General features: G+C 39.3%; 4 protein-coding genes, 3 long non-coding RNA genes and 1 pseudogene across 7 annotated transcripts; 4 read left to right on the plus strand and 4 right to left on the minus strand.

Annotated features, from left to right (window-relative positions):
* Positions 1 to 3,441: 3,441 nt before the first annotated feature.
* On the minus strand, positions 3,442 to 4,239 carry LOC139784963 (uncharacterized). The gene is made up of 2 exons (XR_011721737.1): positions 3,658 to 4,239; positions 3,442 to 3,588 (listed from the first exon to the last, which is right to left on the minus strand). It is a non-coding gene; the product is annotated as an uncharacterized lncRNA (long non-coding RNA).
* Positions 4,240 to 18,511: 14,272 nt separating this feature from the next.
* On the plus strand, positions 18,512 to 19,261 carry LOC139784962 (uncharacterized). Its single transcript, XM_071724138.1, has one exon. It carries the CDS (start codon positions 18,512 to 18,514, stop codon positions 19,259 to 19,261), a length of 750 nt encoding a protein of 249 aa, XP_071580239.1.
* Positions 19,262 to 22,188: 2,927 nt separating this feature from the next.
* Positions 22,189 to 25,739, plus strand: LOC139784966 (uncharacterized; annotated as a pseudogene).
* Positions 25,740 to 26,188: 449 nt separating this feature from the next.
* LOC139784964 (putative nuclease HARBI1) lies at positions 26,189 to 27,194 on the minus strand. Its single transcript, XM_071724140.1, has 2 exons — positions 26,998 to 27,194; positions 26,189 to 26,893 (listed from the first exon to the last, which is right to left on the minus strand). Exons 1-2 carry the CDS (start codon positions 27,169 to 27,171, stop codon positions 26,246 to 26,248), a joined length of 822 nt encoding a protein of 273 aa, XP_071580241.1. The 5' UTR covers positions 27,172 to 27,194; the 3' UTR covers positions 26,189 to 26,245.
* LOC139784965 (uncharacterized) lies at positions 26,860 to 30,583 on the plus strand. The gene is made up of 2 exons (XR_011721738.1): positions 26,860 to 28,233; positions 28,362 to 30,583. It is a non-coding gene; the product is annotated as an uncharacterized lncRNA (long non-coding RNA).
* Positions 30,584 to 34,324: 3,741 nt separating this feature from the next.
* LOC139784967 (uncharacterized) lies at positions 34,325 to 37,115 on the plus strand. Its single transcript, XM_071724141.1, has 3 exons — positions 34,325 to 35,419; positions 35,467 to 36,793; positions 36,880 to 37,115. The coding sequence occupies exons 1-3, from the start codon at positions 34,325 to 34,327 to the stop codon at positions 37,113 to 37,115; spliced, it is 2,658 nt and encodes an 885-aa protein (XP_071580242.1).
* A 4,812-nt stretch (positions 37,116 to 41,927) lies between these two features.
* On the minus strand, positions 41,928 to 42,823 carry LOC139784969 (uncharacterized). The gene is made up of 2 exons (XR_011721739.1): positions 42,532 to 42,823; positions 41,928 to 42,423 (listed from the first exon to the last, which is right to left on the minus strand). It is a non-coding gene; the product is annotated as an uncharacterized lncRNA (long non-coding RNA).
* Positions 42,824 to 54,908: 12,085 nt separating this feature from the next.
* On the minus strand, positions 54,909 to 58,454 carry LOC139784968 (uncharacterized). Its single transcript, XM_071724142.1, has one exon. The coding sequence runs from the start codon at positions 58,452 to 58,454 to the stop codon at positions 54,909 to 54,911; it is 3,546 nt and encodes a 1,181-aa protein (XP_071580243.1).
* Positions 58,455 to 72,089: the final 13,635 nt, after the last annotated feature.

A 72,089-nucleotide genomic window follows, 5' to 3' on the forward strand; every position in this document is an offset into this window, starting at 1 on the left:
ATCGATGGTGTAAGTATTAATGTATAAAAGTTTTGAATTACGTCATTCGGTAAAATAGAGGCAGTGTATCCTCGATTTTCTTAACATTAGATCGCAGAAATTTAAATCGAAGTTAATATCTTTGATTTCAAGGTTAAGTATGTTCGTTGGTAACGTTTTTTTCAGGATGTTGAACTTGCGAGTTGCACTGTTGCTTTGGAAGATGATGTTGAATCTCAGAGTGTGTATATGTGGAGGTAGACGTCGTCTCTCCTACATCGGAGCAAAAAAGTCAGTCGATGTCTTAGTGAGTTGATCTTGATCTTCGTATTAATCCAAGACTTTAACAGTCGCGTGGTATTATATCCAAATTTCCTTGTAATAGATTCGAAATATCCTTCATCTCGGTTGGACACCATTATTGAGGTCAAGGTGTGTGTTAATAACAGAACAAGAAGTTTGAGTCGCCAGTAGATAATTAAAAATTACTAAAGATGTTGTAATCGACCCAACTGGCCAAATTTATTAATCGGAAAAAAACGCTACGTTTCGACCGAGGATCCGGTCCTTTTCAAGCGTGTATACAAAACATCACAAATGTCGATTAGTCAAGCATAATGCCCTAACTACACCGAATCTAAAAGCTAAACGACACAAATTATTTGCAATTAAGTGAAAATTATATCAATATTATACGAAACAGAAACTTACATATTTGTGCGTCGGAATCTGAGTAATAACAAATTTGTTAAACGGTATATTTCGTGAAATGTTTGTAACATGACATAGCAGTGCGGTGGTACAATTTAGACTGATGAACCTGACAATTATAAACAGACTGGTGCCGTAAACAATAAAAGGCAAGAACATAGAGAGGGAAGCAGCGGAGAGGAGAGACCAGCTATATTTCTTTTATGATATGTTCGTAGAGAACGTTAAGATTCTCCGTGTCCTTTTGCAAATTGATGGTGTCGTCAAATTTTTTAATAAAAAAACATCTCCGCTATTTCTCTCTTTCTGGTCTGTCCTTCCTTATGTAATATTTCAGGTTTTCCCCAGTCAAAATCATGCCCATAGGATATTCGGTGTTCACTCACTACAGAAAGATTGCTAGCGTGTTTTCTAATATCGCTCTGATGTTCCCTGAGACGCGTACACAGATGCCTTTTAGTCTGCCCTATATATGTGGCCCTACAATCCTGCAGTTAATTTTGTACACTATGTCAGTTTGTTTTAGGTCGTTAATTCTGTCTTTGCCCCGTCTTATTAAGCAATCAAGTTTTTTAGGAACCGTGTATAAGGTAGTGATATGGAGTTCATTTAAAGTACGGCAAATGCTATCACTCAACGTTTTATATAGGGTAAAGGTATGCAGTTTTTAAAATCAAAAGTTGTGTTATTGTCAGTGGGAGTATTAAGTGTGTTGTTACGTGTTTTGAGAGTGTTTAGACGTTTGGCAATGTGTTTATTAACGATTGGTTTAGGAAAACTGTTGTTGCTCAAAATTTCTTTAATTATCTTAATATTGCCATCGTGGAATTTTTCATTAGAAAGTAAAACCGCGCGATCAACCAAGCTAGTAATAGTGTTCAATTTGTATTTTAAAGGATGTTAGAATGAAAATTTATGTAACGTCCAGAGAACGTCGGTTTTCGATACCAATTGGTTATTAATAAGTTGCCATTCCTAATTACAGTCGTATCCAGGAAAGTTGAGTGACGCATTCGTTTCAATTTCATAAGTGAACCTAAGTCTAGGATGATATCCGTTGAAAACTTTTAAAATCAAGCCCACACTTGTTTTGGGAATCACCGCAAAAATGTCATCGACATATCTAATGAATATCCGGATGTTAAAATTCAAAAGGCTTAGGCAATGCGTCTCTAAGTCATCCATGACAATATCAGCGACGACCGGCGATAAAGGAGATCCCATGGGGCTGCCGAAGATTTGTTCGTAAATTTCGCCGTTAAAACTAAAACTAGTGGACGAATAAAATAAGATCAATTGCGTGTAAAAACTGTGATAAATTGAGGTCAGTCTTGCTAGAAATATAGTTCCACCTTTTTTCAGTTCCCTTTAATACTAAATCTTTAGGGATGTTCGTAAATAGTGCCGTGACGTCAAGTGAAATAAGTGTTTCGTCATCCTTAATATTCATGTTGTTTATAAACTTCGCAAAAGACCAACTATCTTTTATGTGCGATTTCGGTTTCGGGATCGACGTATGTAAGGTCTTTTGGAGGAGACTAGCCACGTTATAGAGCGGGCTACCCAACGCTGAGACAATAATACGTAAAGGGAGGCCGGCCTTGTGAACTTTCGGCAGTCCGTAGGCTCTCGGTAGATTTCCATTGGTGCAATTGAGTAGTTTGTATGTACAGTCACTGATGATGCCATTGTCAAGCCCAAGATTTGACCAATTCATGAATTTTAGATGTAATTTTATTTATCGGATCTTTTTTCAATTTTTATAAGTGTCTTGGTCTCCAAGCGCTTCAGTCATTTGGTTACATATGCGTTCTTATCCAAAATGACAGTTACTTGGCCTTTGTCAGCCTTGGTGACAAGGACATCATCATTATCACGCAGGAATTTTTACAAGCAGTAATTCTTTCGTGAAAAAATCTGTCAATATGGTTAACATGTTTATTCAACTCAGAAACTTATGCAGCGAGTTGGCAATCGAACGGCGGGTATTCTCTACCAAGTTTTTCGGAATTTTGTATGTGTTAAATTCGAAATTTTTAATAATGTCCAGAGAGGAGCACAAGCGATCTTTTCTCTCTCTCGGATTGGTGGGCAAAGCGAAATTACCGCCCAAACTTAAAAAATTTAATACGTTAGATGGTAAAAGATTTACTACTCGCATTAATAATCCATTTACTGCGATCAATGTTTAAAAAGGAGTTATAAAAAGTATTTTGCTTAGTCATAATTATGTTCATTTACTAATTAATCTAAATCTCGTTTCCTCGTCATGTCGATCGATGGTGTAGTATTAAATGTATAAAAGTTTTGAATTACGTCATTCGGTAAAATAGAGGCAAGTGTATCCTCGATTTTCTTAACATTAGATCGCAGAAATTTTAAATCGAAGTTAATATCTTTGATTTCAAGGTTAAGTATGTTTCGTTGGTAACGTTTTTTCAGGATGTTGAACTTGCGAGTTGCACTGTTGCTTTGGAAGATGATGTTGAATCTCAGAGTGTGTATATGTGGAGGTAAGACTGTCGTCTCTCCTACATCGGAGCAAAAAAGTCAGTCGATGTCTTAGTGAGTTGATCTTGATCTTCGTATTAATCCAGACTTTAACAGTCGCGTGGTATTATATCCAAATTTCCTTGTAATAGATTCGAAATATCCTTCATCTCGGTTGGACACCATTATTGAGGTCAAAGGTGTGTGTTAATAACAGAACAAGAAGTTTGAGTCGCCAGTAGATAATTAAAAATTACTAAAGATGTTGTAATCGACCCAACTGGCCAAATTTATTAATCGAAAAACGCTACGTTTCGACCGAGGATCCGGTCCTTTTCAAGCGTGTATACAAAACTCACAAATGTCGATTAGTCAAGCATAATGCCCTAACTACACCGAATCTAAAAGCTAAACGACACAAAATTAATTTGCAATTAAGTGAAAATTATATCAATATTATACGAAACAGAAACTTACATATTTGTGCGTCGGAATCTAAGTAATAACAAATTTGTTAAACGGTATATTTCGTGAAATGTTTGTAACATGACATAGCAGTGCGGTGGTACAATTTAGACTGATGAACCTGACAATTATAAACAGACTGGTGCCGTAAACAATAAAAGGCAAGAACATAGAGAGGGAAGCAGCGGAGAGGAGAGACCAGCTATATTTCTTTTATGATATGTTCGTAGAGAACGTTAAGATTCTCCGTGTCCTTTTGCAAATTGATGGTGTCGTCAAATTTTTTAATAAAAAACATCTCCGCTATTTCTCTCTTTCTGGTCTGTCCTTCCTTATGTAATATTTCAGGTTTTCCCCAGTCAAAATCATGCCCATAGGATATTCGGTGTTCACTCACTACAGAAAGATTGCTAGCGTGTTTTCTAATATCGCTCTGATGTTCCCTGAGACGCGTACACAGATGCCTTTTAGTCTGCCCTATATATGTGGCCCTACAATCCCTGCAGTTAATTTTGTACACTATGTCAGTTTGTTTTAGGTCGTTAATTCTGTCTTTGCCCCGTCTTATTAAGCAATCAAGTTTTTTAGGAACCGTGTATAAGGTAGTGATATGGAGTTCATTTAAAGTACGGCAAATGCTATCACTCAACGTTTTTATATAGGGTAAAGGTATGCAGTTTTTAAAATCAAAAGTTGTGTTATTGTCAGTGGGAGTATTAAGTGTGTTGTTACGTGTTTTGAGAGTGTTTAGACGTTTGGCAATGTGTTTATTAACGATTGGTTTAGGAAAACTGTTGTTGCTCAAAATTTCTTTAATTATCTTAATATTGCCATCGTGGAATTTTTCATTAGAAAGTAAAACCGCGCGATCAACCAAGCTAGTAATAGTGTTCAATTTGTATTTTAAAGGATGGTTAGAATGAAAATTTATGTAACGTCCAGAGAACGTCGGTTTTCGATACCAATTGGTTATTAATAAGTTGCCATTCCTAATTACAGTCGTATCCAGGAAGTTGAGTGAAAATTTACGAACAAATCTTCGGCAGCCCCATGGGATCTCCTTTATCGCCGGTCGTCGCTGATATTGTCATGGATGACTTAGAGACGCATTGCCTAAGCCTTTTGAATTTTAACATCCGGATATTCATTAGATATGTCGATGACATTTTTGCGGTGATTCCCAAAACAAGTGTGGGCTTGATTTTAAAAGTTTTCAACGGATATCATCCTAGACTTAGGTTCACTTATGAAATTGAAACGAATGCGTCACTCAACTTCCTGGATACGACTGTAATTAGGAATGGCAACTTATTAATAACCAATTGGTATCGAAAACCGACGTTCTCTGGACGTTACATAAATTTTCATTCTAACCATCCTTTAAAATACAAATTGAACACTATTACTAGCTTGGTTGATCGCGCGGTTTTACTTTCTAATGAAAAATTCCACGATGGCAATATTAAGATAATTAAAGAAATTTTGAGCAACAACAGTTTTCCTAAACCAATCGTTAATAAACACATTGCCAAACGTCTAAACACTCTCAAAACACGTAACAACACACTTAATACTCCCACTGACAATAACACAACTTTTGATTTTAAAAACTGCATACCTTTACCCTATATAAAAACGTTGAGTGATAGCATTTGCCGTACTTTAAATGAACTCCATATCACTACCTTATACACGGTTCCTAAAAAACTTGATTGCTTAATAAGACGGGGCAAAGACAGAATTAACGACCTAAAACAAACTGACATAGTGTACAAAATTAACTGCAGGGATTGTAGGGCCACATATATAGGGCAGACTAAAAGGCATCTGTGTACGCGTCTCAGGGAACATCAGAGCGATATTAGAAAACACGCTAGCAATCTTTCTGTAGTGAGTGAACACCGAATATCCTATGGGCATGATTTTGACTGGGGAAAACCTGAAATATTACATAAGGAAGGACAGACCAGAAAGAGAGAAATAGCGGAGATGTTTTTTATTAAAAAATTTGACGACACCATCAATTTGCAAAAGGACACGGAGAATCTTAACGTTCTCTACGAACATATCATAAAAGAAATATAGCTGGTCTCTCCTCTCCGCTGCTTCCCTCTCTATGTTCTTGCCTTTTATTGTTTACGGCACCAGTCTGTTTATAATTGTCAGGTTCATCAGTCTAAATTGTACCACCGCACTGCTATGTCATGTTACAAACATTTCACGAAATATACCGTTTAACAAATTTGTTATTACTCAGATTCCGACGCACAAATATGTAAGTTTCTGTTTCGTATAATATTGATATAATTTTCACTTAATTGCAAATTAATTTTGTGTCGTTTAGCTTTTAGATTCGGTGTAGTTAGGGCATTATGCTTGACTAATCGACATTTGTGAGTTTTGTATACACGCTTGAAAAGGACCGGATCCTCGGTCGAAACGTAGCGTTTTTCGATTAATAAATTTGGCCAGTTGGGTCGATTACAACATCTTTAGTAATATACTATAAAGAAGACATTTTAAAAATCTATTTTTGACAGATTTTGACAAATTTGATTTTCAAATTAATTCGACCTATTTTAGTCATATTAAATTATTAAAACGTTAATTAGTCTTATTTTTAATTTAGGTACATCAGGTACATAATAGATTATAATTACAACGAAATAAGAAGAGATTTGTTTATATATAAGAATTTTTATAAAGGGTTAAAAAAATGCCTAAAAAAATTAAAAAAAGAAATGAGAAACAAAATAAATATTTTAATAGACAAAGAATACGTGAATTACGGCATGTAAAAATATATAAAGAAAAAAAATGTGATGATTTAAATATTAAAATAGATGAATGTGAAAAACAAATTGAAAGAAAAATAAAAGAAAATACAGCTAATACAGAGGAAGAGAAAAAAAAGAAAGAAGTTCAAAGGATTAGGAGAATACGACAAGATCCATCGTACAAAGAAAATGAAAGAGAGAGCAATATAAAAAGGATGAGGCAAACACGACAAGATTCGTCGTACCAAAAAAATGAAAGAGATAGCAATATACAAAGGATAAAGCAAACACGACAAGATCCGTCGTACAAAGAGAAGGAAAGAGATATGAATATTAAAAGAATAAGATCTGTGAGAAAAGAACAATTATACAGAGAACTAGAGAAAGAAAAAAATAGAAAACGAATAAAATTGAAACGAAAAGTTGAAATTTACCATATAATTGAGCAAATCCAAAACAAAGAAAGAATTAAATTTTTGCGTATTGATTCTGAATACAGATTAATGAATAATGAATTAAATAATATTATTAAAAAAAGAAAGTTTTTAGAAGATTCAAAGTTCGTCCAAAAACAACGAAGACAAGATATTGAACGTAAAAGATTGTTAAGATTAGATGATTTTTTCAAACATAGAGAAAACTACGAAAATTATGTTCAGATGAAGATAAAAAATGAAATTACAGAAAATGTATACTATTATTATTCTTTGTTAATAAAGTTTTTTAAAAACAGAAAAATTGGACCTGATATAGTTTGCGTCTGTTGTGAAAATTTGTTTTTTTTAAATCTGTAGAGCATTTTAGTATTACCAAAATACGAAATAAGTTGATTGGCACAAGAATGGATATTGATGAATTCATTAATAAAATTATCAATAACTCATCGGAATATATGTGTAAGACTTGTAAAAGATATATCACACTAGGACAGCTTCCAAAAACAACAGCAAACGAAGATTTAAGGTTCAATAATGTGCCAAAAGTCGTAACAGATTTGACAGCGGTTGAAGAAAGAATGGTATCACCATATATACCATTCATGCAAATAAAAGCATTACAACCGTTTGCAATTAACCCACAATTATCATTAAAAGGAAGTATTGTTAATATTCCGGTTGAAATCAATGAGATGATAAATATTTTACCTAGAAGTTTTGACGAAATGTCGACTATACAAATTAAGCTGAAAAGGAACCTGGAACACAAGTCTGATTATATGTATGAAACCATAAAACCAGCTAAAATTTGTGAAGCTTTGGAATATTTACAACATACTCCTTTGTATATAAAAAACAATATAAAAATTGACGATGAATTCTTTAAAAAATATAACAAAAATTTTAATGCAGAATTGGATTTTATTGTAGATAATAATGATAAGTGCAATAGCTGCACGAATACAATAAATCGATTAAATTTAGAAGAACACAACGATAATTCAGATTCTGAAGAATCGGTTTCTTTCGAACCAATTGATGAAGTTTTAATTATAGATAGGAATAAAGAAATATCTGAAAATATAGTAATTATAGCACCGGGACAAAACAAATTTCCAGTACCTTGGCATTTAACGGAAAATATTGATAAATTATGCTTTCCAAAAATTTATGGAGGAGAAATTCTGGATTAAAAAAAAAAATTGTCATACTCTGAAAGAATTAAATTTGAAGCCAGACATAGAGATAGAAGATCGTGTCAGCCTACAAGGATTTTATTTATGGCTAAACAAAAATTGGAAAGATCAGTAATGTCAAATTTAAATATTTGCTTAAGGAGAGTTAAAAGAAATGAAAACTTAACTGCTAAAAAAATTAAAGATCAGAATTTTTTAAATGATTCTATCCGTCATGACGATGGATATAGATTTTTGAGACAAGTGAGGTCGTCACCATCATATTGGGAAAGCAAGAAGAAGCATTTACTTGGAATGATTAGACAATGTGGAGTTCCAACATTGTTTATTACTTTTTCTGCATGTGAACACAAAAATCCTGCTTTATTAAAAATTTTATATAAATTACAAGAAAATAAAAACATCAGCATTCATGATGCTATAAATTTGGATATGGCAGAGAAAACTAAGTTGATTAGAGAAGATCCGGTAACGTGTGTACGATATATAGAAAAAAGATTTAATCAGATTATGACAATATTGCAAAATGAACATGGTCCATTTGGAGAAAATTACGTTGTGGATTACTTTCAGAGGAGAGAATTCCAAGCTAGAGGATCAGTTCATACGCATAATCTTTTATATTGCAAAAATGCTCCAATTTATAATGAAGAAAATGATGACGAAAATGAAAAGTTAATAAAGTGGATTAATAAAATTATAACTTGTCACTACGACGATAAAAATCCATTAATACGTTTGCAGATACATCGACATAAGCCGACATGTTACAAAGGTAGAAGAAATAAATATTTGTGTAGGTTTAACTTTCCGATGTTTGTTATGAAAAATACGTTGATTCTTAAACCCTTAGAAGAAAAGGAGAAGACTAAAAATTATAAATCAAATGTAAAAAAAATTAAAGAGATGATGCAAAAATTTTTTGAAAAAAATATACTAATCTCTTTCGAGGAAATGTTAGAACGTTTAGAAATGACCGAAAGAGATTACATTCAGGCAATCAGAAGCACTTTATCAAGAACTAAGATTTTCTTAAAAAGACAAAGCAACGAAGTTGCCATTAATGCGTACAACAAAGTGATATTGACACTTCTTGAATCAAATATGGATGTACAATTTGTTTTGGATCCCTATAGTTGTGCTTCGTATATGATCAATTATGTTACAAAAGTCGATGCAGGCCTATCACGATTATTAAGAGAAGCATCAAAAGATTTGGAAAATGGAAATTTAGATATTAGATGGAAGTTTAGAAAAATTGCTAACATTTTTATAAACGGTAATACTATGTCTGCACAAGAAGCAGTTTATCACGTTCTCGGTCTACCACTTTCATTGTGTAGTAGAGCTGTTATTTATATTAACACTTCTCCGCAAAAAGAGCGTGTACGAATGTTGAAAAACAAAAAACATTTAGAAAAAATTAGCGAGGATTCAACAGATATATATTACAAAAATATTATCGAAAAGTACGAGAATCGGAATTATTCTAAATATCCAGATGTTTGTCTTGCTGATTTTGCGGCGAATTTCGAACAAAAAATTTATACAAATAAACGTGATAGCGATGACGAATATAGTGAAGAGAGTGAAATTAAACAACGAAATAACTTGAAAATTATTAGATTTAATCGATATAAATTGCAACAAGATCGATATAATTATTTTAGGGAACAGGTTTTATTATTTTTTCCATGGAAAAATGAATTAAACGATGTGGAGACACAAGATTGTGAGCGAATTTATATAGAAAATATTCAAAAAATAGAAGAGAATAGAAAGAAATACTCAGTTATAGGTGATGCAGAAATTAACGATGCATTAGATCAAGCACAAAAAGATCAGCAAGATATTGAAGATGAAGAAGTAGAATCTTTTATAAAAACAAATGTAGAAAAGGAGCAAGAGGTAGATATATTTACTCAAACTGGTATTGCAGATGGTTTAAATAAAAATAAAAGGAAAATAAGTAGTCCATCTAAAGTTACAAAAGAAGAAGTGATGAATATACTTCGCAAATTAAATGATAAACAACGAGAAATTATAATGCATGTTTTATGTTGTTTCAAGAATGGAAAGTTACCAATTAGACTATTTTTAAGCGGATCTGCTGGTGTGGGAAAAAGCACGGTGATTAATGCGATTTATCAAGTATTGCTGAATTACTTTGATGATATGCCTGGTGAAAATAATAATAAAGTGAAAATATTATTATGTGCACCCTCTGGCAAAGCAGCATTTTTAATAGGTGGAACAACGTTACACACAGCTTTTGCTTTGCCAGTAACACAATACGGAGGACAAATGCCAGACTTGTCAGAAGATGTGGCTAATACTATACGAGAAAATTTATTTGGATTAAAATTATTAATTATAGACGAAATATCGATGGTGGGTAGTACGATGTTTAGTCGATTGATACATCATTGATTAAGACAAATAATGGGTCGAGACAGAAGCTTTGGTGGGGTTTCTGTTTTGATGGTAGGAGATCTTTATCAATTACCACCGGTTATGGATACTTCGATATATCTCCCACCTAAATCATGCATGTTAAGCGTTTTTTTCAGAAAATGTATTATGGAGCGAATTTGAATTATTTGAATTAACGGAAATAATGAGACAAAAAGAAGATAAAAATTTTATTGAAGCACTTAACAATCTTGCGAGAGGAACAATGTCTGAAAATAATATTGATCTAATAAGATCAAGAGAAACGACAGAAGATGACATCCCTATAGACGCCGTAAGGTTATATGCTGACAATCGTTCGGTGGATATTTATAATAAATTGAAGATAGATTTAAAAGATGGAATTGCTTATGAATTTAAAGCAATAGACTCAATTTTAGGAAAAGTAAATAGTAAAACGAGAAATAAACTGCTAACATCATTAAAAAATAAAAAAAGAACAGAATGCAGTGGTTTAGATTTTAAAATCACATTAAAAATTGGAATCAACTATATGATAACCAATAATGTAGATGTTGCAGATGGCCTAGTTAGTGGAGCCTGTGGAATTTTGAAGTATATAACATTTAAACCAGGTACCGTAGAACCAGTTAAAATATGGCTAGATTTTCAAAATGATAAGGTTGGTGTTGAGCAAAGACGACCATACGTAAAGTATATGAGTGAAAATTGTATGGAAATGTGTTTAGTTCCTTTATCACGAATTTCTGTCATATTGAATGTTAATGATAGAATGGGGTACCAAATTATAAGAGAACAGTTTCCAATTACGCCTGCTGAAGCTTTAACAATTCATAAAAGCCAAGGCCAAACTTATGAGAAAGTATGCATTGATCTGAGAAATAATTATCGTATGACGAGATCAATGTTGTACGTAGCACTAAGTAGAGTAACTAAAATATCAAATTTATACATTTTGGGTCGTTTTATACCTCCAAAAAAACCATCTCCAGAAAATTCTTTGGAATTAGAAATAAAAAGACTTAAACAAGAGAAAATTCTTGAATTAGCGTATTCAAAAGTTATAAAAGGAAATATAATAAAAATTATATACCAGAACGTACGATCTTTGAATAAAAATATTACCAATATAAATTGTGATAAATGGTATAAACAAGCCGACCTCTTAATTTTTTCAGAAACACAAACAATAGCAAAAGATAATTTTACATTAGAAGGATTTAATATTATTTTTCGTTCAGATAATTATGACAAACGATCAACAAGAGGAATAATATGTTTTATAAGAAAAGAACTGAACGGAAATATTAATGGACATATACAAAAAGATGAAACAATAAATGGACAACATCGACATATTGACTTAATACTTCTAACTGTAAATAAAGTACAAGTCATTACAGGTTATAAGTCACCATCAGTAACTAATACAGCATTTACCTATGAATTAAGTAATATTTTGAGAAAATCATTAGGTAATGAAAAGATTGTAATAGGTGATTTTAACTACGATTCGTATAATGATGGAGGATTCTTGGAAAAACATTTAGAAAAATTAAATTTTAAACGTGCTCTTTCAACGCACGTTTCAACTACAAATTTTAATACGCAAATCGATGTAATATTTATATCTGATCGAATATTTAATTACACTGCTGGAGTATATGAAACTTTTTTCTCAGACCATAAACCTATTTTTATTGGATTAAACGAGCAAAGTGAGATACCAATAGCAAGTGTGAAGACTTTATTTGAAGAAAATTTTCTTTCTAATAAGGATAATAAATATAATTCAGAAAAACTGTCAATCAACATTAAGTCTTCACATACTAGTGAAAAAAATAAGAATGTACCAATAAAATGTATAATATTAAATGATAAAATTGAAAATAATGATTTTAACATAGATAATCTTATTTATCCATTGCCACAAACAATTGAAGAAAACGTGTTAAAAGAAAATTCGTGGTTAGATGATCGACCTTTAAATGAAATTATGATGATAATAGAAAGATATACTACATTTTCTCGTGTTGATGTTCTTTTCATAATGAATTTACATTGGATTGAACCGATCTTTATTTCCGATGTTCAGATTGTCGGAGGTGAGCATTGCGGTAACCACTGGCACTGTATTTACTATGATGGTTTAATGCTTCATATATATGATAGTTTGTATTTTGATACTCATTCTTATTACGATCTAACATTATTTGAACAAAAATACATTGAAAAACGATACCCTAATCTGGAACAAATAATATAATATTTGAAAAAGTAACCAAGCAGCCAGATCTTGCATCATGTGGAATATTTGCAGCAGCATTTGCAGTATCAATAGCATTGGGAGAAAATCCTTCAAATAAAAAATATTCAACAGATATGCCAAAAATGCGTAGACATTGTCTGAGAATCATAAAAGAGAAAATATTATTACCCTTCCCGGAAGAATAAAAACAACAACAATTACATAATGACAATATTTATATTGCATATTTACACTGCACTGCATATTTACACTGTAAATACCATTGAAATTAACAATAAAAAATAATTAGCCACAATAATGTCTACAGGACAGAAAATAAAGTCTAAAAATTAAATAATATCGGAATTATATTACACCCAAAACGAAAAAAAAATACCAATCCGTAATTCAAAATATATAATTGAAGTAAAGAGACAAACAATAATAAAAAAAAAAACGGAGAAATAAATATCTAGATCTACATAAAAAAATTAAAAACATTGAAATAACATTGAAATCATGGTAAATAAATTTAGAAAAAAAACCAAAAAAATTTGTCGCACAAAGAAATGAATAAAGTTAAAATGCATTCTGCGCAAAGCGCAGTAATTACTGTAAAAATGCATTCTGCGCAGAGCGCAGTAGTATTATCAAAATGCATTCTGCGCGGAGGGCAGTGATTATTATAAAAATGCATTCTGCGCAGAGCGCAGTAAAATTGTGAAAATGCATTCTGCGCGGAGCGCAGTAAAATTATGAAAATGCATTCTGCGCTAGGTGCAGTAATTATTATGAAAATGCATTCTGCGTTAAACGCAGTATACAATAAAATGTATCTATTATAATCAGTTTAAATAACGAACAGAAATCAACAAAAATATGCACCGTTCAACAACCTGCATTATACGCTTAACGAAGTAAATCTTATCATAATAAAAAATACGTTGCTAATTAAATAGATAAAATTAACACGGAAATTTATTATTTTACAAAACGAAAAGCACTAGTATGTTTTACAATCTGCACATATAAGGAATCGTGCAAATTAAGTAAACATATACTAAATTACTGGGTATTCTTCTCTGTTATAGTTATAATCATAAAAATTCGATTATATCCTAATATTATTTTTTAGTGGACTAGGCCTACAGGGGAAACCACTTAAAAAAAAAACGCGTCAACAATAGTACCTCATGGGTAACGAGGAAATCTATTGTCGTGATTTTATAAACGTCGGTTAACTTTAAACTTTAGTTTACTCACTATTCATCTGTTTTTAAGGGGGACAGTTAGAACATCTCAAGTCTCAATAATTGAGACTTCAAAAAATGATGTTTTAGGACAATAAAAAAGTGTGCAAGTAGAAACTTGCACATTGCTTCCTCATAGTTTTTAAGTGTGCAAGTAGAAACTTGCACATTGTTTTAAAGTGTGCAAGTAGAAACTTGTTTTAAGTGTGCAAGTAGAAACCTGCACATTGCTTTCTTATGGTTTTGAAGTGTGCAAGTAGAAACCTTCGCTCACAAAGCTTCCTCTATGAGGAAGCCAAAACAAATAAATACTAATAATTATACATCAAATAAAATACAAGCTTCCTCATAGAGGAGCTTTGTGAGCGAAGGTTTCTACTTGCACACTTCAAAACCATAAGAAAAGATTCGAAGACTGTTTTCAGATGGTCTGCTAATACTCTAGTTTTGTCCTTATTGGTTCTTGTCCATTCGTCGTTTTCTTGTTTTATGGGTGGAATTGTTTGTTAGGGAGTTCTTTTGATCTTTCTGGTAAGTTTCCACAACGAGTAGTCTGTAGTTTCTGTGGGGGTTAGATTGATAAGAAACTCTTCGATTAATTTTTCCTGTTCGTTGTTTATAAGTTTTTTTAGTTGTTTTATCACCTTGTTTAATTTCGTCTTGCAAAATTGAATCAACGTAGATACTTACCCTTTATATATATTTTTATTGTACCAATCTGGAAGATCATTGGATGTTAACATCGGTCTGATCTGGATTGATCACACTGTTATCTTCTAGGAGTAATTTGAAATGTTCATCTACCGTCTGCGTTTGAACTGCGTTTGAACTAATATATTTATACACGGAATAATGTCTAATACATGTGTGTACCCGAGAGAGGACACTGAATGTGCCGAGTTACATCGATATATCCTAACAATTTGTAATTAAAACAAAAATTGAATACTTACATGGGAGATCATGTAATTTATAAGTGAATGACATAAAAGAATCTTTATCCGCCGTGATATCAATGTACCAAAAAGCATCTAATGCGTATGCTGCTATTTCATCAAATTCAGATGAAACTTTACTTAAATAAGTTGCATACAGTTTTTTGAGCTTCTGACATAATTCAGTAGTCTCCTTTGCGTTTTTGCGACACAAGTTAAATCTGTAGATAAAAAAGAATAACTAATAAAGTTAGGACTATAATCTGCTCTACCGTTGATTTGTCCTGTTCGTTGTTTATAAGTTTCTTTAGTTGTTTTATCATCTTGTTTAATTTCGTCTTGCAGAATTAAATTAACGTAGATACTTTATATATTTTTTCATTATACCAATCTGGGAGATCATTGGATGTTACATCGGTCTGAATCGATCACACTGTTATCTTCTAGGAGTAATTTGTAATGTTCATCTACCGTCTGCGTTTGAACTGCGACCATTCCCGTTTCCGTGGAGAAATGAGAACTCAAGGCGTTGCTAGGTATTTCATGATTGTTTCTTCTCTTTCTCGCTCTTTAGGAAACGCGCTTGCAACTGGTTCGAAGACTTTTTTCAGATGGTCTGCTAATACTCTAGTTTTGTCCTTATTGGTTCTTGTCCATTCGTCATTTTCTTGTTTTATGGGTGGAATTGTTTGTTAGGGAGTTCTTTTGATCTTTCTGGTAAGTTTCCACAACGAGTAGTTCTGTGGAGGTTAGATTGATAAGAAACTCTTCGATTGATTTGTCCTGTTCGTTGTTTATAAGTTCCTTTAGTTGTTTTATCACCTTGTTTAATTTCGTCTTGCAAAATTAAATCAACGTAGATACTTACCCTTTATATATATTTTTATTAAACCAATCTGGGAGATCATTGGATGTTACATCGGTCTGAATCGATCACACTGTTATCTTCTAGGAGTAATTTGTAATGTTCATCTACCGTCTGCGTTTGAACTGCGACCATTCCCGTTTCCGTGGAGAAATGAGAACTCAAGGCGTTGCTTGGTATTTCATGATTGTTTCTTCTCTTTCTCGCTCTTTAGGAAACGCGTTTGCAACTGATTCGAAGACTGTTTTCAGATGGTCTGCTAATACTCTAGTTTTGTTCTTATTGGTTCTTGTCCATTCGTCGTTTTCTTGTTTTATGGGTGGAATTGTTTGTTAGGGAGTTCTTTTGATCTTTCTGGTAAGTTTCCACAACGAGTAGTCTGCAGTTTCTGTGGGGGTTAGATTGATAAGAGACTCTTCGATTAATTTGTCCTGTTCGTTGTTTATAAGTTACTTTAGTTGTTTTATCACCTTGTTTAATTTCGTCTTGCAAAATTAAATCAACGTAGATACTTACCCTTTATATACATTTTTATTGTACCAATCTGGGAGATCATTGGATGTTAACATCGGTCTGATCTGGATTGATCACACTGTTGTCTTCTAGGAGTAATTCGAAATGTTCATCTACCGTCTGCGTTTGAACTGCGTTTAAACTAATATATTTATACACGGAATAATGAAAATAATCAGATAACTCGAAAAATCATTAATTTACAATTCTATCTTTTTACATGGATGCATCAATATTTGTACTTTTTTCAAAATAATGGTTTATAATTTTTAATGTGTTGACCTGGTTTTTTGCCATTCTTTTCTGATTCTTCTTTTCTCTGCAGCTAATTTATCCTTTATGGCTGTTGAGCAACTTATTACTCTTTCAGTATCTTGGCTAATAGGAGTCGAATCTCAGTGTGCATTTTGAATCGTATTAGTAAGTTTGTCAACTGCCTTATGTATATCCTCATATGTTTTGAAAGGAATTTTACAGGTTATTTCATCGTTTATATGCTCTCTGAACAGGTTCCAGTTCGTTTTAGCGTTATATAAAGCCAGAGGTTTCTCTTTTTTCATTGCAGATCCATTGAGGGTGATTATTATAGGAGAGTGGTCCGAGATGTTAAATCGAGATAAGATTCCGCTCTAAAATTTAATTTTGAAATACCTTTTACTACACAGAAGTCGATAACGTTCGGTGATTTCCTCCGGTCAGCGGGCTAATACGTTGGTTCCCCCGTGGTAATTGGGTGCAGATTGTTTTCCATCATTGTCAGATATAGCTGGCGACCTTTCTGGGAGGGTGTGTGTTGTCTTGACCCCTACCACGGGTGTTTGGCGTTGTAGTCTCCTCCAGCAATGAATCGATTACTCAGAGTATTAAAAAATTCCGAATATTGTTCTTGCTTAATTGAGTGTTTGGGGGGACTATATATATACAGCTGCAAGAGTAATTGGTCCTGTCCAATCCTCTATTGTAATGCTGGTAGCTTGCAGGTAGTCTTTGATATATTTTGCATTTTCGTGATGTTTTATTCGAGCTTTAATAATTATGGCATTATACAAATAGGTATATTTTTGCATGATGCCTACATATAAAGTATAAAGATCATAGACTTTTTGGAATATATATGTTTTTTAAACCATTCTTTGTAAATTAATATCTTTGGTACAAATGCGATTCAACGTTGGAAGAGGTGGATATTTCCTCAGAGTCTCATTTATTACTTTGGTTATATAAGGCATATTTCGTTCACAGCGTTATAAGTCACACCACCATGTTTTGTCAACGTTTCGTCGATTTCCTTGTGAACTTTCTCTTGTATATCTTGATACTGAGCTAATTCGTATAAAGCGAACGTTGCCGTCGCCGCGGAGGTTTCGAAGCCAGCTAGGAAAAAGGTAAAACTTTTCGCAATAGCTTCCGCCATGGTAAGCTTATTTATGGTTGATGTTACGTCGGTGGTCTTCTTGTTTGGGCGCCTTTGCCGGCCTGGGCCACCATGTGCAGTATCGGTATTATAATACCAGTATCGGTATTATAATAGAATTAGAATGAATACTGACGTCTCTCGGTATTGTTATTTCAGTATCGCTCACACTCTTCGTAAGTCATTATTCTCGTGTGAATAAATCTCTCTATAAAAATATGTACATAATTGGTCTCTTTAATTACAATATAGGTCGAAATTGTACTTTCCTTAAATTGTATTTATTTACGAAATATAATAGTAAATTGTAACAGTAGAACAATTCAATAATCGAAGAAAGGAATGGAGAGCAATTTCAAAGAAAATTTAACTTCTTTGAATTTTTGTTTTATAGAGCAGTCTGTGGTAAGATGTTTTTCGGCGCATTTTACGAAATTTTGGGCCCCTGAAACAATACTTTTTGTATGACCGTAGGCTTGACATCTTGTACATTGAGCAATGTCTCTTTTTTTATACGGCTGTTCGAAGGTAACGATTGTATTTAAAAGTTTTTTGACTTTGTAGATATCTTTGTTGTTTTCCTTTTGTTGTAATTCTACGAAGAAGAGTGGCAAGGGATTCTTTGTTCTGGGATTCAATCTATTTGATATATTTATGACTTTGTGATTTTGGGCTTCAAAATCTGTTTTAATATCATTGACACAAGCTGATGGGTGCATATTTCTTAACACCGTGTAAGGTTGTATTCGGCGTTGCGTGACGTGCCTGCGATGGCGGGCGGCCTCCCCGCAGCCTCTCATGGGAAGCCTCCCTGGCCCGAGGGTAACTCCCGCTCGGCCATTCCTGAACACGGGAGTCGACTACGCCGGACCAGTGTGGCTGAGGACCTCTAAAGGACGAGGCCAACGGGCCTCCAAAGCATTTATTGTCGTGTTTGTCTCTCTATGTTCCAGAGCTGTACACCTTGACGTGGCCTCGGACTACACCGCCGACGCCTTCCTGGCTGCGCTGCGCCGATTCGTTTCTCGCCGAGGCCTGTGCCAAACGCTGTACAGCGACTGCGGCACTAATTTTGTCGGTGCCGACGCTCAATTGCGCGATCTGTTCTCTGCAGGCAGCCAGGAGGGCCGACGCATCGCCGAGCGCGTCGCCGAGGAGAGGATCTCATGGCGCTTCAATCCCCCCGCGGCGCCTAACTTTGGCGGTATCTGGGAGGCGGCCGTCAAGTCGACCAAGCATCACCTGCGGCGAGTGATTGGCGAAGCGACGCTCACCTACGAGGAGATGGCCACGCTACTGTCTCAGGTCGAGGCGTGCCTAAATTCCCGTCCGCTGCAGGCCCTGACGGACGATCCGGAGGATCTCTGTCCACTCACTCCTGGCCACTTCCTCGTAGGCTCGGCTCTCAGCGCCGTGCCGGAACCGTCGCTGACGGAGGAAAAGACGGCTCGCTTGTCTCGTTGGCAACAGGTCCAGCAGATGCGGGACCACTTCTGGGCGCAGTGGTCCCAGGAATATCTGCAGACGCTGGCTCACCGGCCGAAGTAGTTCAAGGCCGATGTGGAGGTGCGGGCGGGCCGCTTGTGCCTCGTGAGGAGCGAGACGACGCCTCCGACCAAATGGCCCCTCGCTCGGATCGAGGAGCTATTCCCGAGAGACGACGGCCAGATCCGAGTCGTCAAGGTTCGGACGGCGGCATCGACGCTCACCCGGTCCGTGAGCAAGCTCGTCCTCCTCCCGGACTGCGACGCACCGGGGAGCGAGGAATAATCGTGAAATCTTTCTCGATTTGCCGTGGTTGATGTATATCGCGTAGAAGAAATAAAGCCGCGTATATCTCCCGCGTACAACCGTCAGCGAATTTTATGTCGCGTTGAAAGCCTAGCTTCAAGCGAAACATTTCCTGTTCTGCGAATTCGTGGCTCGCCGCTGCGGTAACGCGACGCAAGTTAATCTTTCGCCGACGAGTTGACATCCGCCTTTAAAGCGCATACGCGTCCGCGAAAATTAATCGTAAGTTGCACCATACGAGGCGGGCGGAATGTTCGCGATCGAACCTAAAACCGTCGGTCAATTAATACTGCGAATTAAGGTAATCATTAACTTAAATTATCTCTGTCAAATTCTGCCTTCCTAGTTTGCCAGTTGTCTAAATTCAGTTTAAGAATAGATCCGTTCGCGGAAATATCAGTATATTTCCTGGTAAACTAGAAGGGCAGAAAAACAAAGCGCTCAGTTTTTGCCTATCCCGCCTCGCTCCTTTGTCTCGGGAACTCGGTGCGCGAGGCATACGCCCGGGACAAAGCGAGCGAGCGGTGTTTCAAAACAGCTGATCAGCTGCCGGCCTCGAGATCAGTGACATTCGTTAAATACGAATTTGTCGGAGTGTCGATAGCTGATTGGCTCGGCTGGATTTTCGGCTCGTTACCGGGAGTCCGGAATGAAGGTTCGCGAAAATTCGACAGTCGTAGGAATAAAACCCCGGACCTCCGCGCGCGAGCCCGCATTCGACCTAAGTATTTCGGCGAACGTACGTCTAGAAAATAAAGTCACTCGCATTTCCGTGGCTCGCGGTTTTCGTGTACTTGCTTTCGTCGGTCGTAAGACTATCTGTCCGTGGCTCGCGGTATAGAGACTGTAAATACTGTAATTATTGTACATAATATAGACGTTTAAATACAGACATAAGTTTATCGACGATAATCACGCCTAATCTCTTTTCTCGCCTCTGCTCCGAGATCTCTACCGCGCTCGCGCACAATTGTCACATAAAAGAGATCGTAAAATTTATCAAAGACAATTATCTGCGAATCGCGTGAGAATTTTCGCGCTTTATTATTTCGTGATATAAAATGCGTGTGCATAAAATGACAATAAAATGTTCATTTACTTGTTACAAAGTATCTTTTGAAACTTCCGTGTAATTGTTTGTAAGCGCTAAGATACTGCCCACACAGAACAAAAAGCTCTAATAAACGTCTACTAGACGTCCATCATGGAGATTAAAAACATCCATGTAACTTCCTATGGACGTCTACTAGACATCCATAGTTCCGCATTTCACACCTTTATTCGACCTCCATCATTAGACGTATTGATAGATGTATTTTAGAAGTCATATAGATCAACCATAGATGTTTCATGGAGCTTCGATGAATAATTAAAATATGTTAACTAAACGTTTTATAGATTCTTTATGGATATACACCTTGTTTATAAAGCTTACAACAAATTAGATAATTATTTATAAATTGTATCCAACAAATTATCAAAAATTGCTTCGCAGACCCGTGCTATGTGATACCAGAGGTATCACTTCAGATGATCTGCAGCAAAAAATTATCGCAGTCAGACCTCTCACAGGCTCGTCTCTTATACTAGCGCGTGATGTTTTTTTATTATGAGAAAGTACTGGCGCGTGGTAGCCGCGTCGTGTCGTTAACGTCTATTAGATATCCACCAAAGCTTTATTTAACGTCTAGTTAACGTCTATTAGATATCCACCAGAGCTCCATTAAACGTCTACGGTTAATCTATATAACGTAATACTTCCAAAAATTGTATAAAAATCAATCATTTTAAATTATCTAAAAATATAAATTTACTTATAAAACTTAAATATTGATCTGTTAGAAACATTATGTATATAAATCTATCATACATCCATAATAGACGTCTAATGGATGTCCATTATGGATTTGTAGAAGATATCTATGATGGAGTATGGATCTCTATTAGAGATATATATATGTCTGATGTTCACCGTGGAGATAGAGGTCGCATGAAGCTATAGAGGTTGTGTGGACGTCTAATGGAGGTTATATGTTCCGTGTGGGTGTAGAAACTTGTCTCATTTATATATATTATCTTTATTTTCTTTTCTCTTTATTCTTATATTTTTCTTTTGTAGCTGCGTTTAATGTATGAATGTTTTATATCCTTAATTTGTTACTATTTTTGTAATTCAGTTTCGACGCTTTAGGGGACGTAGTCCCAGAGCGTCTAATAAATGACGATTCTGATTCTGATTCTGATTCTCTCACGATGAAGAGACCGCTTAGAATTAAGCGGTGCCGCGCGGTGCGCGCAAACCGATTACACATGGAACGCGCGGAATTTCGCGTGCGAGCTTTAATTAGATCGTCGGCGGCGAGGCGATCGTTGATTGGAAAACGCACGGAAATCGCGCGATTTGCGCGCTCGTCGAGCGTGAGCGCGGAGGCATCCGCGTTGCGAAGCGCGTTTCTCAACGAGAAACCTTCTCCGCGATCCGTGAAATTGCGCTCGCTGTCAGAGGCTTGATTAATACCGCGGGTGAGTACCGAAGACACCGCGGGTTAACCGAGTCGCGTAACCGTAGACATCCAACTCGCGATCTCGAGCGGTCCGCAACCACCCTTGCAACGTTTGTCTTGTATAATAGCGTTTTTCATTGGGCAGAACTGAGTGCGCACTGCGAACTCATAGAGAGCGGGATGGTACTGCTCGAGTGTACCGCTAGTGCAAGTTTAATTCTTGCATGCCCACTGAAACACTCGCGGCTTGGTGAGTGCGTAACATGAGTGCGCATTTTTTCGGCTCCTTAACTTGCTTAACCTGCCTCGACAAAACATAAAAGTTTACTTTCAAAATGAATACTTCAAGAGCTTTATATTCAATAAAATTAAAAATAAACACGAATAATTTAGAATTAACACTTGAAGATGGTGAAGAAGAATTATATGAAAAATTACAGAGTAAGTATACATTCTACCGATTCTGCCAATCTCATAACCTAACTATGGAAAAAATTTGTTATAAAGACTGCTTTTCTTTTATAAAGCACATACAACATACGTAAAACATATTTATATGTCTGTTCAAACACATCAGACATCAAAATAATACACTGTGTTCAAGTGTGTCAATTCGTGTCAGTTTTTGCTTCGTAAAAGAAAAGCAGCTAAAAATAAAAGGTGCGTATATTTAATCGACTATAATTGGCCAAAATTTTCAAAATTACACGACGTTTCGACCCAAGCTTCGGGTCCTTCTCAAGTAATCTAACAACAAACAATTATAAAAATCGCAGCGTCAATACAGCGGGTAAAAATATGTACGGAATTTAAATCGTGAGTAACACTTAAAAATACCTGATGAGGAAAAAGCGCCATTATCAAACAATTCTCAGTCAACTGTTCATGAAATTTTGATAGAAAAGTCACAGAGTGCTAAAAAATATATTCGTCAGTAAGTTGTCAAAAAAAGTAAAAAGGAACACGAACAAAGAAAAAACTTAGTTACACAGAGAAAGTTTTCCAAAGGCACCGGTTCGTATCATGCTCGCTGAGTTAACGAAGTATCGTCAGAACGGCACAGCAATTACATGTTTATGCGATGGACGTCGGAAACGAACTGAACATATCGCGTCATGTAGTTGAGAACAGATCGAAAGGTGACAGAGCGGGTAACCAAAATACAAACTATAAACAAGAGATGACGTTGTCATAAATAGGGTTCAAGTTATCCGTATCTTTCTGTAATTAATGGTATCAGAATATTTCTTGATTAGAAACATTTCAGCGATTTCTCTTTTTTAGTATTTTTTTCTTTATGAAGTATCTCAACTTCAGACCATTTAAATTCGTGGCCGAGAGAAACGCGGTGCTTGCTGACCACGGAATGCTGATGATCAATCTTTTTAATATCATTGAAATGTTCCGTGACGCGCGTTTTCAAGTATCGCTTCGTTTGACCAATATAGGAAGCACAACAATCGTTACAGTTGATTCTATAAACTACCTCAGTAGACTGGTTTTATCGAGACGATCCTTGCCCTTCTTTATGATAGTATCTAATTTTTTGGGGACAGTATAAACTGTAGTAATACCAACATTATTGAGTGTGCGACTTATAGTCCCGCCAAGATCTTTAACATATGGTAGTACCACGCAACGTCGAGGATCAAATTGAACCGGCGAGCTAGCAATATCTGGTTTGTGTCGCAGCTGCTTAATTCTATTGTTGATGTGCTTATTAATGAGATCCATTGGGAAGGAGTTATTCACCAAAATTTTTTTGACTAAATTGATGTTTGAATCATGGTAGCGAGCATCAGACAATAGAACAGCATGATCGACTAAGCTCGTAATTGTATTCACTTTATATTTCAATGGATGGCTAGAGAAATAATTCGTGTAACGGCCGGAGAACGTTGGTTTTCTATACCAATTCGAGGTCAATCTATTTCCATCTAAAAATAGTTCTTTATATTGTTACACCGTATGATAATTAATACATTATTGAACGATGTCTCTATTAACTTATTTCAGATGATGATTCATATACTATCCAGTACGTGAAACTGTTAATCCAAAATGGATTGTATACAATAACCGATGGCGGCGAAGAGAACTTACTAAGGGAAATATATCGGCTGCAAGGAGATAGGTAATGTTATTGAAAATAGATTTTCGCTCGTACTTGTTTGTTTTATGCCAAGAATAACTTAATAGAATGACTATAAAATGTCCATACTTTTTGTATATACCTTTACAATGATATGCATTTTTTATTTAGAGAAATATTAATATACAACGTGAACATTAATGAGAGTCAGAATCGTCGAGATAAACAGTGCACCGACAAAGAAAATGAGTTTGACTTCAGTTCAGCACTATCCGAAGACAGTAATAGTCAGAAGTCAATAGGTAAATATATTTCAATACACATATATATGTAGTATACATGGTGGTGTGTACTATAGTCATCACTTTCCTGGGTTAATACGAGAAAGAAATGGAAATCACAAATGTAGTATCCATCCGGTTACACTCAACACACAATTTTACAGATTTGCTTTTTCCGATTTTTTGCGACACTTGTTCCCATACGTCAATACAAACATAGGCTTTTTTACACTTTACATTATCTTATTCCTTTGACATTCATGTTTTGTATTTCTCAAATAATATGTGCAACTATTTTCAGATTCATGGACTGATTCAGCAACTGTATTTATCCTAGATAAATATAAAATATACCTTTCTCAAATAGGCCCAATGAAAAAATTTAAAACGAAGAAGACAATGTGGGCAGAGATTTCAAAAGAATTGCATGAAATTTGAATATCTCGAAAACACCACTACAAGTCGAAAATCGTTATAAAACGGTTCTGAAACGAAAAAAAAAGCGATAGAAAATAACCGTAAATTAGGCAGTTCACGAGAAGAAGTACCGTTTGAAGAAGAGTTAAGAGAAATTAGTCAGGCTGATGATAGCATCGAGCCAGAAGTACTTCAAAGTGCAAAGTCTGTGAAATACCCAAAAAGGCCTCTACTCGAAATCATCTCAGACTCAAATCAGGACTCAAATATTATTGACGACAAGGAAAATGTCAAAGATTCTCCTCCACAAAGAAATCATAAATTGAGCAATGAAGAAAGAAAATTTGAATTATTTAAACAAAAGGAGGAGGCAAAGGAAAGGAGACACCAGGAGAAACTACAACTTTTGAGGGAATTGTTCAACAAGAAAGAAAGCGATTAGTATATAGAATAACATTTAAAAGTTAAAGGCTTCTGTGGTTTTCTTATTTACTCTTTTCCAGGTTTCCAGGTTATCATCGTGCATAAAGTTGCTTAATCGTCGACGTTTTGCAAACATTGTACTTTGCTTTATCAGGGCAGGCTCTCTGATGCTAGTATAACAAAAACTATATAGTTTTTCAGTATTAGAGAGCCAATCCTGATAAAAAGCAAACAATGAGCAATGTTTGCAAGACGGCAATCAAGCAACTCTACGCGGCGAAAACTCAAAAACCTGGAAAAGTATTTAACATAGTAGTTGACTGTAAACAAATTTTTTCATTTATTAATTATTATTTTATAACACAAAACGTGTTAAATTATAGAAAAAGTTAATTTTTAGTTTTCAGATTGTATTATTAATAGCCGCATTAAGGCACATTTTTTCGAAAGATTATTTTTTAAGTATTTGTATTAAATAAAAGGCCTGTTTGTTTTCGCTGCACTTCTGAACTAATGCAATAAGTTAGAATGAAACAAATATATTTCTTTCATTCTAATTTATTGCACTAGTTCAAAAGTGTAGCGAAAATGAACAGGCCTAAAGACAAAGTGGAAGCGCAATCCCAACCAACAGATAATATTTTTTAAACAAATATTCAAATAAATATTCATTCAAAAAACGTTAAACTTTTACAAATCATTGTCTGTTGGTTGGGATAAGGAAGTTGGTGCGAAGGCTTGTTGCAATTTAGTCTACGCTAGATAGTTTTATACTTTACCTACATTTGTAAGAAGTTCTGGTCCGTTTTTTTTCTATCGTAATGCAGTACTGCAAAAAATGTGTTTTTATTTTTTTATAATTTTATTTTATAAAGCTTTATTATTTTATTATATATGTATTCATTGTGATAAAAAGAGTCTGATTTATTAAGATTATGAAAACGTGAGGCGTTTATAAAAATATATATTGTGTTTAAATATAATATTTTATTATGAAATACAACTATACATATGTTTGTTTATTTCAAGGAAATAATCTCTCCAGAAGTTGGTTTCGCTTGATTTCTCCCAATCTACGTAGAAGAGCTTCCTGCTCCCGTCTTTCTTCGTTATAAGGCTCATCCACATTATGTTCTAATTCGATTGGAAAATTAAAATCGTCGTTGTTGTCAATATATAAATTATGCAATACACAACAAGAAATGATAAATTTTGAAATTTTATCGATATTATGCATATCTACTTCAATGAGCTGTCGAAAACGGCCTTTTAGCAGACCGAATGCATTTTCAATTAATACCCGTGTAGCATAAAATTTTTTGTTGAACAACTTCTGCCTTTCGGAAAGATTTCCATAATCTTTATATGGAACGATTAGCCATTCTCGTATAGGATAGGCTCCATCTCCTAGTATATGATATTTATTGCCTTCGCATAGTCCTGGCAACGCCTCATGTACATCTGATAATTTCAGAACACGTGCGTCGTGAATCTTTGAGGGGATTCCTGTAAATGCATCGACAAATCTCTTACGGGCATCGCATATACCCTGTAATGTGATTGAAGGGATGTCATGCCTGTTCACGTACGTTGATTTGATTTTATGTGCTGGTGTTTGCACTTTAATAAATGTGCCATCGATGCAGCCAAGCACTTTAGGAAAACCTGCAATCTTAGATGTTATACATACATTAATAAATAACTTACTATGTAATTCTTTTACATAATGTATAAACAATAATATATATTAAGCGCAATAATCACAGATGTACATACTTCAAAGAATTCATTTGCAGCATTTTCTTTGTCCGAAAATTTGATTATGTTCCCAGCTATATCGCATAAGAAATTCATGACTCTGTTATTTTGTCGGTAAGTTGTAGTAGGACACACTCCAAATCTCTGTGCGACGTCTCTCAGGTACACTTTATTTCCAGCAAACCTATACATATTTTCAAATCGTTTTTAACATTTGTTATGAGTTATTGAATAACATTGAACAACTGTATATACAAACATATACACATCAAGAGACACGGCAGTGTCTCGCGCCAAGTACACGCGGAGCGAGGCCGACCGTGACTCTTTTACGCGACGCGACGAGTTGCGAGTACTCGAGATGTTGAGATCTTGATAACGAGTGAACGGATCAAGTTCTAAGTAGGCTTGATCGATAGCTTGGGGTCGAATTAGGGGGGGGGGGTTTCTCTTATAATATTCCGCTACGTGCCCTACGAGCGGAGATATTGCGACGCAAAGTCCAAATGTGAAAATTTATTTTTAAGATACTTTCTTCTACGTCGACCGTCTCTCATGCCATGCCATGCCATCATTTCATTGGCTGGAATCGCGTCCTTTTCACTTTTTCGACACCAGGGCGATGCTAGTATCGCCAGTTTCGATATGCATATATGTATACGTGTGTGTACTGCGCGAGTGCAGATAGTGCGTTTAGCGCGCTGTCAACACATCAGTTAACCTATCTCGAGAGATAAGCCCCTTGCACAATGCCAGGCAACAGGCAATAGGAACAGGAAATAACCAAAAAATCGTTAATTACAACCTAAAAAATTCGAATGCTATGATTGGTTGGCAACAGGCAATAGACACAGAATTTTCAACGTGACGGAAACTCTGTGTCTATTGCCTGTGTCACTGTTTATTCTGCATTTATACATGATTTCTAATTTCTATTCCCTGTTCCTATTGCCTGTTGCCTGGCATTGTGCAAGGGGCTTTACGGTAGTACGCGGCCGCAGGGGGAAGTGATCCGCGCAATTCCTTGGGCCTAACGCACCTACGGCATACCGAGTTCACTACATCGCGGACATAAACACACAGTTACATGTACACTCATACATATACACAGTGTCATATAGCCCTAAGGTGGTGCTGAAGGCACTTAATTTTCCTCATCCGAGGGATCTAACAAAAAAAAAAAAAAAATACGGTAGTACGCGCGGAGCGAGACCGACCGTGACTCTTTATACGCGACGCGACGATTAATTCAAGGTAATTGTTTTATGTAATTATCCTATAATTATCTTATTTTATATATTACTGTTACTTATTTTACTGTTTACTTTACTACGTTTACGTGAGTGTTTACATACAGGTTAACCTATATATATTGACGGCAGGGACGGCAGGGAGCTGATACTGAGATCAAGGAGCCTGTTCACACGAGGCGTTTGCACGAGCCGCACGCTGTCGCGAGGTAAGGTGCGACAACGCGCGCATACGCGCGTACGCGAAACGGCAGTAACACCGTAATCGGGAGTCCGTACCGGACGCCGGCTCATGTGCCTTACATTCGGAGACTTATGAAGAGATCTTGTGGCGGGCTCCCTCCTTTTGTGATTAGAGTGTTTATTTATAGTATTAGATCTGTATTATAAAATGATTGGGAGTCCTTTCAAGTGGAAGAACGAACGAAATAACGGACGGACTTCCTTTAGTGGAGCATTCTGTGTTCACGTGACTTGGTGCAATTTACGATAAGTACCTTATGGGCGATTAGCCTGACTCGTGAATCTGTTTCCTGGTGCAGGAAGATATATTTTTGTGAAAGATAGTATCTTTATCGAACTATGTAAAGAGAAAGACTTTCCCTTTAATGTTATAATTATAAATCGAAATAATCTTTGTAACTGATTTTGGCCTTGCTTTACATTTATATGCGCGAGTCCATGTTTTTTGTTTAGTTTGTAAGTTAAGTTTATTTCAGCGAGCGTAGCGTCATACGCCGTGTATGAGTGTATCTTTTTGAGCAAAATCGTTATTTTTCCTGGTGCAGGAAGATATATTCTTTGTGAAAGATAGTATCTTTATTGAACTATATAAAGAGAATGACTTTCCCCTTTAACTATATAATTATAAATCGAAATAACTTTGTAACTGATAGGATCTTTGGCCTTGTTTTGCACTTATATGCTCGAATCTATGTTTTTGTTTAGTTTATAAGTTAAATTTATATCAACGTAGCGTTTCCATGCGCCGTATATGAGTGTACCTTTTTGAGCAAAATCGTTACGATTTGCTTGAATACATTTTGTAAGAACGTACGATCTGTGTAAGAAGGAGCGTATTTTCGTTAAATCTTGAGAATTTATTCCTATTTAATTTTCTTGTATATGTAGAAATATTTTAGGAACGATTCACATTGCTATTTCGTTTGAAATGAGGTATTTGCCTCTAATGTTTATGTCGATTTGTGTTTGGGTGTTTTTCTGATGTTTACGATCTATGGCCATTGTTCAGCTCGTGTTATTCTCGAGTTGTGTGTGGATTCCAGTCAATGGAACATGCCTCGAAATGATGGCGATGTTTTCATTGATGGTGGAATCCTTTGTATAGTATTCTGGTAGTACCTACGTTCCTCTTTATTCTGGTTCATTAATACATGTAATTCTTAATATTTAGCTTAATATCTATAAATTTATTAATCCTGCGATGTTGGGAAGCTAAGAGATTATGCGACTTGTCTATGTTGTTTAATGAGCGTTAATCGACCCTCTTGGGCGTCCCTATCCCGGGGGAGACGCTTGGGATGTCGACCACGCGTTTCAGTCGTTCTTTAAACAGTGTCTGATTTCAACTACTTGAGTATATGGTATGGAGATAACGGGATCTCGTTTAAAGATGCGTTCTCTTGTATGATGTATGAAGATATAGATTCTCAGTTTCGAGTGATGTTAATATAGTCTTTTGCGATAATTCATCGGGAAAGCTAAGGGTTAAGGTTGGCTATATATATATAATCATTTATTTTGATATACAATACGGTAACGTTTACGAGTGAGCTTCGGACTGTACTTGCTAAGTGAGATTGCAAACTTTGTATTGATTTTGAAATACCGTGGTGTTTGACCGTAATTTGAAATACGTTAAAGCGAGTTAAGGAAAAATATTATAATATAATAGTTTTCCTTATAATATTTATAATATGAATTTGAATAGCCGTGTGATTGTAACGGTTATAAATGAGTTTTGGGCTGTATCCGCCATTTAAGTTTGCGAATTCTTCATGAGTCAGGAACTTGTTATATATTGAGTATTGGACCCTCCTAGGTGTCCCTTAAAGGTCCGGGGGGGACGCCTGGGATGCCGACCATACGTTCTAGTCGTGCTTATCATAATCTATTTTTTATGGATATATTTAAGGAAATACTCTGAAACTACTTATTAGTGGTGTTTGTCCTTAATTTAAATATGCGATGGATTTAAAAGTTTAAAAAAGCGATAATTAACTACTATGAATTTGCGAGCTACTTATCAGTAGTGTTTGACCGTAATTTAAATATGCGATAGATTTAAAATTATAAAAGTGATAATTAACTCTTTGAACGATGATCATTATTAACTGAAGGATTGTTAAAGGATCATTTATTTGCACCATTTCTGTGGAATACTTGATGGGAAACTTGAATATAAAAAGTACCCATAGGGTAACTTGAGATAAAGCTACATTGGAATATCGAACTACCGAGAGGGCGCCTCCGACCCAACTAGAGGCTCCTCTAGAGATTTAAGCACTGTGGTACTTTGACTCATGCGAGTCGGAAATCCATTGGGTCTCAAGAAGAAGAAGAAGAACACCGTAATCGTGCCGGCGATATACTGAATTTGAATTGCTTCGTGCTTATCTGGAGATTTCGTATCCCTACATCGTGTTACCTCCGCTGCCGGAAAAGAAGGTTCTCTACGCTTGGACTACGGAAATTCGGCACTAGATTTACCAATGAAACAGAGCGCACGATCTTCGTGCGCACTAAAATCCCCAATAGAACGCACAGTCCGCGGTTAGTGCGCACTCAGTGCGCACCAGTTCTGCCAATGAAAAACGCTATAACCCACTCGGCATGTAATATTTCAGAAACATTTCTGCAAAATTCCATTTGAAATATTACACCTTTCATCAATATTTCAGAAATATTTCACGACCGTTTCTGCAACATTTCTGCAATGTTTCAATCGGCACAATTATTTCAAATGCAACTTTGCTGAAAGATTTCGGCAATATTTCTGAAATATTTCTGAAATATATCTACGAAATATTGCAGAAACACTTCAGAGATATTTTAAATACATTTTACACTGAGAAAAATGTTTTGTATTAGCAAACAAAATTTTGTTACTGACGCAAAAACTATTTGTTGATATGTGAAAAATGAAATATTTTATTACCAGGACAAAAAAAAGTATATTAAGCCATGTGCGTATAGCCGCCGCGCATTTGTCCGAAGAAATCCACTCTCTCAGCCGGTCACCCATCCAAGTAGTATACCGGCGCCTTGTTGCTTGACATCGATGATCGAACAGGGTAGTGGTGATCCTCTGACTCTGGCGCTTCTTTCTTTCTTATACTTGCTTATTTTGGTAAGCATAAAGCTATCGCATAAAAATAAACAATACAGATATACGAATAAATCTTTTTTGCCAGTCAGCGTCGAATATTATTTTATATTAAATATTATTAAATATTATATTTTATATTAAAAATGCCATATGACAAAATTTGGAATATTAAAAAATTCTTAATAAAAGAGAAAAAATGCAATAATTATATAATAATAAATTTAATTTTTTATAAGTTCTAAAGTCTGTCAGCAATTTTTCGGAAATATTACAAATGCAATGTTGTATGTGAAACATTCAAAAATATAACGCGTGCAATGTAAACGTAATAATAGTTTTATCATGTATCAGAAATGTTTCTAAACCATTACATCTGCAATATTTCTTCTGCAATATTGTAGAAATTCACTGCCTGCAATTCAATTTTTCATTATCTACGCAATCTTTCAGAAATTTTTCAGAAATATTTTAAATGCAATGTTGCGTTTGATATGTTACAGAAATATTATTCGTGCAATGCAAACGTAATATTACTTTTATAATGTTTCAGAAATATTTCTGAAATATTGCATCTGCTACATTTTTTTGCAATATTACAGAAACTTACAAATATTGTAAACAACTTTCTAAAAGATTTCAGAAATATTGTTAATGCAATATTATAAAAAACATGATGCAGGTACATTTCTGAAATATTTCAGATGCATAGTTACAAATGAAATGTTAACGAAATATTTCTGCACCATTTCCGAATATTTCAATATTTCAGCAACATAACATGCCGAGTGGGAAGTGAAATGTCAGGAACTTCGCTCGCATTCTCAGCTATTCACGCAATGTCGAGGACGAACATTGCTATCTCTTAAAGAATGAAGACCAATAAATGATTAATTAATCATGTAGAACGTTTCGAAGCTCGATTCTTTTTCGCGTCATATATAATATTCTTTGCGAAAAGTTGCTCGAAGCGTTTGGCGGAGATCGGCCGTGTGCCGTATGTCGCGATGATGCAAAACAGCATCACAACGCGCATTATTAGAGAGCAAACATCAAATTGTCGATTGACGATTATCCGCGGACGTGCGACAATCACATTCGCGGCACGATTTCCGGGCGGTACAACGACACACTGATTGCGGTATTGCGTCAAGTGCGGGCCGGATATCGGGGGGAGGGCGAGGGTAATCTCGTCCAGTCTCGCTGTAAAACAATTAGCCCGCTCGTCCGATATGTGGCATCGTCGCGTTAAGCGCGGTCTGCACAGAGTCGACAATCTCTGCCGGCTCCGCCGTGGCGAATACAATGCGACGCACAATCTCGACATGTTCGGCCGCCGCGCAAAGTCGCGCGGTCGATTTGACGGCGTTCGCGCCACGCCGGTATAGCACGTCGTCGACGGAATTACGCGCGTGTCGCGTCGCTGCATACGTAATCGGGCGTTGCGTCGCGTCGCGTTACCCCCTAGCCCTAATGCATATTCGCTCATCATCGATCCTGCGATTTTCATCGGGCGCCGCGCCACTTGACAAGCAAACCTTTTTCCACCGTTAGAAACAACGGGGTAGAGCAGGGTAGAGACACACGCGGGGAGATCGTCTGATCGATTTTCGAAATACACGGCTCCTTGACGTGTGTATCTTTCCCTCTTTTGCCAAAATTGTAATAATCTCTATTGTGCATGGAATGTCGAGACGTCGGAAGAAAGTTGATATGTTACATAAAGTTCAATATCCGAGTTACTTGTTTTATAAACGGGCTTTTGATTTTTTAAACTGTTTCTCTTGCAAAGGAAAAATATTTTTCAAATTAAGGAAAAACTCCGTTAACAGCCAGAACTGCATCTTGATTGCCTAATAATATTATTAGAATGAATCTTACGTTCAATTCTTCGCCTTAGCAAGCTTTGCGTCGTTACTTTCGGACTTAAAACGCAATCTCAACCATAGCTAGAACAGCAAAATCGTATAATTAAATTGATAATCAATTTAATCACAATAACACAATCGTTATTAAATATATTTTTCATAAACGTGCGCGATATATACAATCGCAATGATTTCGACTAACAATTTAATTAGTATTCGCAAAGCCGATCAAGGGTGCGGCCGAGCGGAGAATCAATATTTTTCATTGCACAACAATTTAATAAATTAAAACGGCAACTAAATTCGCACGGAATTTTTGGGGCACGTCACCAAGTCGAACCTCCTTCCCAAATGGGGAACTCGCCCTCCACGACCACCGCTTTTCCAGGTGGATGCGTGGAGGAAGAGGGGGTATCGGCGATACCGTGTGGGATTGCTAGATCCTCCATCGGGCGCCTCCCCAGGTGGCGGATCGGGGAATGCCTCCCAGATATGGGTGGTACCGAGGAAATGAAATACTCGGGGCGGACCAAAAATCTAGCACTGATGAAAGGCAGCAGTTTCATCAGAATCAGGCTGTAGCGCGGGAGCGGTAGAGTACTGAACACCGGAAGGCGTCTAGCAATAGTGAGCGAACCCGGCTTCTGCACTGCGGTATAGAAAAGGAACGGAACCCTTACTACACTATTTCTTCCAAAACATCTTAATGGCTGACGAAAACAATAAAAATTCGGCCCTCAGTCCGGGGCACCTCTTAAGTGAGGAGAGGGTGCTAAAGAATCTCCCCGTCGTCTACCACTAAGAATAATGAAAGTAAATGCAAGATCAAAATATATAACACAAAAATACGAATTGCCACCTGGAACGTACGCAGCTTATACATGGCAGGAAAACTGGCAAATGTCGAAGCAGAAATGTCCAGATTGAACATCGATATATTAGGACTCAGCGAAGTTAGATGGCCTGGATCCGGTATGCAGAAAACAAGCAACGGTGTCATATACTACTCTGGAGGCTCAGCTACCAACCATAGATATGGAACGGCCATCCTTGTAAATAATATAGTTGCTGAATCAGTTGCGGAGTTTATACCTTTAAATGACCGAGTTATGATGCTGAAACTGCAAACCTCGCACCGAGCACTGAATGTTATACAAGTGTATGCGCCAACAAATGACAAGACGGATGCAGAAATGGAAGATTTCTACTCCAAAATAGAGGAAGCTATGCGGCTCACAAAGAGAGGTGAGCTAACCATGGTCATTGGTGACTTCAATGCAAAAGTCGGATCTGGTGCAGAAGACACCGTAGGACAGTATGGCCTGGGTGAAAGAAATACTAGGGGAGATAGACTCGTCCAGTTTTGTGCCGAAAATAATCTCCTTATCACTAATACGTTCTTCAAACAACATCCTAGAAGATTATACACCTGGAAGTCTCCTGCTGATGTCAGAGGAAAAATCATAAGAAATCAAATTGATTTTATTCTAATAAGAACGGAGTTGAGGAAATATGTGCAAACAGTAAAAACATATCCTGGTGCAGATATTAACAGTGATCACAACCCAGTCGTCATGGACTTCCGTATGCGACGCCTTACAAAAGTCAAGAAGACGAGAACATCGCAAAAAATAGATATCAGACAGTTACAGAAACCAGACATGCAAACATACGTGAGTTCCAGACTCGAGGATGAACTGAAAGAAATTCAGAGACCGGAACAAACCACAGTGGAAATAGAAAGAACCTGGGATAAGATAAAGACCACCATAACGGAGATACAGGTTCAGGACATTGGATTCCCCGAGGTAGGAAGGAAAAAGGAGTGGATGACCACGGAAATTTTGGAACTCATGACCGAAAGAAGGATACAAAAGCCAAATCCTCTGCTATACAAAGAAATCAATAGAAAGATCCGGAGAAAATGCAGAGAGGCAAAGGAACAGTGGATGTCTGAGAAATGCAAGGAAATCGAAGTACTTCAAGAAAAACATGACGCGTTCAATGTGCACAAAAAAATAAGGGAAATGACAAGGGAAATGCCCGAAAACATCAAGTTCTAACCCTACGGGATGCTAACAACGAAATAATCACGGGAGTGGAAGCAAAACTGCAAGTATGGAAGAGATACGTGGAGGAGCTCTTTGATGACGATAGACAAAATACGCCGCCGCAAGTAGACAAAAACATAAATGAGAGCGGTCCAGAAATTACCAAGGACGAGGTTGTCCACGCAATAAAAGCTCAAAAGAACGGAAAAGCCACTGGCCCAGACAACGTATATGCTGAAGTCATCAAATTGATAGCCGACCGAGAAGGAAAGGGACTGGATCTACTGATCGCACTTTTCAATGCGATTTATAGATCAGGTAATATCCCTGCCGACTGGTTGAAATCGACATTCATTACTCTTCCAAAAAAGACTCAGGCCTCACGCTGTGATGACTATCGCATGATTAGTCTTATGTCCCATGTTCTAAAAATATTCCTTAGAATAATTCACACCCGGATCTTCAAGAAATGCGAATACCAGCTGGATGAAACCCAATTCGGATTCAGGAATGGTCTTGGCACCCGCGAAGCATTGTTCTCCTTGAACGTACTAACACAAAGATGCAGGGACATGAACATCAATGTATTTGCATGCTTCATTGACTATAGAAAAGCATTCGACTGCGTCAAACATCATAAGATGATAGAGATCCTCAGAGCGACTGGGATCGACAGTGAAGAAATACGCTTAATCTCAAACCTCTACTGGCAACAAACCGCAGAAGTTAGACTGGAATCAGCAACGTCGGAAACAACTCTCATCAAGAAAGGAGTGCGGCAAGGATGTGTCTTATCACTACTACTATTCAATATATACTCGGAGGCTATTTTCAAGGAAGCTCTAGGGGGAGTTACTGGTGGAATTAGGATTAATGGCAGGACGATTAATAATATCAAATATGCGGACGATACCGTTGTGTTAGCAGAGAACATGCAAGACTTGCAAAACATGATAGACCGCATAGTTCGACACAGTGAAAGCTTTGGCCTCTTCATGAATACTACGAAAACCAAAACCATGGTTTTCTCAAAGACACATGTGCATGCACATCTAATTATTAAGGGGGCAACTGTGGAACAAGTCTCGTTTTTCAAATATCTTGGAACCATTATGACCAGTCTATATGACCCTAAGAAGGAGATCAGATCAAGAATCGAGCAGGCTAGAAGAACATTTACGAGTATGAAGACGTTCTTCACGAGATCGGATTTAAGCTTGAATCTCAGGGTCCGTATGATCAGGTGCTACATATTCTCTACCCTGTTATACGGTTGCGAAAGTTGGACTCTTGACCCAAGTACGGAAAGGAAAATAGATGCTTTCGGAATGTATCTGTACCGTCGTATGTTGCGTATATCATGGGTAAACAAAATAACCAATGAGGAAGTCCTCAGCCGTATGCAGAAACAGAAGGAACTCATGTTGGCAATCAGGGAGAGAAAGACGAGATATATAGGACACCTGATGCGAGGAGAAAGATAAGAACTCCTGCGACTGATCATCCAAGGCAAGATTCAGGGGAAGAGATCCATCGGCAGGCGCCAAAATTCCTGGCTGAAAGACATCTGAAGATGGTTTGGTTGTACCTCGGTGGACATCTTTCGCATGGCAGTATCTAAAACTATGTTGGCCATTTGGATCGCCAACCTTCGAAAGGAGATGGCGTCATAAGAAGAAGAAGAAATTCGCACGGATAAAACAACGGTCTAATACATACATTGACACAACAAATCTCCGCCCATTCGGATAGCATACGTTCCCACAACCTGGTGTGTTTTAATCAGCCGCGTGAGTCCGGAGCAACATTATCAATCTGAACGCGAAACGCGCGTAAATAAAGTCCGGCGAAAACGTCAACGGGACAACCGGCCGCGGAAGTACAGCATGTTGCAAAACTGCGTTTTACAAATTTGCGCCCCTTCCGTTGTCGACAGGCTCTGCCGGGTCCCGGGGGACCGGAGAACCGGAAGCGGCGAGCAATGACGAAGAGGCGCGCCGGTAGTGGCCCACTCGGCATATAATATTTCAGAAACATTTCTGCAAAATTCCATTTGAAATATTACACCTTTCATCAATATTTCAGAAATATTTCACGACCGTTTCTGCAACATTTCTGCAATGTTTCAATCGGCATAATTATTTCAAATGCAACTTTGCTGAAAGATTTCGGCAATATTTCTGAAATATTTCTGAAATATATCTACGAAATATTGCAGAAACACTTCAGAAATATTTCAAATACATTTTACACTGAGAAAAATGTTTTGTATTAGCAAACAAAATTTTGTTACTGACGCAAAAACTATTTGTTGATATGTGAAAAATGAAATAATTTGTTACCGGAACAAAAAAAATATATTAAGCTATGTGCGTATAGCCGCCGCGCATTTGTCCGAAGAAATCCGCTCTCTCAGCCGGTCACCCATCCAAGTAGTATACCGGCGCACAGTGGGACGAAGGCTTCCAAAATTCGAAATTGCGACTAATACAATAAAAAGAAATGAATATATTTTCTAACTTATATATAAACTGAATCTTCATATTATGGTCCGAAATAATATAAGCGCGTTTATTTCGTACTTGTACAGAAACGTGAACATAAACGTATTATCAAACTTTTTATGTGTATGACATATCTCTGTTTTGTTGCTAAATATTTCAAGGAAAAATACAACTAAACAGTACACAATCTAAGAAACTCTATTCTTATAAAAAGTACTATTATTAAATATGTGAGATACACGATTAAAATTTGTTTACCTTACTGAACAATAATTTAAACAATATCTCTTCGAAACTCTGTTTGGATCGATTTTTAACATTTAAATTAACGTGCAGTCTTTGGAACCTACTAGAACCACTTGAAATCGAATAATTTCGGAAGAGTACACAGTGTAGATTAATTATCAGGCGATAATTTTGCCATAAAATGCCATACGGTTTAATGCACAACGTTTATATAAATAGATATAAAATAGATAAATATATTTGTATTGTGGTGTGTATAATTTTTCGGATAAAACATCTTATCTTACAGGTTTGTATTTAATAGTGATGATATCTAAATCTCATATTAATAAAAGATCTATTTCTTTTAGCTGCACTGGCTGAACTGGTGGACACTGGTTAGTTCGAGTGAAATAAAATATTATACTTGTCTCACTCTAGCTTATTGCACCAGTGTACACCAGTTCAGTCAGTGCAGCTACACCAGTGTACACTAGTTCAGTCAGTGCAGCTAAAAGGGACAGATCCAAGGTGTCATGGTCGAACTCGGCATTTTTGCTGTTATTATTACGTTATTATATGGACTTGTAACAAATGGTTTAAAAAGGTGTTTTTTAGATACATTTTTAGAAGCCCTACAACTTTGCTTCTTACATATTTTTTATTATAGTTGCTTATTTTCTAGATATTGAATATTGAAAAAAAATGGCGTACTCATCCCACTGTGCGGCGCCTTGTTGCTTGACATCGATGATCGAACAGGGTAGTGGTGATCCTCTGACTCTGACGCTTCTTTCTTTCTTATACTTGCTTATTTTGGTGAGCATAAAGCTATCGCATAACAATATTAACAATACAGATATACGAATAAATCTTTTTTGCCAGTCAGCGTCGAATATTATTTTATATTAAATATTATTAAATATTATATATTTTATATTAAAAATGCCATATGACAAAATTTGGAATATTAGAAAATTCTTAATAAAAGAGAAAAAATGCAATAAAATGCAATATTAAATAATAATAAATTTAATTTTTTATAAGTTCTAAAGTCTGTCAGCAATTTTTCGGAAATATTACAAATGCAATGTTGTATGTGAAACATTCAAAAATATAACGCGTTCAATGTAAACGTAATAATAGTTCTATCATGTATCAGAAATGTTTCTAAACCATTACATCTGCAATATTTCTTCTGCAATATTGTAGAAATTCACTGCCTGCAATTCAATTTTTCATTACCTACGCAATCTTTCAGAAATTTTTCAGAAATATTTTAAATGCAATGTTGCGTTTGATATGTTACAGAAATATTATTCGTGCAATGCAAACAAAATATTACTTTTATAATGTTTCAGAAATATTTCTGAAATATTGCATCTGCTACATTTTTTTGCAATATTACAGAAACTTACAAATATTGTAAACAACTTTCTGAAAGATTTCAGAAATATTGTTAATGCAATATTATAAAAAACATGATGCAGGTACATTTCTGAAATATTTCAGATGCATAGTTACAAATGAAATGTTAACGAAATATTTCTGCACCATTTCCGAATATTTCAATATTTCAGCAACATAACATGCCGAGTGGGGGCATTATTGCGCAATTAACGAGGGGCAAAACGTGCTATGACGAGGGGGTGGAACTCGCGAAAACCGGCCAATAATTATAACACGACTTCGCGGAGCGGTTTTATTGTCCCAATTCGACGGACAGAGGTGACGGGCAACAGGCACGAGATGGAAGAGGGGTCGGACGGGGGGGGGGAAGGGCAGTATAGCGCTTTCCCGATAAAAACAGTACGTGAAATCCACGTTATTGCTACGTGGATCAGCATCGTGGAATCCACGTGGACATTCGAGTGGACAATCCGCTCAAGAACGGTACTGTAGTCCACGTGGATGAGATCATCGTTTTGACGTGAAATCCACGAGCTTTCTCTCTATTGGAGTGGAATTTCACTCCAAAAGAGTGAGATTTTACTCCTAAGAATAATGAAAATACTGCCAGTCTAATTGGAGTGAAATTTCACTTTTCGAAAAAGTGAGTTATTCATTCTTTACTTGGAGTGATTCTTCAACTCTGAAAAGAGTGACATGTTTCACTGAATAATTATTCACCCGACATAAAAAACAATTATTTATTTCAAAATTTTATTACTATTTTTTAACTAAATTTGTTTCTTAAGATGCAGTCTATGATTATAAATATTTTCTCGTATTTGAAAAACACACCTTGGTGGGATTCGAACTCGGGACCTCGGGACCTCTGCATCGTGAGCCAACTGCCTTACGTGGTAGACTACTTCTTAATTTGATGTAAGCGTTATATATAGTCTACATATGTCATAACCAGCGCAAATATATAATTTTTCAAAAATCATCTTAAGAAACAAATTCAGTTTAAAAAGAGTAATAAAATTTTGAATTGGATATATGATATAATATTTCTTAATGTCGGGTGAATGTCAGAAACCAGTGCCGGCTCATTATGAAATTTTGTGTTCGTAAATATATTTATGAAAAAAGTATATTTATAAAGTTAAAACATTCTTATCAAATCCTTACAAGAGCCTCACTAGACAAAAATAAGGAAACCTTTCTTATGGAATCCCTAATAAATAATGATCGGGACCTCATCCGGTTAGCGCATAAACGCAGTATAATAATACTTTCATTAATTATAATCTTTAATATAATTAATTATAATCACTTTGATTAATTATAATCTTTAATAGAAATTACGTGGTTGCAGATTTATCCACAAACTATCCACATGGATGCAACGTTTTTTTTTCATCACTACATCGAAGTCTTTTATCCTCGAAATTTCAATAAAAATTCCCTGTACATATTTCTTAATAGATATATCCACAGAGAATCTACATTGATATTTCGGAGATAATAGACTTCGATGTAGTGATGAGAAAAGAACGTTGCATCCATGTGGATAGTTTGTGGATAAATCTGCATCCACGTAGTCCACGTAAATTACGTGGATTCGACGTGGATGTTACGTGACTGTTTTTATCGGGTTGTGGATAATGGCTGCGTTTGAGAGGTCATGTGAGCCTGACGTTCCAGCATGTCAACAGCAACTATGCATCATCGCATGGTGTTAAGGTCTATCCAGACAAACTTGCATAGGTGCATAACCATATGCATAAAGAAACGGATTGGTCTATTTCCTTATGCACATGCATATGGACCAATCAATTCTCTTATGCTTATGTTTATGGGCTTATGCAAGTTTGTGACAAAAATGCAAACAAAAATAAAAAATTTGTAAATATAATACGAAACCTCACGAATTAATAAAAAAAAATATAATACATAATATACTAATGATAAAAAAACAATCTCTACATTAATAAGTAAAAGAAGATTAAATATTGCAAATAAGGAATTAGAAAACACTATTAATAAGGAAGTATACAAAAATGATTACTCGTATTGCAAACTGTAAGAACAATATTCCTGGCACAATGTTATATTTAAAATCGTCTTAAGTTTATTATAGAATGCTATAATAAAATAGCCTTTGCAGCATTTTAAGATAAGCTTTTCTGTAATCTGAAATCTAAGATTGAACTATGAGCACCGTTCTAAGTTGTAGAGACGTGTAATTGATTGTAATATAAAAGAAAGTGTAGGAGTGATATTATATTAAAACAATTATAAATAAAGGAATGCAATTCTTTCAGAACATGTTTTTATTTTACATTTTTTACATTTTCCTTATTCCAGGCCAAACACTGAACCGATCAATCTAATTTTGCAGCGTTGATGCACGGTAATGGAAATTTTTTTACATTTCTTAAAAACCTGTAAGCTTTTGGACTTAATGATCTTAACGAAATGGCTGATGTAATATCTTCAGCTGACCATTTGACATGACCCCTTGTCGATGACATTAACATTTTAAACTGGCCAGGTGTAAATACCTTACGCAGAGCATCAATGGCTATTGTTTCCGCCTCTTTATGCCTATCCTTTGCCATTTTTTCAACTTCTGTTTGCAACTGTGTAACTTGTATACTTAAACCTTGATTTTTTTCTTCTAAGAATTCTTTTTCTTCTAAAAGATTTTTATTTTTGTTTAGGAGTTCTTGGTTCCGTTTCTCTGCATTTCCTAATTGCATCAATAACGTTTCGACATCAACATTTGCATTATTGCCAATCTCTTGCATTCTGTAAAATACATAATAATACTTTTCATAACAATACATACTAACAAATTAAATATGATTCGAACCTATTAAATAATATATAATTTTAAAGAAACATTTAATTACATACATTTCTTGTTGCACCGCTTTATTTTGCTCTTCCATACTTTGTACAGCTGCTTTATCTATATTTTTTGCAACTTCTTCCATATCTTGTATAGAATTTCCTTCCACATTCTTTACAGCTTGATCCTTATTTTGTGTTTTGTTTGTTTCCACATTTATTAAAATTTCTTCTTGCGATAAACGCTGTTTCTATTGTGAGTATTGTACAAGTTTTGTGTATGTTAGAACAAATGACTTAACTCTGAAAGAATATTATAAGACATTAATTTCATTTGTACATTTATATATGGAGGGGTAAAAACCACAGTGGTGTAAGTCAAATTTTTTTAAATATTTTATCGTGTGCATAGATGCAATCTGTACAATATATAAATTGCATCTATGCACACGAGAAAATATTTCAAAAAATTTGACTTACACCACTGTGGTTTTTACCCCTCCATATATAGATACACACACACACACACACACACACACACACACACACACACACACACACACACGTTAAATTACTTGCGGTACTTTAATTTTTTTGTTGTCTTCTTTGCTCTGCGACATTATACCTTTTCGCTTTTTTTCTAGATTCAATGTTGGAACAGATCCCTGTTTTTTCTTAACCTTAACACTTCTTTAGCTGGTTTATTTTGTAATCGTGGTTTTTTCTTCTCAAAAGCACCAAACGATTTTCATCAAAATGGATTGCGCATATCCTTGCTGTAAGCATATTATATCATAATATAACACACGTAATAATGACATTGTATTGAGTTGGAAGTTAAAACATTAACTTAATTATCATTTTCTTTACATTAACTTACCCGAATCAACTTTCATATCCGTTTTTTTTCTTTGGCAGGCATTAAGCCATTGCTGACGAACAAATGTTTCTTTAGGAAAAGTAAAATACTTAATTCTTTTCGTCCCATTATGATTCGTACGATTCTTATAATTTTTTACACAGCACGTTGGCATAGCTTCTCCGCAAAAATAAAATATCTAATATCTAAACACAATATAACCTTTAACTATACTTCAAAATAATATGGGAGGAGCCATATTGCTTTTGGCATCTTGGATAAAATTCTGATTGGTCAAAGAAAATGACGACTGCGCATCCTCGAAACTGTTACACCTGTCTTCTAACACCATGGCATCATCGGATGTCTGCCGCACGTAAACGCCTGTCTCCTCTCTCCCTTCGCGCGCCCGTCCACCCCCTTTCGGCGCCCCCCTCTCCTGGATCGTTTCTGCTCTGACTCGACGGCCCTTCCGTCAACCGCCGATCCTACCCCTCCGCCGTCATGACCCGTGGTAAGATAATACGGGCTCGTTCATTATAATAAGCAGCGACGGTCAAATGAACCCTCGTTAACCATGAAATATCGATTTCGCCTCGTCCGAGTGCAAAGATCGAGTCACGGTGAGCCACGATCGTCGCGCTGTTCATCATGGCGCGCCGATCCCCCGTTCATATACCCACATAGCACATAATATTTCAGTAATATTGCAGCAATATTATTTTTCCATTGCAATATTACAATGAAATATAGCAGAAATATTGCAGTAATATTACTGCAATATCTCAGTAATATTAAAATGTCCGCGCAAATGAATATCAGTAATATTACTGATATTCATTTCAGTAATATTACGTAATATTACTGCAATATATCAGTAATATTACTATAATATTTGCGTAATATTTGTATAATATTGCTAGGAATTAAACCATTTTAATAATTTCCATTTTTCTCATAATGTCCACAATTTGCTACATTTAACATCTGATGTAAAACAATTTGGTGCTCTAGATGGCTTTAGCGCATTCCAATTTGAAAGTTATATTTGTGGTTTAAAGAAACTGGTCCGAAAAGGAGATAAACCACTTCAACAAATTGCTAAAAGATTAAATGAATTAAATTTTTGTATTAGCCGTTCCGAAATACATAATAAAAAATTTCTACAGAAAGACCACAAAGATGGTCCATTGGATCATGAACGAGATTATGAAGAACAATATAAAATATTGCATATAGATTCATTATATTTAAATTGTGACGATAACAAAAATAACTGCGTTTTATTGAAGGACAATACTATTATCTGCGTCCACAATATTGCTAAAAGTCAAAATAATAATCTGTATATTATAGGAAAAAAACTGATACCTGATACAAATTTGTTCACTACACCATGCGAATCACAACATTTTGGAATAGTCATAGCCAAACAAAATAGATGTATAGAATCATGGTTGTGTCAAAATATAAAAGCAAAAGCTTATAAAATTCCGACCAAAGATAAATTTATTATTTTGCCAATATTACATACTATTGTATCTTATCAAGAATAACATGTATATGTATATATATATATTAACTTTAATAATATTTTAATAAAATTTTAATAAAATAATATTTTTTAAATAATATTTTTATTATATTTCAACAATATATTGCAGCAATATTACTGTAATATTTCAATATTATTTAAAAACGTGTAATATATCAGTAATATTTCTGAAATATTTCATTGTAATACGTAATATTTCCACTATATTGCAATATTACTGCAATATTTCTGCAATATTATGTGCTATGTGGGTAGGCAAGGGGCTCGATTATTTTTCCGCGCTCTCACTTCATCAATTGAACGTCAATAATCCTCGGGACCGTTTAATGTCTTCGTCTTCTCCTCGCCGCGGCAATTTTATGTCGACGTGACCGTCGGGACGCGTAAATCCCGGGCGCAGCCCATGCGTCACGCGGAAATGGACACTCCGGGTCGGGTGGCGAGCCGTAGATCGACCCCCGGGTTGCACTTGACACTACATCGTCGTCGTAATAACAAATCATTTTCGGCAGCGGCATGATTTCACCGGGAACGTAACCGCACTACGCACTACGTACGTTGCTCAAGGGCGAGCGGTAACAGTGGCGCAGGACAGACGGCGGCGGTCCGCGAGACGGCGGGGGGACAGGGGGGGTATTAACGTGCGGTTACTCGTGTACCGCGCTGCGAAATTACTTTAAATTATGGAACGGCCGAGAGAGAAAAGAGATTGGGAAGTATGGCACGTTTCTCGCTGGCCGGCTGCACCCCCTCCGGCAGAAAGAGGAATTGGAGAGAAAAAAAAGAAACGTTAAAATGCTCTTTCCCTCTTATACTTCTTCTCCCATTTTAGTTCTTCTCTTTCGCCTCTGCTACGAGGTACTCTATATCCCGCTACACACTCGTCGTTTTCAGCCGTTTTCTTCTTTCCTCCTTATAGTAGGGGAGCTAGCTCCATTTTTTCGTGATTATTTCGGTACTTATGAAACTTTTTGTGGTGATTCAGAATGTTATTCAATGATTGAAGCTCCAGGGACTGACAAAAAAGTGGTCGCTTTGGGTGGTATAGCAACCCACTTGTGCAAAAAAATTTTTTTTTCAAGTCATTTCGGTATGTCAGTTATTTTGCACCACAATTCTTTGATATATTCTATGACCATTTGCAAATTGACTGACAAAATAGCAAACAATCATATCATGATTTTTAAATAATGTTACAGAATCGAGTGACGACCTTTCTGAGGATGAAGATGACCTGTGACAAATACGATGAAGAAGAAGAAGAAGAAAAAGATTCCTAGTTTATTTATTTATTTTTTATGATGATGATTCAATGCTATTTTTCATTACCTTTTCTGTTTTGATTATATAATAAATGACCGTAAAAAAAGATATTATAGCTTCAGTTTACGATGAACTTTTAATTATTTATTTGAATAATGAAAAGACAATAAGAATTAAAATGAGTCCTGATGACCATCAATGGTGAATTCAAAGAAGGAAAAAATTCATAAGTCGCAGACTGTGGAATTTACATTATTTTATAAGGGTTTTGAGACCCACTTTTTTGTCAGTCAATTATGCTAATAGTCATATAATATATCAAAGAATTATGGTGCAAAATGACTGACATACCGAAATGACTTGAAAAAAAAATGACATTTTTGGGCGGCCCTACACCCACAAGCGACCCACTATTTTGTCAGTCAATTTGCAAATAGTCATAGAATATATCAAAGAATGTGGTGCAAAATGACTGACATACCGAAATAACTTGAAAAAAAAATTTTTTTTGCACAAGTGGGTAGCTATACCACCCAAAGCGACCCACTTTTTTGTCGGTCCCCGGAGGTTTGATCATTGAATAACATTCTGAATCACCACAAAAAGTTTCATAAGTACCGAAATAATCACGAAAAAATGGAGCTAGCTCCCCTACTATTATAATTAAGGTCTCTCACTCCCGCGTTACCCCGTCCTTCCATTTTCATCACCCTTGCATCTTTGACCTCGATGTCTTTTCCTTTCTCTTTCCACTCCTGAGCCGTGCTCCTTGTTTTTCTGCTTCTTAAAGCTTTACTTCTTATCCACGCGCTTGTACTCTTTTTTTATCCTTCATTCTTGGTTACTGCCTGAGTCTGTATTTTCATACTCGTTTTGTCTCTTTAATTCAATTTTTTTCCATTTTAATTTTTATTTATCGTTACTAGAGCAGAATTTCGCTAATATAGATATTCATGGTTACATAGCTTTGTAAAAAAAAATATTAAAAAGTACAATAAATTATTAGCAATTGTGTCTCCGCATTTATGACAATCGAATATAAGACGTTGTCAGTCTTGTAACTTATAACGTAGTTTATAGACAATTTATTAAATGTGCCTTATATTTTTGATAAATGCTGCATAAAAAAAAACATGTATCTGTTTTACTTATTTTTCGTAGTATTTATAACCTTCTTTTAAAAAATGATTTTCGTAAGAAGAATGTTGGGGTGATTATTGATTAGGTCTAAATTAAAAACATTATTTGTTTCCATTATCTTATTATTCCGAGATCTACCAAATGCCAAGTTTTTTGCATTAAATACTTTTTCAACTGCATTTCAATATTTTCTATGATCGTGATGGGTTTAAAAATGTTTAATTTTTTAAAACATTACATTTCCTCTTTCTATCTCGCACAATTGTCTGATTTCGACACTTTTGTTAAAAAACATTTTTTACATTTTTAAAATTATGAAATGTTAACCAATACTTATTATTCACTTAAATATTCTTTTTACGGAAATCAACACCATTTATAGTTGCATGCACAATTATTTTATATTTATGATTGAATATATTGAAACAGTTTTGTTCATACAGTCATACGCGTGTGCCACTTCCGCGCGAAGTGCAGCCCCCAACTCGGCTGCATATCTCCACGCCAGGAATTGGAGTGGATGGCGAACGTGGGTACAATAGTTCGCATTGTATTGGATCTAGCCGAGTGATAGGCCCCTCTCCCGATCTCCTCCTGCCTCTCTCTGCCTTTCCCCCTGCCTGGGAGTCTCACCATCCTCAACCCCTTCGTACTCACCCTCCTATCGTTTCTCATTTTCTGAAGGCCCGGCGCGAGCGTGTATTGTACCGCTCGCTATGCCCAAATCTCGCTATCTATCGCCATTGCGGCTAACTGCGTCGCCTCTGCTGTTTTATGCCCTTTCAGCCGTGCTTTGGTTTAAGTGCACCGCGGATCCGAACGATGCGCGAATGCATTCCTCGAGGTTGGACGATTCTTATCGCGCTTTGTCGATACTTTGTAACAAATGCCCTCGACAATCAATATCATTGCAAAATCTTTCATTGTAAATTGACAAATTGAATTTTTTTCATAAAATATTATTAAATTAACGAAAGAAAAGTATATTGCAGGATAATAGGTGTCTTGATAAATTATATACTTGAATCTAAAACAATTCTGTTTTTTTAAATTGTTTTTATAAGTTTAAGAGGTTACATGGGTTTGGAAATTTCAAAAAATCAGGCAAGAGCAAAAGGATGCCCTGGACATTGCAGCTGCAGCAGGATCTTTGCTTTAAGGAGCTGGAATCGACGATTCTATGTAAGTTTAAAAAAAAATTGTTTTTCCGTTTTATTCCTACTTAAAACTTTAATCACTTTTTTCTCAAAACTCTATTTTTGAAGTCGGTGGACACGATTTCTCAAAAACTAATCGACCGATCTTATTGAAATTTTGTCTAGTGATTGAACGAAGGTTTTTTTTTCTTTGATCACAACTTATTTTACAAGGCAATATGTGGTGTAGATTTTTCCGAAAATTGTACTTTTTTGCATACAACTCTGCCAAAAATTCAAATTTCAATTTTTTTTTTTAATCCTTTGTTCAATCACGAGCTATACTCACCTACTAACAGAAAATATTTGGTTTTTTGATTTCAGATAAAGCTATCATGAGTTATCCTGACCACCGCGAGGATACTTTTTTCTAAGGGGTCTCCGAAAACCAGGTCCCGACGGCAGAATTTTCAAAATTTTTAAATGAAAATTGTATAAAATATTGTTAAAATGTTGCTCTTTTATATGCTTAAAAGTTTGAATAAAATAATTCTTTTATTACATTAAAAAAAATTAGAGAAAATATGCTTTTTTTTAACCTTCAAAACCCATGTAACCCCTTAAGGAAGAGAAGTATCCCTCGACTTGAAAAACTGCACTATCAAAAGCCGAGGTTTTATTTTGTTATCGTATATAGATAATAATTTTCAATGTCTCACGGGTGTCGCGGAGTATGTCTAAAAAGTATGAAGTAAATACCGATGAAAGAGGCACCTGAGAGGAATAATCGTTTGGACTGATTAACGTCGCGAACAACACGTCAAGCGTGTGCGGCGCACGAATCCAGACCATTGTGAATATCTGAATATCCGCGAGGCACGCGAATTCCCATATCTGATTGCGCGCAAATAGACTCGGATCTCATTTCCTGAGTACATTCAAGTATTTCATATATGGTACGCGCGTGCTCGAGGCGAATGCGTTAACGCTTTGCGACGTAATATTTTGTTATATTACGACCGGTGCCTCGTAACGATCACTTCTCCAATGTAAACACTTTTGTCGCGGTAAAACGATCGTCGAGTTTGCAATAAGTCAATTATTGAGTTTAAATAAGATGTAAATTTGCAGAGAAGTTGTAATCAGCTTTCGAAGGGAGCTTAAAACCGACGACTTTTTGTACCGCACGCAAGTCCGCATTGCAGCTTCAGAGATATTCCTTCCCGAGCGAAAATAATTGTGGATTTTACCTTCTTAAAATCGGCGAATATTTAATTTAATTTAATTTAATTTAATTTAATTTAATTTAATTTATTGCGATGCTTATAGTGGGGATACAGTCGTGGGGAGTATAAATATGTAAAGAGAGCACGCAAATGGTGAGGCATCAACACGCGTTGTTTCCAAGCCTACCAGTGGAGATCAATGTTAAAATGTAAAATAGACATACAAAGTGGTGGATTCGCTCACGAGAATAAAATTTTAAACTTATATACTAAACTTATATACTAGACGCGTAACATACAACTCGCACACAGATGCGCACGTGTGCGCGTTAGTAGACACGACATCGTGTAAGCAAATTAGTGATGCGCAGGTTGAGATGCATTTCTGGTAGGAAGTGCAGTCGACAAAATGAAGGCGGACGTAGATGTACGAAAAGAAGACAAAGAGGATAAGGATCTTATGGTAGAGGGAAGGTCATTGAAATATTTGACTGCACAGTAAGAGAAGGAAGCGCGAAACTTGGCAGAGTGATGCGATGGAAAGGAAAGAAGGTCAGGGTAACGAGTATTCGGGGCGTCATTGGTATGGAGCTCGGAATTCAGATGCAAGAGACGTCGAAGGTACGGAGGAGTATTAGAGTGAAGGAGACGGAAAACCAGGCAACACAGAGATGAAGCACAAAGCGTTGTTGGATTTTTAGCCAACAAGAGCTAGAATAGAGTGGGGATATGTGGTCAAACTTACGTACACCATAGGAGAAGCGGAGACATGAATTCTGAATGGATACGATATTGGATACGATTTAGGAGTTGTTGGTTGAGTGCTGGAATATAAACGACGTCAGCGTAGTCGAAGAGTGAGATGACAAGCGATTGGGTAATATGAAGCTTTTGGGAGGTGGAGAGGATGTGCCGGAAAGGATAAAGAAGACGAAGACGAGCAAAGGCAGCTCGACATTTTACGTCAACATGATGCTTAAACGACCAGGAAGGGTCAGTGTGAACACCAAGTATTTTAATTGAGGACAATAGAGGTATAGGCACAGAGTTTAAAGAAAGGTCAAAGGAATCAAGCTGAACTAGAAGGACTGAGGAACCGGCAATGAGAAGTGAGGACTTAGAAGGGTTAAGATGCAGTGCGTTTGAGGATGCCCATTTAGCTACAGCTTTGAGGTCATCATTTAATGCAGAGATGGTGGCAGAGACGTCGGTTAGGCGGAATGACTTGCGCAAAATCACGTCGTCTGCGTATTTTAGAAGCTCGGCGAAAAAAGGAGTGGAGGCCAGATCAGCAATAAAAATGATGAACAGTAGTGGACCGAGCACGGACCCCTGAGGTACGCCTGACAGAACAGCGCGAGAAGGGGAGAAAATAGGTAAAGGATTGTACAGAAGGACGCGCTGAAAGCGGTTTAATAGGAACGATTTCATGAAGGACAAGGCAGAGGGAGATAAGCCGTAGTACTCGAGCTTAGCCAGAAGGAGATGAGGGTCGACTGTGTCGAACGCCTTCGTGAAATCAAGTGTAATCAACGCTGTGAGGAGACCTGAGTCGAAATCACGAAGGACGGAGTCAGAGAGGTGGAGAAGTTCAGTTGTGGTGCTGTGCATGACACGAAAACCGGACTGACATTCCGGAATTATCCCTGCTTCGTTGACAAATGCATATAATTGTTGAAAGCATATGCGCTCGAGGAGTTTGGAGAGAAATGGGGGGAGAGAGATAGGACGAAGAGAGGAGAAAGTGGAGGGGTCGCGAGTTTTGGGAATGGGGAGGACAACTACGTGTTTCCAAGAGGAGGAAAAAGTATGAGAGGAAAGGCAGTAATTTAGGATATGGAGAAGAGGTTCGAGACACTGAGGCAGGCAGAGAAGCAGCATACGACCTGAGAGATCGTATGGTCCAGCAGAGGTAAGTCGTATTCGCTTAAGGATATTGTAAAGGTCGGTGGGAGTGATTGGAGTAAAACTGAATGATTCAGGGACGTTAAAGGATAAGGAAACAAAATGATTTAACGTTTCGGGAGAGCAGGAAGAGGAGGGAAGAAAATCAAGAAAATAATCGTTTATAAGTTTAGGATCAAGGAGATGGGAGGGTAAGGAGTGCGAGGGAGATGCTGTCCCTCCGAGTACAGAGAGATTTCTCCAGAACTGGCGAGGAGAGTTTGATGAGAGAGAGTTTGAAAGATAAGCCTTTTTTTCACGGCGTATGGCATAGTTCACCTCGTTACGGAGTTGCTTGTAACGGCGCCAATCGGGAACGGACCGAGTACGCCTGTATCGAAGAAGAGCGCGACTCTTCAGAGATATCAGTTTTCTGACGGCAGTGTTAAGCCACGGAGCCGGCGGACGCGATGCCCTCCTAACAGTCAACGGTGCGAGACGATCAAACACGGACATTATAGAGGATGTGAAATAGGCGACCATGTCATCAACGTGCTCAGCGCTGAATACAGGCGACCAGTCAGTCTCGAGCAACTCAGAGGAGATATCGGAGGGTTGAATGGAGTGGATGTTGCGGGAGAAAGTAGTGCAGGCCTTGTAACTGGGTCGAGCTATTTTCAGAATCGCCCAGACCATGAAGTGATCACTAATGTCGAGCTCCTCGCTGACTCCGCAATCGACCACCCCCACACTACTCGAAATCATGATAAGATCGAGAATAGATGACGTATTCTGTGTGAGACGCGTTGGAAGGTCTATGAGTTGCCGAAGAGAGAGGTTCGATGCTATGTCGTATAAAAGACGAGCGTTGTGCTCGCTAGGGCGGAGCACGTCAACGTTGAAATCGCCCATACACACAATCTCGTCGGCACTGCACGTAATGTGAGACAACAGCGACTCGATATAATGCATATCGGAAACAGGTGCGCGAGGAGGACGGTAAATGCAGACCGCAGCCACGCTTTTGTGTGTCAGGCGAAGAGAAACCGCGACGATATCCACGAGTGTGCCGGGCGGAGGGGCACCAAGGTCAACTCGCGAGACAGAGAGAGAGCTACTAACATACAACGCGACACCCCCGCCGCGAGAGCCGGTAGATCGATCAGAACGAACAAGAGTAAAACCGTCTATGTCAATTAATTTGGGGTCGATCGTGTCTCGTAGCCAAGTCTCTCCAATCGCCAGGATGTCGAGTCGATGATAGGCTATGAGATCCTTAACAAGCGTAAAGTGTGGCAGTAGCGATCGAGCGTTTACATGAGCGACGCGAAGTGTTAGTCGACCGCCACTGAAACCAGCCGCAGCCGACCCGGCCAGCGAGCGACATCAGGCAGGCTCGGAGCAAGCCGAAGGGGCAGCCTGAGATGAGGCGCGGGGGAGCTGAATCGGATTAACGATTGTATCAATCTCTGCGAGCAATGAATCCTGCGACAAATAGCGGCGCAGGGGAGAACCGTCCGATAGTCTAAAATATGTAACTGTTTTGTGAAGATCTGATTCGTGTTGCGCCGAGTAAAATTAGGAATCAGGAATGGTAACGGTTGACAAGGATGACAAGCTCGTAGATCGCAAGGATGACAGGAACGTAGAACGCAAGGATGAATGGCGCGCAGAGCAAGGATGTCTAGCGCGCAGGTCACAGGAACTACAGGAACGTAGAACGCAAGGATGAATGGCGCGCAGAGCAAGGATGTCTAACGCGCAGGTCGCAGGAAATCAGGAACGTAGAACGCAAGGATGAATGGCGCGCAGATCAAAGATGTCTAGCGCGCAGGTCGCAGGAAAACAGGAACGTAGAACGCAAGGATGAATGGCGCGCAGATCAAAGATGTCTAGCGCGCAGGTCGCAGGAAAACAGGAACGTAGAACGCAAGGTTGAATGGCGCGCAGATCAAAGATGTCTAGCGCGCAGGTCGCAGGAAATCAGGAACGTAGAACGCAAGGATGAATGGCGCGCAGATCAAAGATGTCTAGCGCGCAGGTGATGTCGTTGAGCTGAGCGGTTATCATGGGATAGCGGTAATCTCAGTCGCGGTGTATCAATCAGTCGTGGGTATCACGTAAGTCATCAGTCGCGGTTATCAGATCAAAGTAGCGTAAACAATAGTTGCGGTGTATCATACAGTCCTCAGAAATCTCCCCGGCAGCCGTGTGCCACGCGGTAAACTCGGGCAGCCGTGTGCCCCGGCAGCCGTGTGCCAAGCGGTAAACTCGGGCAGCCGTGTGCCCCGGCAGCCGTGTGCCAAGCGGTAAACTCGGGCAGCCGTGTGCCCCGGCAGCCGTGTGCCACGCGGTAAACTCGGGCAGCCGTGTGCCCCGGCAGCCGTGTGCCAAGCGGTAAACTCGGGCAGCCGTGTGCCCCGGCAGCCGTGTGCCAAGCGGTAAACTCGGGCAGCCGTGTGCCCCGGCAGCCGTGTGCCGTGCGGTAAACTCGTATTTTTTTGGAGCACTTCTCGTAATAGATGAATTATCGGAATCGCTCCATAGGAACAATGTCAAAAAGAAACAATGCACGTACGCATAAGGAAAATACCGGGTCACTCGACACAAACGTATACATTGTAATGCGGATATCGTATCAAGAGTTAAATCAATGTCGAACATATCGCGCGGGCGCGTAACGTTAAAATGGCGAGAATGATTGTACAAGTACTGCACGTAATACCGCGGAGATTAAAACGAGAAAATAACAATGTCACAACCGGCTACGAATACACGCAATAGAAGGAAATCGAAAGTGACTGCTCACAAAATGCACATATAACGAGGATGTCAAACCGAACTTTACGTAGTCGCGCGGTAAGATAATGGCGAGAATAGCGACAATGCGTTTCATGAAATTCCACGGCAAACGAATCGGGTAATCAAACCTGAAGCCTCTCTCGAGGTAGAAGCGACGACGTTCAAACTTTCGGGTGTCTCGTTTACGTATCCGTAGGGAGTGATTAACATCAAAGCGTCCCGTCCGGCCTTGTGAAGCCTTTGGAAAAGGACGGGAGCAAACCACGTCAGAACTCTGAGGCTTTTCAAGGTTTTAGTAACTCCTCGCTCCAAGATGCAATTCTTCAGGTAACTGTGAAGGAAGCTTTCTTGGCGACGATACGCGCACTCAACCCGTCTCGCGTTACTATCTTTTCTCGATATTAATGACTAATAAAACTCGTGAGAATGATAAGCTCAGGCAAACACACAAAGGAGACGAAGAATAATAACGGTTGCTAGGGCCGGTGCTTGACCGTTGCCGCGCTCGTTGACTGTCGCGCCTTTCCCGATCGCGCTCGCGACGTCTGAGCCGATGTTACGGCGCTTATTTCAAATCGTCACTTTAACGATTTCGAAACATTACCGCCCGCCTTCGACGACAGAGTTGGCGAACAGTTGTCTCCTGAGTTAATCGGCAGAACGCAAAGCTTAGCAATGGGTCGTTTAATGCTTGAAGAGACGGTGCGAAGGGTCACAACCCTTGTTAATCCGTCAGGGCCTGGATGAAGTTCCGTGACTCTGCCTAATGGCCACTTGGATGGTGGGTAACGTTCGTCTGTTATGAGTACTAAGGATCCCTCTTTTATGTCATTAGAAGGATAGTGCCACTTTGACATGGCCAGATGTCTTTGGAGACATTCCGTTGACCATCGTTTCCAAAAAAGGTCAATCTTCTTTCTCAGCAGTTGCCATCTATTGAGACGAGACTCAGGTTCGGACGAAAGTCCCGGTTCTGGAATATTCGTGGGAGGTTCTCCTATCAGAAAATGTCCCGGGGTCAAGGCGGCGTAGTCGCTTGGATCATCTGACAAAGGGCAAAGTGGACGAAAATTCAATACTGCTTCGATCTGAATCACCACAGTGTTCAATTCTTTATAGGTTAACAAGGTGTCTCCGATCACTCGAGTCAGATGAAACTTGGTTGACTTTACAGCTGCTTCCCATTTTCCTCCAAAATGAGGAGCTGATGGCGGATTGAAGATCCATTTGGTACCGTCTTTAGCCAGAAGATATGCGAGCTCATGTAATTCCCTGGATGCGCTGGTAAAACGTTGACGTAAAGCAGCATCAGCGCCAACAAAATTTGTTCCACAGTCGCTTTGAAGGGTAGCGCAGATACCTCGACGACCAGTGAAACGTTTGTATGCCGCAATGAACGCTTCAGTCGTGTAATCGGTTACAACTTCGATATGTATGGCTGATGTAGCCAGACATACAAAGATCGCAAGGTAACCCTTATAGGTTCGAGCCGCCCGCCCTCTCCAAGTCTTGATCATGATGGGACCGGCATAATCCAATCCAGAATGTAGAAACGGCCTTGCTTGAATAACTCGAGACGCTGGAAGTTGACCCATGAGTTGCTGTGCTCGGATTCCACGAAAGCGAGCACACCGAGTACAATTTAAAATGATGGAGCGAACAGGAGCTCTGCCTCCAATGATCCAATAGGTTTGACGAATATAGCTCAATGTGACTTGCGTTCCACCGTGTAATGTGCGGCTATGAGCGTCGTCAATAATGAGAGTGGTGAGAGGGGATCTCCTTGGAAGGATGATGGGGTGTTTTGACTCCATGGAAAGATCGGCGTAATGCAATCGTCCTCCAACGCGTAAGAGTCCATCTCGATCTAAGAATGGGGTGAGTTTTGCCATAGGATGAGATCGTGAAAAAGTATTTCCTTTAGAAATGACCAGCAAGTCATTGGCGAACCAAGAATGTTGCACTTGCTTGCACCAAAAGATTCGACTTTGATATGTCTCTTCCGGTGTCAGCGGCCAAAACAGAGATGTTTGCGGTATCTTCCTCATACGAGAAGAAACTCGACGACAGAGGGCTGTGATCCTAAACAACTGTGATAGGGAGGAATACTTGTCGAGCAGAATCCAATAAGGTCTCCGGGATGACACGGCAACTGAGACTATTCCAGGTCGCTCTTCAAAATCGGTCTCTGGCGAAAGTTTACTAACGGCTTTTGGCCACGAGGAAGTTGGACTGGACAACCAACTGGGACCGTTCCACCAGAGGTTGTGATTGATGAGTTGCTCTGGAGTTAGACCGCGAAAAGCACAGTCAGCTGGGTTCTGTTTTCCCGGTATGAAGTTCCAAGACCCCTGGGGCAGCATCTCTTGAATAGCAGCAACTCTATTCCGCACGAAATCTTTCCATCGCGACGGATGTGTGGTAATCCAGTACAAGGTAACAGACGAATCAGTCCAAAGATGTACAGGTACGTCAGGCAGTTCTAGCACCTTCTGAGTGTGTGTCATTAATTTCGACAATAGGAGAGCGGCCGAAAGTTCTAACCGCGGAATTGAGAGTAATTTAAGCGGAGCGACTCTAGTTTTTGCGCACACTAGGCGCACCGAACATTCATCATTGTCTTGTGTGACTCGAACAAACACCGCCGCAGCCATTGCCACAGAAGAGGCGTCTGAGAATCCGTGAAGCTCAACTATGCAATTGGACGAACCAAGTCCTAACCATCTCGGGATAGAAAGCTTTTGAAGAGTAGACAACTGAAGACGAAAAGTGGTCCAACGATTATGTAGTTCCGGAGGGACAGACTCATCCCAACCACACTTGAGCAACCAAAGTTCCTGCAATATTATCTTGCTCCTGATCATTACTGGGGAGATAAGTCCTAGAGGGTCGTACAGACGAGCGATATCAGATAATATCGTACGCTTGGTAACTCGGTCACGTTGCGATGAATGATCGGAGAAGTGGAAGGTATCAGTCTCGGGTTTCCAAATGAGCCCGAGAATTTTCACAAGGGATGGTTCGAATTCAACTGGAGAAGGAGACTCGTTGCTACTGACTGATTCTGGCAGTAGATCTTGGTGGTTACTCTTCCATTTTTGTAAGGGGAAACCGCCCGCCTTACAAAGCTGTGTTACCTGATGCGCTATCTCTATGGCCTCTGAGATTGTGTCGGCACCTCCAAAGGTGTTATCGACATAACGGCCCTTCTTGAGGGCTGGAACAGCTTTAGGAAATCGCGCACCTTCATCCACGATGAGCTGTAGTATTGCTCGGAGTGCGAGAAATGGGGCACATGTGAGCCCATAAGTGACAGTGGTAAGACGATGAGCAGCAGGTTGACCATCTGAGTTAAACCAAAGAATGGATTGTAACGCCCAATCATCTGGGTGAACGGCAATTTGTCGGAACATCTTGACAATGTCCTTAGAGAAGATAAAACGATGTGTGCGAACCCAAAGTAGCACGTCGGAAATATCTGTCTGAAGTTTGGCGCCCGAGTGGAGAATGTCATTAAGAGAAACGCCGGTGCTAGTTCGACTGGAACCGTTGAATACCACTCGCAATTTGGTGGTAAGACTGTCCTCACGAATGACGCCATGATGTGGAAGATAGAAGGTAGGAGTACTGCTTTCAGAGTTGGGAGCTGCGACCATATGACCGAGTGACAGATACTCTCGCAAGAATTCTTCATATCTCTGCTTCAACAGTGGATCTGACGAGAATCGTTTTTTCAAGCCTAATAGATATCTAAGTGCAATGGCTCGAGAATTTCCCAAGGAAGAGAAAGGTGACTTCAATGGCAGGCGAACGATATAACGACCATGCTGATCTCGTGAGTGCGTATTCACGAAATGTTGTTCACATGCCAATTCATCTGGCGTAAGCATTGGTGTCGGTAAGGAGATCGATTCTTCTTGTTTCCAAAATCTGGTGAGCGACTCTTGAAGTTCATCATCAGTCGAGCAATGAAAGGTGAGCCCCTTTGCAGGAATCCCACCAGAGTTGATAGAACCGGATAAGACCCATCCAAAGATGGTCTGCTGTGCGAGGGGTTTGTTACTGACACCTCCGTTTATTCCATCCAGGATGATAGAGCCATAATAATCCGCCCCAATGATCATATCCACTGGACCGGAGGTTGCAAACTTTGGATCAGCTAATGAGAGTCCTTTGGTATGATTCCAGGACCGACAAGTGGTATAGAACGAGGGAATCTTACTAGTCAATGTAGATAAAATAAAGGCGTTAATGGTACATTCTGAAGAAGAATTGTGAATGGACTGTAGCAAAACGGTAACCAAGCCTCTAGTTTTTCCTGAATAAGTGCCTCCTATGCCGAGGAGAGGGATTGATGCGGTACAACGTTTTAAGCGTAAACGTCGAGTAAGGTCCTCTGTGACGAAGGATAATTCCGAACCTTGGTCGATAAGAATACGCACAGAATATCGCACATTATTCAGACCAATAGCGATGGCGCGACAGGTAGCAAGAAGTGTCGTATTCCGTTGTAGAAGGGGTAGATCCCGAGATCGACCTAGCATAGCTAGTCATGCTACATCAGAAGTAGTAGACTCTTCAATCGTGGATTCTTGATCATCAACTTGAGAGAAAGCAGCCGTTTTTCTACCTTGCACTTGGTTTCCTTTACCCGGGTGAATTGAAGTATGATGCTGTTTTCCGCACTTCAGGCATCGTTTGGTACTTCGGCAATTACGTAGAGCGTGGTCACCCAAGCAATTGAAGCATCTTCGATGTTGTACAACAATATTGTAACGCTGCTCAGTAGTTTTAGATTGGAAAGATGGACAGACAGACAAAAAGTGAGTTGCATCGCACAATGGACAACAAGGATATTTAGCGTTAGGCTCAGAGGAGCCTACATGAACAGCGCTCCCATGACGCTGCGAAGTGTTGGCATGCTCTTTGCAACTGATAGGGTATTGCAAGGCCAAATGTTGCATCGCTTGAGTTCTTCCGATCACGAAATCCTCGAAGTATTTAAATGTCGGGCAATCTGTAGTTGAACCAAGCTTAACCTCCCATGCCTCTCGAGAGTCTGCGTCGAGCAGCTTCACTAATAAATGAACCAAAATCGGGTCCCAGTAGTCTACGAGACATCCCAAAGCTCTTAGTGCACCGAGTGATTCCGTAGCAGAAGCGAGAAGAGAGCTGAGTCCAGGAACTGCCTTTGACTTTAAAGGTTTAAGACTGGTGAGACGATCTAAATGCGCGGAAATGAGAAACCGTTTATTTTCATAACGGGATACCAGTGTGTTCCATGCTATTCCGAAACTGTCCCCGGTCATCGGCAGATTGGAGACAAATTTTAAGGCTTCATCCGTCAAGGACGTCCTTAGATAGTGCATCTTCTCTACCTCTGATAAATCCGTGCTATCTCGAATGAGGGATGAGAATAAGTCGTGGAAAGACCTCCATTTTTGAAGATCACCAGAAAAAGGCGGTATGATGATCTTCGGCAATGAATGAAGACGTCTGTGCGAGCGGGACGGCTCAGCGGAATCTGACGTCTGACGGCATGAACCAGACGGCTCACGAGAATCCAGCGCCGCCGAAGGCACGGCAGAATGAGAGCTCACCAAATCATCTCGATGAGAGCAAAGCTTTGACTTGGCTAATAAGTAGAATTTCTGACAACGCTCGAACATCTTCTTTTTAATGTATCGGTGATCTTTTAGCCGTCTATCTCCCGAGTGGCACAAATCAACATGTTCCTCTCGAAAGTGTTGCCAGTTTTCGTTGAGCAATTCCAACCGTGCATTAACAAGTTGAAGAGTTGCAGGAAACATCTCATCTTCTTGATTATAGTCCATCGCCGCCTTCTGTATTAATTTGTATCGACTGCGTTGCAGCGAAATCCTTGTCTCGATACTTGACATGATGTTAGGCGCAACAGGATCCGGCTCGAAGGACCAAAAAATGTTTTGTGAAGATCTGATTCGTGTTGCGCCGAGTAAAATTAGGAATCAGGAATGGTAACGGTTGACAAGGATGACAAGCTCGTAGATCGCAAGGATGACAGGAACGTAGAACGCAAGGATGAATGGCGCGCAGAGCAAGGATGTCTAGCGCGCAGGTCACAGGAACTACAGGAACGTAGAACGCAAGGATGAATGGCGCGCAGAGCAAGGATGTCTAACGCGCAGGTCGCAGGAAATCAGGAACGTAGAACGCAAGGATGAATGGCGCGCAGATCAAAGATGTCTAGCGCGCAGGTCGCAGGAAAACAGGAACGTAGAACGCAAGGATGAATGGCGCGCAGATCAAAGATGTCTAGCGCGCAGGTCGCAGGAAAACAGGAACGTAGAACGCAAGGTTGAATGGCGCGCAGATCAAAGATGTCTAGCGCGCAGGTCGCAGGAAATCAGGAACGTAGAACGCAAGGATGAATGGCGCGCAGATCAAAGATGTCTAGCGCGCAGGTGATGTCGTTGAGCTGAGCGGTTATCATGGGATAGCGGTAATCTCAGTCGCGGTGTATCAATCAGTCGTGGGTATCACGTAAGTCATCAGTCGCGGTTATCAGATCAAAGTAGCGTAAACAATAGTTGCGGTGTATCATACAGTCCTCAGAAATCTCCCCGGCAGCCGTGTGCCACGCGGTAAACTCGGGCAGCCGTGTGCCCCGGCAGCCGTGTGCCAAGCGGTAAACTCGGGCAGCCGTGTGCCCCGGCAGCCGTGTGCCAAGCGGTAAACTCGGGCAGCCGTGTGCCCCGGCAGCCGTGTGCCACGCGGTAAACTCGGGCAGCCGTGTGCCCCGGCAGCCGTGTGCCAAGCGGTAAACTCGGGCAGCCGTGTGCCCCGGCAGCCGTGTGCCAAGCGGTAAACTCGGGCAGCCGTGTGCCGTGCGGTAAACTCGTATTTTTTTGGAGCACTTCTCGTAATAGATGAATTATCGGAATCGCTCCATAGGAACAATGTCAAAAAGAAACAATGCACGTACGCATAAGGAAAATACCGGGTCACTCGACACAAACGTATACATTGTAATGCGGATATCGTATCAAGAGTTAAATCAATGTCGAACATATCGCGCGGGCGCGTAACGTTAAAATGGCGAGAATGATTGTACAAGTACTGCACGTAATACCGCGGAGATTAAAACGAGAAAATAACAATGTCACAACCGGCTACGAATACACGCAATAGAAGGAAATCGAAAGTGACTGCTCACAAAATGCACATATAACGAGGATGTCAAACCGAACTTTACGTAGTCGCGCGGTAAGATAATGGCGAGAATAGCGACAATGCGTTTCATGAAATTCCACGGCAAACGAATCGGGTAATCAAACCTGAAGCCTCTCTCGAGGTAGAAGCGACGACGTTCAAACTTTCGGGTGTCTCGTTTACGTATCCGTAGGGAGTGATTAACATCAAAGCGTCCCGTCCGGCCTTGTGAAGCCTTTGGAAAAGGACGGGAGCAAACCACGTCAGAACTCTGAGGCTTTTCAAGGTTTTAGTAACTCCTCGCTCCAAGATGCAATTCTTCAGGTAACTGTGAAGGAAGCTTTCTTGGCGACGATACGCGCACTCAACCCGTCTCGCGTTACTATCTTTTCTCGATATTAATGACTAATAAAACTCGTGAGAATGATAAGCTCAGGCAAACACACAAAGGAGACGAAGAATAATAACGGTTGCTAGGGCCGGTGCTTGACCGTTGCCGCGCTCGTTGAGTGTCGCGCCTTTCCCGATCGCGCTCGCGACGTCTGAGCCGATGTTACGGCGCTTATTTCAAATCGTCACTTTAACGATTTCGAAACAGTAACCCCACGCCTCATCCAAAACGTGCCTGATGTTATGCCTTTTAGCCAACTGGCGAGCCTCCGCAAACAGGCGGCGTTCAGACGCAATGGAACGCTCGTAGAGATAGACTCTGGTGGACGGCCAAGAGCCGTCGACATTGGACGCAGCAAATCCAGATCCCGCACGTCGCCGAAATTTGGCAAGCAGCTCATTTCTCCTGGCAATTGTGGTGAGTATCACCACGATAGGGCCGGATGAAGGGTCCCTCCCGCCAATTCTAAAGGCACTGACGATCTCCGAGAATACAAGCGGCGCATCAAGTGAGGCAGCCACACGAAGTACAGTGTTCGCGGGGTCTTCAGGCTTAAATATTGGGATGCCGAAAATTATGAGCTCATGATCCCTGTGCTCATTAACCATGCGCTTGAAGCGAGCAGTCAAACCGCCGGATGCAGTTGAAGGGCAGAGGAGGGGCCAGCCGAGGCAGAGGTTGAAGTTGAGACCGCTTCAAGCCGGGCAAATCGCTCCTCCAGTGCAACATGCCTAGTCGACAGAGATCCGATCTCGGCTGATAAACTGTTTGTTACAGCCGTAAGACGCTCCACCGTACGTTCGACGTCGCTCAGTCGCCGAAGAGCCATCTCGAAGCCGCTCATCTTGCTGTCGAGAGAATCGAGTTTAAGGTCAATGCGGTCAACGAAACCGAGACCAGATTCCAGGCTCGCAATTCTACCGTCCAAAGTGGTCATGGTGGCAGATAATGAAGATAGGGCATGCCTTACATCGGAGAGGGAGGCGGCAATGTCAGATATATGTGCGCAGCGAAAATTTGTCTCTTAAACGAGACGGTAATCCGGCGTAAGAGTAAGCGGCGAGCAGTACGCTTTTGAAAATTTGTTCAATCAACCGCTAATTTATCGTTGCCCTCAACCCCTGACGAGCCCCTTTCCCCGCCGAAATACGCAGATTTCAGTAGTCGAAACCCGCGTGTATGTCACGGTGATCCCATAACGGCATGCGCGCAGATAATTTGCTGCATTAGTATCGTACACTGTATACAGGATGGTTTCATATAATTAGGCACACGATTGGCCGTGGCAAACACGCGATTATGGATTATTCGTTCGGTGTGCAACGACACGCAAATACGAATATTTCAAATTACGAAATGAAAACGCGGGCACAACCCCCTTTTATAGCATATAGCTTTTATGTGACTACAGACCTCTGCAGCTGTATACAATAAAAAATTACAGTTTACTTATTTAGGCTATATATGCCGGTGATTATAACTATCTATACTTTCCCCTATTATAATTATTCTTAATATTATTATTACCGAAATTATTCAGCACGATATAAAATTCTAGAAGGATGTTATTTACGCTTAGAACTGTCTTTATAAATCTGTCCATCCCGATTGAATCTATCGACTAGGTATCGAAGCAGAGACTGCTACCGACTCGACGACACACGGCGAACGAAAATTTCAGAGAGAGAGAGAGAGAGAGAGAGAGAGAGAGAGAGAGAGAGAGGAGAGAGAGAGAGAGAGAGAGAGAGAGAGAGAGAGAGAGAGAGAGAGAGAGAGAGAGAGAGAGAGGAGAGAGAGAGAGAGAAGAGAGAGAGAGGAGGAGAGAGAGAGAGAGAGAAGAAGAGATAGAGAGAGAGGAGAGAGAGAGACGATAGAGAGAGAGGAGAGAGGAGAGAGAGCGAGAGAGAGAGAGCGAGAGAAGCGAGAGAGAGCGAGCGAGAGATGCGAGAGAGAGAGAAGAGAGAGAGAGAGAGAGAGAGAGAGAGAGAGAGAAGAGAGAGAGGAGAGAGAGAGAGAGGAGAGAGAGAGAGAGAGATAGAGAGAGAGAGAGACGAGATGAGAGAGATAGAGAGAGAGAGAGGAGAGAGAGAGAGAGAAAGTCCCCTGAAAAATGGATTACCCGCGCAACCGTGTTCTCGGTCGGAAAGAGATAGGGAATTAAACGGCCTTCGAACGCGGGGCCAAAGTAATTGATGCACGCAAAGTAGAGTTTGCAGGCCAAATCGTCGTAAGTAAATCAACAGGAACGCGAGGCAGTGAACAGTACACATAACTTCGACGGTTACATACGCGTACGCGTGCACACCCCCCGCGCGCGTGTACATATACGTATCTTCGCGTACGACCTACCTGTATCTAGGGACGTATCTAGGACCGTTACGAGAGAGAGTCCACGGCGTAAAATTTAAATTTCTCCGTCACCGGGACATCGATAATCGCGTTGATTCGTCGAAACCGCCGGCAATTCATGCCGCACTTTTCGTAACGGTTAACTATTCCGGTTAAGTGACGCAGCCATTATCAATTATGATCAATTATCGCTCACTGAATGCATTTAGAATAGGTGACGAATGAGAGTCGAACAATTTTCCTTTTCGAAATCAATCTACTTCTGCTAAAAAAATTCCGTGAGGGATGAAGAATTTCATCTATGCAGGGTCCGTCCAAAACTCATAATGTGTGACATGTTGAAGCTCACCTAAATCCCGTCTGAAAAATCATGGCTTAGAATTTTTTGTATCAGAATTTGTTGTATCGTATCATATCATACTACGAAGGCCTTGCTGTAAAATGGAGCTGTCAATAGAGGGGAAAATAATGGAAATTGATGCTGGTAATTATATGAAAGATTTCGAATAAGCTGTCTTCATTTAAAATACCTATTATTTATTTAAAGAATTAATCGTAATATTTTTCGAATTACTACAGAGATTCACTGGAAGGATATAAGAAGCTCGACTCGTATCGTCGTAAAGGAAAAAACAAGTAGAATTTTAGGTATTGATGAATGAAACGAGAACGCGCGCGCGCGTTCCTGGTCGACGTGTGTAACGCAACAGGTTTTCTTCGCTTATTTTCGTAGCGCTGCAAGTCGGGCGCAAGAGTGATATCGTGTAATATAACTCAAAACCCTCACGCTGTGCCGTCTCGTTACATTCGGAGGATGGAACTGGTCCACCGAGCACTCGTATTTAATCGGTCCACGGTTGTTCAACGTTTTATTCACGAATTAATCAACGTGACAACAAGGCGCGTTTCTTTCTGCAACGAAGAAAAATCCGCGCGCTTAATCACTCTTCCTACGCAGTGAGAAGCTCGTTAAGGGGATCCTGCAGTGACAGGCGAACTTCCTCGATGTCGATATGTCAACCTTTCTAATTTTGTTTTCCCTATATCTGTCTTTGTCTAACGAAATGACATCTGTCTTTGTTCTTGCTTGCCATCTCATCTCGCAGATCCGGCAACTACTGTTGCTGCTCTTCTTGTCATTCTGCATCCGTATTTGCATTACAAAATAATTTTTAGATTGATCTTTTTTTCTACGCATTGAATCTTACTTCTACTTACACGATATTATTCTTACATGTTTTCCCCCCAAGGGGAGGATGATACATTATGTATGTGTATAAACTGCAGAATTTTTTTTTAAGCCAATATTGTCGTCAGGTGACAGCTGTGTATGTATGCCCAAATAAGTAACATTTTAATTTTTGATGTTTTTGATGTAAAATTGCGTTTGGCACCCTAGATTTTTGTGCGGACTTTAATTCTGTAAAAGATTTTTTGCAATTCTATAAAGCCAATTAAAAGATCCATCTAAAAAAAACGATAATGTCGGTAAATCATTATACGGCTGCAGGATCCCCTTAACTCAGAAATATTTCTTGGTACACGCATCATGGTACTTTTCTTGAGCGATTGCCAATTCGGTCTTGGCAATGTTAACAATATTACAATTTATGTACTTTGTTGATTTAATGCTTTTTTTTCGATCTTCATCGAAGGGATTTATACTTATACGAGCGCAAATCCATATCGATATGCGATTTCTATTATTACAATTTAGAAATCATTGCTCGTAGTCGTTGTTTTTTATGTTTGAGATATAAATAATTATCTCTTCCTTTTTCTCTTTCTGCGCAAATAGACTTAGGTAATAATGAAATTTTTAAGAGTTTTATAGGTGGACTTTTTTTAAAGGCGATTACGGGATCTTTAAAGGCTCAGCAACGCTAGAGAACGTTTGCTTTTATAGCAAGCTTGATTTTCTTTTAACCGAATGTATGCCGCGCTTCGTGTGTCCTTTACGGTGTGTTGTAGGGAAAATTAAATTTTTTTCTCTTTTTCTTTCATTGTGCAGATATGTAATGAATTTAGAAATTAAGTTTTTTTTTCGCGCCGCTCGAATAGTAGAATATCGGGATAAGTAGAAGTATCTATCAAGTGTCTATCAAGGTCATCAACCGAATCATGGTCGGTTGCAGATGGCACAATTTCTGATTATCGCAGTTGATTCAATAATGCCTCTCTCTGCAATACAGCGCAGAGTTGATCCGTGTTATTTGTCGTGATACATAATTACACATTGCATTAAACATTGTTGCATTTTTGATTTTTTTTATCTTACTTACGCGTGACAGCATTCTATCTCTACTACTTCTATTTGCAGACGCGAGTCTCTCCCGGTGGGCGAGACTTCGCGTTCACAAAGTTCACTAACGTCGCGATGGCGAGCACTTGCAGTGTTATGCCTTATGCTGCGGCGCGCTTCCCTCGATTAATTCATCCAGATATCTCCGACCGCTGTATTTTCTCTGTCTTATGTCTCCCAATAGAGTTAATACGTTAATAAAGTTCAACAAGCCTTTCGGTAAATTTGGTCTTGATTGTCGAGCCGGTTATATCGGCAAGTTTTTATCATTTAAGTTGCTCATATCGATCAGCGTGAGACGGCGACCAATGGACGACGTCGCCGCGTTCTTCCGAAGCTAGGGGGAGGAAGTATTAAAAGAAGTTCTGCAGGGCTATCGGTTTTAAAACGAGTAACTTAGCTTGGCGATCCGTCCGGATCGATGCTGCCGCGAAGTTTAACGATACGGTTAACTTATGTTCCGGTATCGACGTTCGGATCGCATGAAGCTGCCATCAGTAACTGAATATCGGATCGTTATCCCGATCCAGTCCGGAACTACCGCGGATTAATGAGATACGATGAGGATCGAGAGGTATGGTTAAATTGGTTTTGCAAAAAGCGGATTTCCAATGGAGACATCTCTTTTATATCGTTCGCGCGGGGATGAAGATCGTCGTCAGATTCTTCTCTTTCTCCTCGGTCTCGGCATCATGAGGTCAATTCAATTAAAATATTTCAGCGAGTTAATTATTGAAGGAATATTTCAAAAACAAACCTTTCTGTCTAAATTGATCTTGTCGATTTTCTCGACCACTTTTCAGGACAGGAAGATTCCTATTGTATGTTCCTACTGCGAGACCCGCATGCTGCGTAAGACGATTGTCGTGCTTTCCCCTTTTCTCGCCACAATGACGTATATTAATCTTCCGCGAGCTGATTAGGCGAGTTTACGTTTGCCGCGACGGTTAATTTCGTACTTAGCAGCTCTCTGAAACGCGCGTGATATTATCTCCGCGGCGGAGATTTCCTCTCTAATCTCGAAAGCTCGGGCAAATCGCTTCCTTAATTTTTTTTCGATACAGTTACCGCGGCGAATTGCATTGCGACGCAATTGCCACTGCGCACGTTAACATTTTAATTAGACAAACGTTCTGTCGTGTATTACATTAGCCAGAAAAAAATATATATAGAATGTAGCGGTCAAACCGAATGTGCAGATACTGGTGCAGGTACGACACGTCGACGTGCTTTTATTTTTGATCTCTTTTTTGCCTTCGGAATTCAGTTTTGTTAATTCTCCGTAAAAGGGTACTCGGGTAGTGAGGATTGTTGATTTATGAAAAATCGTATCTACCGCTCCGCGTTTTCTTTTAAGAAGGAAAGGGAATGTGAATATTTTGTGTCGATACGTTTGAGCGAAGGTGTATCCTCGCTTAAGCGGAAAGTAAGTGAAATGATGGTCAATCAAGACTAAAGCGGATTGCTCGCCTGCGGCATTCAGCGAAGACCTCGTTCTCGCAAAAGTTTCTTTTTATCGAATGTAAATCATGTAAATCCTCTAGTTCCGCGAACGTCAGATAACTCGATCACGTAAATACTTTACGATGTTGCATAAACTGTCTGAGGAACATCTCGCTCGCTCTGAAGAACCTATAATAATAATGTGTCAAATACACATTGGCTAGAAAAATAGGATATAATCTTAAATCGATGCAATTCTCAACATGCAATTAAAATAAATAGAGCCAATTAAAATAATTAAAATAATCTAAAATAAAAAATAGTGGAATAAAAGAGATAAAAAGGTTTTAGATATATCGAATTGTTTTATTTATTAAATTCTTTATTTAAAACGTTATTCCAGAAAATAATTCTTTTAATCTCGCGGATCCTTTTATGAGAAAACGATATATGTATGTTGACGTTTTGTTTTCTCAGGAACGAGGATTCCCTGCTCGCGGTGCTGGTCCAGCGTTCTGGCGGCCACGCGGGGCTGGCGAAAGGCGTTGTTTTACCTACCACTGTCCTGCATTCTAGCGTGGCGACCCAATAGACTTTGGCTGTCCTACGTCGCGGGTAAGGACGCCGGCTCCTTCAACTCTATTTCCGTGAGCTCCTGACAGATATATATGTGCTTGCAGCCGGCCTCTTGGCGGTACTGTCCTTGCTGCATATTGCATCGAGCGCACTAGGACGACGAGATCCTTGCCAATCGGCGCCGACTCGGTAGGCGAGAGCCTCTTGAACTCCAGGCAGGAGAATTACGACCGATTCGAGGAAGTTCTGGTGAGTGCTCCCGAGGTGGGCGATAAAATAATTTTGCAAAAAGTTCGTGAATTAATTTTAATGTCAATCTCTTGGTTTCTCTCTCATGAAATATTTATTCATCGATTTATACGAAATATACTTTTTTTCTCGATTCGCCCTTACCCCATACCCATTATCTGTCTGTTTCACGAGGTGACGGAGGTTCTCGATGACGGCGTGTCAGGACCAGGACGCTGTCCCGGGGACAGCGACGGTGAGATATGACACGAGCGACGGTCCTCCTGGGCCAGCGAATCCGACGAGAATAGTGAGCTTGAACAGAGGACGTGTCAAATCGCCACGCTGTCTTAGCCCTTAGGAAAATTTACTTAAAGTTTTTTAAAGTTACTTAAAGTATTTTAAAGTATTATAAAGTATACTAGCCGTAATAATAGTATACTAGAATAGTATAATGGTAGACTATAGTATACTGACAGCCGAGCGTAAGTTTTCTTTAAGTTATTAACCTCAATAAAAACTTTATAAGCAAGTCGCAAATATACTTTAATTTACTTTTAACAAACGTAATACTTATAAATATACTTTAACTTTACTTTTTATAAAGGTAATACTTAACTGATTTTAACTTATGCGTGTTGTTTCAACAGTATACTTAAAAAGACAAGTTCCCTTTTTCACCACACTTGCACCACACGAGGCATTAAGAAATATTATATTGTAACCGAACGATACCCCATTGGGTCACGAGACGCTCTATTTTGCCCTCTAAAGTCATCGGTCGCCACTCGGTTTATCCTCAATCCACCGAGAAGGTACGTATTTATGAACTTATGGTTACCCAATTTGTTTACAATCCCCTTTTCAGATTCTCAACCGGGGTGCCCACTCTCCATCGCCTCCTCTCGGATCATTAATTCCTTTTATTTTCAGGCTTTCGAGACGGATGCCTCATCTGTGTCGCCGGCCCTGGATCATCGCTGCTGAACGCCTACCAGGATCCCCGTATACACCAGATGGTTGACCACCGCTCCACCGAGGTAAGTACAAGTACCGTGGTTAACTAACTTAATTGTTACTACTTTTTTTCAGGATTTCGCCACTGCTGCCCTCATCTCCGATGTCCACTGATGTAGCACCGATGATAAACTCCGACCCGGGTCAACGATTATGGAAGATGGCCGACCCCCGTGCAGGTAAGTATCAGGTAAGTAATCGTTAACTTTTTTTTTCACAAATGTAGTTTCCATTTATTCATAATCTTTCGTTTTACACAAACAGGTTTTGCGCTGTTACAAATTCCGCGCAAGATGGCGGTCGCACGTCTCGCAAAGTGCGAAGTTTTCACTTTTCGGTTCACTCGGACCGTTCGCCTTTCGTATCGGCGATAATTCACGCGTTATGCGGGCGTTTCCGTTGGTTTCGGACGCTGTGGTAAACTTATAATTGTAATCCGGTACACGATCGCGAACTTTTCGCGACACACCGAGATATACGCGCGAGAAAGATGTTACCTATACGAGCGCCCACGAGAGACTGCCTCGAGGAATATTCCGCTCTCCGGCTCCCCACCTATGGGATTTTCCCCCTCCCTGGCGTCACGGCCGCTTTCTCTTTGAGGAATGCGCGTTACTACGCAGTAACATCTGGTGTTTACCAGTTCCGGGCGCGCCAGATGTTCGCGGTGGAAAATTCCACTTGCATACCCTTATGAATAACATACTTTATTACATCCCGGGTAGTGGTTTCCACTACTTACAATTTTCGTATTTTGTTGGCGCCGACCTATGCGCACGACTTCTCTGACGTCACTATACGGGAACCTGGACCGACTTCCCGGCGAAGATGTCCAGGTCCATTTCGCGGTGTCCGCCGTTGACGGCGACTCCCGGTGCTCGCTTCTACGAACCCCCCTGACTATATTCCGGCCTCGGTTCCCGTAGCCGATGTCCGGGTAACGTTTTCGCGAACCGTCTCCCCGTAACTAGCGTCCGGATGTTCGGATTACGACGGCGCCTGGTCCCTCGGGTGTACCAGGTCTTCCTGATACGACATCGCCGGTTTTATCCCCGCAGATGACGCCTGTCCCGCTATCTTGCCTCCTGGTGCTCGGGTCGCGAAGCGGTTTCGGCTGTGCCTGTCTCTCGTGATGCCCTGACGTGGCACCGGTGGTTATTTTGCCCTTAGTTTGCTCGATCGGGCGGCCACTGACCGCGGGCCCGAATCCCGCCTCCTGGGGCTCGTTCGACTTTGCGTTACTTCGCGAGGTCACGTCCGTATGTTCCCGGACCGAAGATTGTGTGTGGCTCGGTGCCTTTTACTCTGCGCTGTTTGGCGATCCACGCGCAATAAATCAAATACGGTTTTACGGCCGATCCGGCACTTTCGTGCCAAACGAAAATAAATTCCTTGTGGATCGTCACGAAACGAAATCTAACTTACCGACTAAGTGAGCCGCAGCTCGGCGATCATTGTCGCGCAACTTATGCCTAACTTATTTCCTACTGCGCCGGACGGATCATGGCAAACTAAACAAAACTTTATTTTATAATGGGTTTCCGTCCTCGGAACGCTTCACGCAGCTTGTAATCGAAAGGAGGGCCTTCCCCTCGTCACCTTGGGATTCCTCCTCGGAGGACGGACTCTGGAAGTCCTCCGAGTCGTCCCCCTCGTTCGGTGCCGCTGCTCGCGCCCCGCCGTCATCGTGACCGTCTCGCGCACGGTGATCGTCGTCCTCTGGACCGTAACCGTGCAGCCGCTAGACCCTGCTGCTCCCCGGGAGTCATCCGTCCCAGCCGGCGTGATCGCGCTTCGAGCGATCGCGGTTGGCTGGACCCCCGATAGCGTACGACGTTCCGGAGGTTCGTGGAGTTGCGTCCCACGTGCTGCGCCCCAGGCTCGCTCGGGGTGCTGCGCTCGTTCGCCGGTCCGCTCGCCACGATTCGTCCGCGGACAGCCACCTCAGGACTACTCGCGGCTGACTGAGGAGCTGTCCATGCACCATCTTAGTGCACGGCTTCAATATCATATATCCAATTCAAATTTTACCCAAAAAAAAGTATTCTGTTTACAAAGTGAAATTTCCTGTAATCCCATATTCTAAGCGAAAACTTTTACAAAAAGAGTATTCCTCTGTCAATAAAGTGGACTATTCATCAAAAATCTATTACATATTATTCTAACGGCTTTCCTCTTGTATTAAGAGGAATATGTTTACTTGAAGCAGAATGCCTCACGCGCGCAACGCGGGCTGTACGACGGGACGCGCGCGGCGCTGGC

This window comes from Temnothorax nylanderi, unplaced genomic scaffold (assembly GCF_030848795.1).
Source record: "Temnothorax nylanderi isolate EJ_2023f unplaced genomic scaffold, tnyl_v1.0 TNYL_tig0715_pilon, whole genome shotgun sequence".
Lineage (NCBI taxonomy): Eukaryota > Metazoa > Arthropoda > Insecta > Hymenoptera > Formicidae > Temnothorax > Temnothorax nylanderi.

What these genes read in the sequence shown, in the direction of transcription:
- LOC139784962 (XM_071724138.1), top strand. Translation starts at nt 18,512, where the DNA reads ATGGGAAGCCTCCCTGGCCCGAGGGTAACTCCCGCTCGGCCATTCCTG.
- LOC139784964 (XM_071724140.1), bottom strand. Translation starts at nt 27,171, where the DNA reads ATGTATAGGTTTGCTGGAAATAAAGTGTACCTGAGAGACGTCGCACAG. An exon ending in CTGCAAATGAATTCTTTGAA is followed by an intron (nt 26,894 to 26,997) that starts GTATGTACATCT and finishes ATAACATCTAAG; the next exon opens with ATTGCAGGTTTTCCTAAAGT.
- LOC139784967 (XM_071724141.1), top strand. Translation starts at nt 34,325, where the DNA reads ATGGCAGGAAAACTGGCAAATGTCGAAGCAGAAATGTCCAGATTGAAC. An exon ending in AGAAATGCAAGGAAATCGAA is followed by an intron (nt 35,420 to 35,466) that starts GTACTTCAAGAA and finishes CAAAAAAATAAG; the next exon opens with GGAAATGACAAGGGAAATGC. An exon ending in AAGTTGGACTCTTGACCCAA is followed by an intron (nt 36,794 to 36,879) that starts GTACGGAAAGGA and finishes ATAACCAATGAG; the next exon opens with GAAGTCCTCAGCCGTATGCA.
- LOC139784968 (XM_071724142.1), bottom strand. Translation starts at nt 58,454, where the DNA reads ATGATCATTGGGGCGGATTATTATGGCTCTATCATCCTGGATGGAATA.